Source organism: Erpetoichthys calabaricus, chromosome 17, assembly GCF_900747795.2.
Source record: "Erpetoichthys calabaricus chromosome 17, fErpCal1.3, whole genome shotgun sequence".
Lineage (NCBI taxonomy): Eukaryota > Metazoa > Chordata > Cladistia > Polypteriformes > Polypteridae > Erpetoichthys > Erpetoichthys calabaricus.
Window position 1 is genome coordinate 4,359,045 of NC_041410.2, and position 68,850 is coordinate 4,427,894.

Genomic DNA, 68,850 nt, shown 5'->3' on the forward strand with positions numbered 1-68,850 from the left:
ACTTCACGCAGTAGGAGACCAGACTGGTGTTTGAACCCAAGTCCCTGGAGCGATGATAGCCCCTTGGTGACTATCAAATTCAGTGTAAGTTATGGGGAACACTTGACAGGAGGGGGTGTCGTGGGAACAAATCCTGGATGGGATGCCCATACGCTGAAGTGCCATCTGCCCAGTTCAGAGTCAAACAGCAACCCAACACTCACACTGTGGGGCACTGGCACACCAGGTAAAAACGGCAAACTCCACACAGAAATGGACCACCATTTGAACCCAAGTGTGAAACTGAAGTGCTAACAACTTGAAGATAAAAGATATAAAAACAGCAATGGCTGGGAAAGATCCAACCCTGAACGGGGCACCAGCTCAGCTCAGGACAAGGCAGGGCGCTCAGTCACCAGTCAACCCACCCCGCGTGGGACATAAGGAGACCATGCAGACTCCACTCCGAGAGCGACCAGGCTGCAGTTTGAACCCGAGACTCAAAAGCTGCAAACACTGTAACCAAAGCCCAGACTGAAATGTGAGGTAGCAGGACTGACCACTGGGCCAGTGACAAGATGGAAATTTGAACCCGGGTCTCAAATGATGTGACTACTATGTGAGGGAACAGACTAAAATTTGAATTGGGGGGGTCTCAGAAACTGTGACCAGAATGGAATTTGAACCCGGGTCTCAAGAGTTATGAGGCAGCAGCACTGACCGCTATGCGAGTGACCACACTGAAACTTGAACCCACATTGAAAAGCAGCAGCAGCACCAGTCGCCAGGCCTTGGCATTTTACAGCCCCTAAGGGTCTCTGCGGGGCCCGCTGTCGTCACTCCACCTGCTCCTGTGTCAGGGTGGGCTTCACCTTGAGATGTGTGTGTGACACACTAAACTGGCTGAACATGACTTAAGTGCAGACCTGGCATGGACTGGCACTGTGTCCAGGGTGGTGTGTGTGTGTGTGACACCCCATCCAGAGTTGGTTGCTGCTAGGATCGGCTCCACTACCCTGCAGCGCTGCGCTGGATTGAGGGAATTTCATACTGGGTGTAGACATGGCTGGATTTGTCAGACTGGTGTGCCCGCTGCCTGTGTGGAGTCTGCGTGTTCTCCCTTTGCTCCTGTTGCTGTCTTCCCACATCCTGAAGACTTGACTGGAAGCCCACCCTAACCCTAAGTGTGTGTTTGGGCATTAAATACCCACAATGTGCCAGCCTCCCATCCTGGCTCTGCTTCATGAAACTCCTGTGCCTCGCGTTTGATGGCAGACAGATTTGTAATCCTGGCCTGGCCGCTTTGCCTGTGGGGTCTGCGTGACCCCCCCCCCCCCCCCCCCCCCTTTGCTCACATTGCTGTCCTCCCACCTCTCAAAGATTAAACTGGGTGGTCCGGCGTGAGGACGTGTGGCTCATTAAATGGATGAATGGCCTTGTGAGTAAAAGGTGAGCTTTATAAGAATGAATTGCATGCCCCCAGATGTGTGGGTGTCATTGTGAATCTTCACCCCCCCCCCTCCCATACCCTGGCACCAGACCACCTTGAAGCGGGCAAACTAACTGGACATTTGAAAGCAGCACTCACCATTTCTGATGATCTCTGGACGTCAGTCACAGCAGCGTCTTCTTGAGCTGACAGAGAAGAAGAAGAAGGCGATGACAAGTGACTTCAGCGTGTCGGTGCAGGAGCCCGAGGACCCCGGGTGAGTGGCATTTTACTTGTGACCCTTTCCGTTTCTCGAAACAGGAAACCCGAGCTCTGTGATGGCAGGGTGGCATTTAAAGTCCAGGTTTAGAACGGCCCGGGACCACAAGGCTTGAAGACGCATTAGCGGGAGGGCCGCGGGCGACCCACCCATCTCCGTCTGGGACGCGGGCCTCTCTCTGCCAAACCAGTGGAATGTCCTGCCTGCGCCTTAACCGACTCAGTAAACAACGGCTATTTTTATTGCTGCTTTTTTTGCATTCTCGTATGGCGATAATGAAGCTGCGAGTGCCTGAATGGGGTGATGGCGTCTGATAAGCGTTCAGATTGATTTACAGCTCGTAGGGTCATTAATGGTGCCCGTTTATTACTGCTGGTGCAGTGGGTAGGGCATTCTGCCTAATAGGTCAGACATCCTGGGTTCAAATCCTGGCCTGAGGGCAGAGAAGGGTGCCCGTTGATAGGCTGGCACCCTCTTTGGACTTTGTATGTCCTCCCTGTGTCTCACTTCCCGCATCCCAAGCTGGGCCTTTGATGAACTGGCAGCCACTGGTCCTCTTCGTCACCTGAGACCAAGCCAGTCTGATAATGACTTGATGTTTATTATCGATCAAATGTTACTTTATAGCGCCCAGCTCCAGTCACGTAACTGTGGATGAAGGTAAAGAGTGTGGAAATGTATGCTTGTTTGTTTCGTGAAGCACCTTCTGCTGGCTTATTCTGTGAAAGGCGCTATATAAAAGTAGGACCGACTGCCTAAACATCCATTAAACACTGGGTGGCATTTGAACTTTCCACGGGTGGAGTCGGTCTTTCAACCTGAAGCTCATAGGAGTTATGCCGCCCTTCTTTCATTCATATTTATTTATTTTCTTAGTGAGGGGGTCAGTGGGACCGTCAGCGCTAAATGGGGGTGCCAGTCTTTTAAACGGCACACTTAATCGAATTGGTGCCCAGTAACTTGGGGGATGTGGGAGGACTGGACCGGCCGTTTGGGAGGTTTAAGTAAACTGGAGGCGAGTTTAGCGCTGGTTTACATAAAGAGAATGTGCTAGAAAGAGCAACTCGACCACAGGATCGTATAATAAATAACACCAAATACCCAGCGAGAACACTCGGGCTTGGACATCTGCGCTAACGGCGGCGCTCGACCTGCCACATCGAAACAAACGACTTTGTAGCGGACACGTGTGGGCACCAAGACTTGCGAGACACCCGGCACGGCGACGACGGAGACACCGCACGTTATTTAACGGCTCAGCTCTGACGTGCCGGCGTTTAAATCCTGCGGCGCCGAGTCCAGTCGAATCAATCCGAAGCGGCATACCGCGCCGCGCGTGCGCCGTCAATACGTGATACGGATGAGGAGGCGTGGCCAATCCTCGCGCTCGTCTCCTTCGCTCCGCCCCGCCGAGCTGGCGCGCCTCAGTCTGTCCTTCCATTCCCCCCCCAACCTCGCGTTAGTGTTGAAGCGCCGGACCACCTTAATAATCTCAGCGCTCCTGTTTAAAACGGGCGTTTGTGACCTCCGAGACGAGTATTCATGAAGCCCCGGAAAAGACGGGGCTCTTCTAGAAAGTTCAGTGTCCATCATTGGTGGCGGTGGCGGGGCTGGCCCGGTCTGTAAGTGCTTTGGTGTGCCGCCGCCACACGCCTCTGATCAAACAAAACTGCGGCGGCGCAGACACGTCGGTAGGTAAAATAAAAAAATAAATAAATCAAACCGCTTGTTGGGGGACACAGGTGATGGGGGTCCCTCTTGAATTTTTATTATTTTATTATTTATTATTTTTTTTATAAAACTAAACACCCCGGCGCGTTTACCACTTGAATTTTCCCGAATGTCTTTCCAGTACAGACAGTGTATGAAATGAAAGAGCATGTGTGGGGGTCTCATGTGGGACCTGGTGGGCTTAATCAATCAAATTGGACAGGCACAATGATCAGGAGCTTAACAATAGATGAGGGGCTATGATGGCCCCAACCAGTGTGACGCCACTCATACGCAGGGCAAAGGGCCTCCCCCGTCTCTTATTATAGGGTTTGAAATGAAAATTTACAGGAAAGAAGAAAAAAAAGGTGATACCTAATGTGTTTTATTTTTTGTCTATTATATATAAACATAAATTTATAGTACAATAAATGTGTATAGGGTGGCACGGTGGTGCAGTGGTAGTGCTGCTGCCTCACAGTTAGGAGACCCAGGTTCGCTGCGTGGAGTTTGCATGTTCTCTCCGTGTCTGCGTTGGTTTCCTCCCACAGTCCAAAGACATGCAGGTTAGGCAGATTGGCAATTCTAAATTGTCCCTCGTCTGTGCTTGGTGAGTTTGTGTGTGCCCTGCGGTGGGTTGGCACCCTGCCCGGGATTGGTCCCTGCCTTGTGCCCTGTGTTGGCTGGGATTGGCTCCAGCAGACCCCCGTGACCCTGTGTTCAGATTCAGCGGGTTGGAAAATGGATGGATGGATAAATGTGTATATATAGGCCTCCAAGAGGAGGAGCCACCCGCCAATCAACTGCCAGGGCCTGCCCTCTGCCCTGTAAACCTGGAGGGTCTCCCACAGCCCCTGGTGGTTCATTATGAATGCCCTCAGGAGGTGGTGAGTGTTACTTGTGTTTATTGTGAATTATTGGATTGATTTTTTTTTGACGTTCTGCTCTGTTTTTCTGACCTGCATTGAGATTTCTTTGATTTGAATTGTCTTCCAGTTCCATTTTGTCTTTGTTCTTCACTTTTTTATTTTTTTTGTGAAGGAGAAATCTTTTTATTTTGAAAGATTCAGTACTTGCCTTTATTACTAGCCTGGGTTTGAAGGTGATATCCCCCTCTAGTGCACAATATTGGAAGTGTTCAGTGCCTAGGACTCCTAGAGCATGACAGGTGAATTGTGTGAGTCGGCCATCCAAGACTGTATACAACCCCCCCCCCCCCCCCATCCCAATATGCTAGGTGGCAGCGCTCCTGGACTAGATCACCCATGCATAAACTCACAGGGCATGTTGGGAATTGTAGTCCCATTGGGCAGCCCTGTTTGGTGCCATGGGAGAGGGGCTTCTACCATGCAATACCATGGCACTAGAAGTGCCCCCGGGTATGGCATAAAAGGGGCTGCCATACCTCGGGTGTCTTTTTTGGAGATGGGAAGGAGAGGACAACAATTTTCTGGAGGTAAAGGTGTGGAAAATGAAGTCACACACTTGAGGTCTCGCCACACCCACCACACCATGAACCACCTGGACTGGGACCCGAGTGCAGCGGGTGACACCACAGCACCAGACTGGAACACTGTGAGATTTTTTTACGGTGGCTGAAGTGCCAGTCCTGCCACTGACCCCCGAGTTTTCTGTTAAAGGTCCTTTTGTAAATAAAATCACTTTATTTGAACCTGTGACTGTGGTTTTGGCACTCTGCTATGCCCCCTTCTGGCCACACTGTGCATGTTGGATGCAAAGAATGACTGTGTGAAGCAGCGATTTCAACTCCAGAAACTCCAAATCCATCCTTGGGGAGTTGTCTGCTGTAAATGTGGCACTTGATGGAACTGAAGTAGTGCCAGCCGAAGCCCACTTGGTGCCCTAGCTGGGGTGGATGGATGTCGTCCCTCATTGTCCATATTGAGTAGTGGTCATTATTAGACTTCAGCGAGTATGAGGGTATCCCCCTAGGTGTCTGGAGTGAGCGCCCCTTGTGTATAGAGTTTAAAGAGTATGTGCCCCTTGGCATAGAGAGTGTGCACACTTTTACTTTCTGATACGGTGCCCAGCAGGTAAGTGTGCCCACTCAGTATCATCAGAGTTCGACGACTTGTCCCCCTCGGTGCATGGAGCAAACGCCCCTTAACTCGTCAATGATGCCCCTCAGATGACGGTGCGGCTGTCTAATGGATTGGCCGACCCTGAACAAACATCATGTCCCCTCTGCCGATGATTCACCAATCAAAACACAGCACTCGCTAGAGCCCGCCCTCGCACCTCTGACATGTGAAAGTGACAGTTTTCATTTCAGTGTGTGGTTCACGTCACTTGAAGAAATAAATAAATCCATTGTTTAAAAGAGCAACACGTTTCTTTGACGTATTTATTTAGTTGTGCTCGCATTTCGTGTTATTATTATTTAAAACATTTTGTTTTTTTATTTGCGTATTTAATTCTTACAACCTGCTAACTCCACAAATGATTTGCTTTTATTGGCAGGCCACAAGACGACCTTAACAGCCCCCCAATAGAAGCCCGAGCAGAACTGACCGGAAGTCAGTGGGCAGGATGGTGAGGGTCTGATTAGGAATCGCAAATCCTCTGTGGCCCCCCAAGTGAGGGGGGCAAATGAAAGGCTCAGTGCAGCGTGCTGGGGGCCATCGACATAATCGACAAATGAGCCCAAGTGTGGCTGTATGAGACCCCGGTGGGCCGTCGACATATTTAATAAATGAGCCCGAGTGCAGCACTGTGCGACCCCGCTGGCCCCCCTGTTGGTTTTTCACAATTTAACGGCACATAATAAGAGCAGTAGGGCGCCCCCTGCCTGAGCAAACACGCGACTTTGTCTCCGGCCGCGGCCCGCGCTCCTCCTTCAGGTATTTTCGGGGGTTTATTTTATTAGACTTCTTTAAATAGCCATTTGTTCCAAAGGTAAACCTCGCCATCTGCTGCTGTCATTGAAAAGAAACAAAAGCAGCGGGGCTCGCGGGTTCACGTCGGCCATTTCACATCTGGTCCGCCTCGGGGGGGTTTGTTGGTTACGTTAGTCCACCATCCACTCTTCAGACCTACTTAATCTGATTTGGGGGGAGGCCGGAGGCTTCAAATGTCCTGTAGTCAAGCGGCCAGCACTGCGTCCTTTTGTGTTTCTGTGGGTCACCGGGGGGGGGGGGGGGGGCCCGTCAAACTCCAATCCAAGGTTTTCTTTTGGCCATTTTCTTCATTGACGACCCCTTCCTGCTGCCATGGGCCGCTTCATTTGAACTGAGCCGCTCTTTTAAGATTGCGAGCCCTTCACTGTTCATTTTTAGCAGCTAAACAATAAAGAGATGCCAGCGAGCCAACAGAAGACCACTTACTCTGGGGGTCTCTCACTCGTTTTTGTTCCGACGCGGTTCTTCTTCGGAGGTCAGTTCTTGCTCTTTAAGTCTGTAGCTTCTTACGGCTCCCAAGAGTGTGTGATGGGCAGAAACATTGGGGGGGTCGTCACCTCATTGTATTTTATTATCAATTAGTGCCTGGTTATTGAAAAAAAGAAACAATGAAGTCTCGTGAAGCATTAAAAGGTCAACATGTCATTGATGGCTGCGATTGGTTAATAATTAAGAAAGAGGCCCTGCAGAAGAAGTGAAAGGCGCTATATGAGATGGAGTGAGACCGCAGTAAAACAGAATGATGGGCAGACACTGAAGGCGCTTTGTTAATTAGAGGTTTTATAATCGGTGCCCTGAGTGTTAGATTATCGTCACATGTGCGGTACCTTTAACCGATGCCTCACCCCACGGCCGGCTACACTACCGTTGTTTTCAATGCGTGTTTGACAAGAGCAGCACAGGTAGGTTAAGGGGGCCGAAAACGCAGAGAAGGGGATCAAAAATCAAAGCCAGAGCTTCACAGACCGAGATGTGAAAGGCGCTATATAAATGATGGGTACAAGGACAGGAAAGATGCAATAGAAGACAGAATGGGATTATATAATAGATAAACATGAAACAAAGTCTAGAAATTATGGATGTGGAAGGAACAACATAATACATAGATGAGAAAGACACTTTAAAAATGGTGGATAGACAGGAAAGTAACAAAATAAAACATAGACATAGGAATGGAACTGTGTAATAGAGATATGAGAAAGACGCTATATAAATGGTGAATGGATATGAAAAGTACAACACAGCAGAGAGATGTGAATGACGCTATATACTGTACATGACGGAGATCTGGCAGAAAGGACAAAATTCAGCAACAGACGTGGAAGGTAACTTCATAAAGACGGGAAAGGACCAAAGGAACCCACCCAGATGTGAATGTAACTGTAGGACATCCATCCATCCATTATCCAACCCTCTATATCCTAACTGCAGGGTCACGGGGGTCTGCTGGAGCCAATCCCAGCCAACACAGGGCACAAGGCAGGAAACAAACCACCGGGCAGGGCGCCAGCCCACCGCAGTGAGCCTATCCTCCTCCACGAAAATCTCCGTCAATTTCTTGTAAAAAGTTCTCCTTTTTTCCTTTAGTTTTAAAAATCGTAATCTTCCATTGTGACAGTCAGTTGGAACAAAAAAATAAAAAGCGGAGTGCTGCAGCGCACGTGACTTTCTGATGTCACTAACTTATCGGCGCCTCTGCGGAGAAGAACTACAGCCACGAGCACCTGTTGAGCTCACATGCGCCCCCTTCAGGACGGCACTGTACTCTCTGCCTCACACTGTGCCTTTTCACTGCTGTTTTATGTCCGATCAGCAAGACTAAATATCCATCCATTATCCAACCTGCTATATCCTAACTACAGGGTCACGGGGGTCTGCTGGAGCCAATCCCAGCCAACACAGGGCGCAAGGCAAGAAACAAACAACAGGCATGGCGCCAACCCACCACAGTAACTGTAGAACATCCATCCATCCATTTTCCAACCCGCTGAATCCGAACACAGGGTCACGGGGGTCTGCTGGAGCCAATCCCAGCCAGCACAGAGCACAAGGCAGGAAACAATCCCGGGCAGGGTGCCAACCCACCGCAGTAACTGTAGAACAGATAAATGTAAAAGATGGATGGATACGAAAGGTGAAACACAGCCAAGAGATGCGAAAGTCGCTATAAACACGATGGATAGATGGGTAAGGAACACTTCACATACTAGACATCAATGTGAAAGGCGCTATATGAGACACATTGGGATACTAAAGGTATCATGTTACACAGATATGAACGGTGCTCTATCAATTATAAATACAGTATAGGAAAGGTACAGGCATTCATTCATTCATTCATCCATCCATTTTCCAACCCACTGAATCCAAACTCAGGGTCACGGGGGTCTGCTGGAGCCAATCCCAGCCAACACAGGGCACAAGGCAGGAACCAATCCTGGGCAGGGTGCCAACCCACTGCAGGGCACACACACACCAAGCACACACTAGGGCCAATTTAGAAACAGACCTATTTGAAAAAAATATACAGTATACTATATATAATATATATATGAGAGAGAAAGAAAGACACATTTCCATAAACAGTACAGAGGCAGTGAAGGTTCCACATCAAATAAAAGAAATGAGAGCGTCTCTAATAATTACATTTATAGTATATTAGAAGTGTATTTATTTTAAATCTACCTTTAAACATTAGATTGTAAAGATATACTGTGTGTGTGGGGGTATATATACTGTATATACATAAAGATAGATATGAAATGCATTGTGCAACTGAGAGGTGGGTGTGAAGGGCACTACATATGAGATTCGTTTTCATATACAGAGATATTAAATGTATCATTTTAAATAGACAGCAATCACAAGTGCTCCATTCATTCTATAACTATAAATACAAAAAATAAAATATAAATATGCTCTATGTATGGAAGATAGATGTTTACACCACAATGTACAGTAAATGAGTTCTGCGTGTAAAAGGCGCTACATGAGATAAAGGCAGGACTGAGGGAGAGGTGGCCTGTGACATCACAGACGTGCTGTGTGAAGAGAGATGTGCAGGGATGTGAAAGGCGCTATACTAGAAGAGTTGAGAAGAGTGGCATTCATTTAAATGTTCAGGGCGCTATATTCATCAGGCAGGTGTGAGGGGCGGCCTACTAGACGATGCACATATTGAAGGACAGAAGATGATGGAATGATATGAGAGACACGGCCTTATCCTACAGTCACACGACATGGCGGATGTTGCATTAACTCTGTACATTGAAGGAGATGGTGTCGAGTTAAGCAGAGCAGCGACTCCAACAGGCGGCGCTTTACTGAACCCTAGAACAACAAGTAAGAGGCTTATCAAACCTGAACATACTGTAGACCTGTTGAAAAGACGATGAAATTAAATCATAGCTGTTTGGTTGGGCTTTGGGGGGGGGGGGGGGGCTCAGGATTAGCCCCCCTCGGAGGTGTGACACCTTTGTCCGTCTCTTCTGATTTCCAGAAACTGCCAAACCAGAAGAAGACCCTGACCTGGCTCCGCCCACCAAAGCACCCTAAAAAAAAAATTCCCAGAGTTCCCTAGGGCTCGATTAGTGTCTTCATTTCTGTCTCTACCTCCGTGTGATGGGCGCCGTCGCCAGTGAGCTTGTGTGCCCCCTACCTGCCAAACAAGTGTAACGCACTGCAGAGAGTTTTGCCCACTCTGTTTGTTTTCTGTTTGCTTCATAACGGCCAGATTTCCATGAAAGACACAATATAAGAGCTATGAAACATCTCCATATAAAGAATATGGCTGGCTAGACAGATATGAAGGGCTCTCTATCATAGATGGACAAGTCGTGAAAGGCGCTATAAAGCAGACTGTAGACTGAGCAGCCAGCCACATTGGCCCTCACAGGTGTCCACTAAACACGAGGTCTCCATTTCAGCCCAAGCCCACCTGCCTGATGCTCTAATGGCTCTCTGGTTTTGCCCCCCTGTCTGAGCTCACCGGGGTCCTTCTGCTTATTTTCTCTCCTTGGTGGTCTGTGCAGTTCTTCCCTCGTCTGCTGAGCAATTCTCCCCCTTAAGTGGACGTCGGGCTGCCTCCTCATTTTCTGTTTCTGGCTCCATGTCTGGATGTTCAGAGCGTGTCGCCAGCCCCTCAGCTTCTTGTGTTCCTGTTTGCTTTCATGGGGAAAGGCGCTATATGTGATGGCTTTAATTCATTGTACACAAATGACACCTGGCCCCACGTCGAGTGACCCAAAGCGGACCCTTTAGATGTCAGACAGGACTGTCTACCAGGACTTTGTGGATGTTGTCAACCACCATGTGGTTTTTAGGTCACCCGCAGACCACCATACTGTTGAAAGTGACAAAACGTGAAAGGACAGGACGGCCACTCACCTGTCCCATGCTGTGGATGTGCTCCTCTGGCCTACCCAATGAAGACCACCGCTTCACATAATGGATGGGGGGGGGTCGGCTTGACGTTCTCCTCGGCCTGCAGTTGCCAGTTCGGCCCATTCAGCTGACCCCCGCGTCCTCGCACGTCTTTTATCGGTCGAGTTTCTTCTCAGTCGGAGCCGTCGGCGGTGTGCAGGTACGCCCGGTGTCCAAAGGCCCACGTGATGTGTACACAAGCCCAGCGTCAGGGCAAGGGGGCGCGGCGGGCGGGCGGCTTGTGCAGGGCTGCTTAGTTGCTAAGAGGACCGGCGTCTCTCTTCTCAAGAGGCCTCCTCGAGCTCAGCAAAGGGCTGATTTCAATCAGAAGGAAGGAAAAGCACAGCAGGACGCCTGGCTGAAAGAGATTAGTGAAGGAGGAAGAGGAGGAGGAGGAGGAGGACGGCCTCCATGACGCTGGGCTGTTGGTGCAGGTCCCATCCCTGATGTCTCAGCACCCTGTGAGGCCTACTCAGCATTTGTGAGGCCAGTGCAAAGGAAGGCTTGAACCCGCAACCTTGTCTGCTGCCCCCCCGATGACCCGCAGGAGCTGCCAAGTGCTCATGGTGAGTAAGAATCTCAACGTCACGGGGAGATAAGATAAACGAGTGACACCCATGCTGTTACAGAGCGCCTTTCATCGTTCACACTGCTGCACCCATCTTTAAAAAAGTGACATGCTCTTCACCTTTGACCCCTGTCCGTTTGAGATGCTGTCCTGCTCACTGCTTACTGTAGACTCAGTGTCGCCCCCAAGTGGCAAAGCCAGTGAAGTTTGGTGCTGACCTCAAGTAATAGTAGTGGTGTGGCAGAGGACAGATGACAAACATGTGACATATTACAATAAAGAGACAGAAAGTATTATATAGTGCCTTTCATATCTATCTATCCATCTATTGCATTGGACGCCTCCATAATGGAAGGACCAGGAGAAGGAGCGTACACAGGGCAATACCTCCCCCAGGATGACAGAGGGCCAACGCCACATGTTTGGAGCTGGGAAAGTCAACCCTCAACCCTGCTGGGGCCCGTGGCCACCACTAGGGGGCGCATAGAGAATGGCTGAGCCCCGGAGCACTTCAGGGAGCTCAATAACAGGGTGGAGGAGCCCGAGTCGGGAGGAGGAGTGGAGGCAAAGAGAAGGAAAGGAAAAGAACGAAGGAACAGCGTGCTGGTGTTTTATATGGTGCTGTGTAGTGAGGAGCAAAGGAAAAGCCCCCCCACCCACACACCCCCATCCCCCCCTAAGGGTGGCAAGACTATCTATTGTGTTAGGCGACCGGGTCCCATGCCCTGCCGGGACGCCCCTTCTCCTTAAATTCCGGGGGAGCAGCCATGGGCTCCTCACTACCTCTCCCGGGACGCTTGGTGGCAGCCTTCCTGGCTGACGTTGGTACCTCAGTTTCCTGCAGGGTTCCATGAGAGATGGAGTTCTCCACAACCCTGTGGGGGTCTCGGGTGGCCACCAGCAGGTGCTGCATGGATCCCAGAGCCAACCTGGACACCTTTACAGCGCCGCCCGGAAGTGCAATCAGGAACAGGTGATCAAGCACTAGGTGGGCTATGAAAAGGGCCAGCAGCCACCACTCAGGGCCAGAATCGGGAGGAAGAGGACGAGGTTGCCTGGGAGGAGTGGTGGTGCCAGAAGAAGGGTTGTGATTTGTGGTTGTTACTGTGCTTAGGGACTGTGTCGTGGCTGGAGAGTATTCAGTGCCACGAGTGACTCCCTATGTGACCCGAGCAACTCATTTCTCTAAGCAGTGCTGACCCTGCTGTATTCCTAACAATTGTAGGACATTTTAAAGATGTTGGGGATTTGACCCTCGATGCTGGAAAGAAATCAAACGCCATGAACTTTGTTTGTTTGTTTGCACAGTTAAGACTTGGAGTTAAAGTGTATAACAGACTCAGTGTGCCCCCTAGTGGCTAATGCCTTACATGACATAAAAGCTGAGGTGCTAATTCATTGTTTTCTGTTCCACTCCTGTCTTGTCTTTCATGTCTTTTAGCTGTTGTTGACTATGGAGAGGCACTAGATTAAAATAAATCACTTAATTCTCCACGGGTCCTGGTCATAAAATGTGGAAACAATTGCCCTTTGCCTCGGGATGATCTTCTTGTGGAGAGAGAGGCGCCACATCTTTTAAATTTGGTTTGCCACTGAAGGGCGTTATGCTTCATAAATTCACTATAATTCAGGAAATGTCGCCCTCTAGTGGCTACAACATTGGCATTTAAAACACAAGGTTATCTCATTAAATGGCACCTGAGCCTCCTGTGTGAGCCAAGTGCGTGACTTCACTAGTCAGTGGTCACCTTCCAGTGTCTCTGATAATTCTAAGGTGTCGTGGGGCTAAGGCGCACAATCGAAAATTAAGAAAAAGAAAAAGTTATAAAGCTTTTATATCTGCACTGCTAATTAAATAAGTTGAAATTAAGTTATGTAATGGATACAGTCTGCCCCCTTGTGGCCAAAGTGTTACTGGACGTAAAGCCAAAGTTGTCAGTTCGTTATCCTGCACCAGTTCTATCTTCATACGTGTAACCGACGCTAATCACAGAAAGGCACTATATATTTATTTATATATAAAATATAAACCAAACAAACCATCATTTAATCCTCCAGGAGTTTCCTGTTAGTAAAATGTGGAAACGACTGCACTGTACCAGCAAGGCACCTTTGGGGTAATCCTCTCATGGAGAAGAACCACATACTCTGAAAGATGGTTGTCAGTGAAAGGCGCTATAGTTGGACATTCACTATAATGTGTGAAATGTGGCCCCCTAGTGGCTAATTGCTGAAAGGCGCTATACTTGGGGATTTACTAGAATGTGTGAACTGTGGCCCCCTAGTGGCTAATTACTAAAAGGCGCTATACTTGGAGATTTACTAGAATGTGTGAACTGTGGCCCCCTAGTGGCTAATTACTAAAAGGCACTATACTTGGAGATTTACTAGAATGTGTGAACTGTGGCCCCCTAGTGGCTAATTACTAAAAGGCGCTATACTTGGAGATTTACTAGAATGTGTGAAATGTGGCCCCCTAGTGGCTAATTACTAAAAGGCACTATACTTGGAGATTTACTAGAATGTGTGAAATGTGGCCCCCTAGTGGCTAATTACTAAAAGGCACTATACTTGGAGATTTACTAGAATGTGTGAAATGTGGCCCCCTAGTGGCTAATTACTAAAAGGCGCTATACTTGGAGATTTACTAGAATGTGTGAACTGTGGCCCCCTAGTGGCTAATTACTAAAAGGCGCTATACTTGGAGATTTACTAGAATGTGTGAAATGTGGCCCCCTAGTGGCTAATTGCTGAAAGGCGCTATACTTGGGGATTTACTAGAATGTGTGAACTGTGGCCCCCTAGTGGCTAATTACTGAAAGGCGCTATACTTGGAGATTTACTAGAATGTGTGAATGATATTCTGACTTTGTCTAACTGATTCTGTCCTCCTCTTTGTGGTACAGCCAGGGTGTTTTTTTTTTTTTTGGTTTATGTTGCCATTTTCTTGTTTCAGGAAGGGCATCCAGATTTCCACACTGGATCAGTCAAAGCTGGCGGAAATTGGGCTACTGATGGCCAAATAAGAAGAAAGAGAAGAAGAGAGGGAGACGTGTCCGGAGGCAGGAGGAGAGGAGGAAAGTAAAGAGAGTGGAACTGAGGGTAGGAACTTTGAATGTTGGCAGTAAGACTGGTAAGGGGAGAGAGTTTGTAGATATGATGGAGAGAAGGAAGGTTGATATATTGTGTGTGAAGAGACTAAATGGAAGGGGGGGAGTAAGGCCAGGAGGATCGGAAGTGGACTCAAATTGTTCTATCATGGTGTGGATGGGAGGAGAAATTGAGTAGAAGTTATTCTGAAGGAACAGCATGTCAAGAGTGTCAGACAGAGTGAGGATTATGAAACTGGAAATTGGAGGTGTGATGATGAATGTTGTTACTGCATATGCACTGCAGGTTGGGTGTGCAATGGGTGAGAAAACGTTTCTGGAGTGAGTTGGATGAAGTGATGAACAGAAAGTGGTGACTGGAGCGGATTTCAATGGACATGTTGGTGAAGGGAACAGAGGAGACGAGGAGGTGATGGGTAGTTACAGTGTCAAGAAGAGGAATGAAGAAGGTCAGGATAGTGGATTTGGCCAAAAGGATGGACATGGCTGTGGTGAATACGTATTTTAAGAGGAGGGAGGAACACAGGGTGACGTACAAGAGTGGAGGAAGATGCACACAGGTGGATGACATCCTATGCAGAAGAGTCCATCTGAAGGAGATTGAAGACTGCCAAGTGGTGGCAGGGGAAAGTTTAGTTGAACAGCATAGGATGGTGGTCCGTCAAGGTGAGGGGATGAAACGTTTTCTAAAGCTTTGGGTCTTCCCAGGAGTGCAGTGGCCTCAATAATCTGGAAATGTTTGGAACTTCCAGTCACTGGGCAAGGAGGGGGGTCTTTGTCAGGAAGGTGACGAGGAACCCAACAGTCACTCTAAGAGAAGTTCAGAGGTCCTCTGCTGGTATGAGGGGTCCTGTCAGAAGAACAGCCATCTCAGCAGCACTCCGTCAGTCTGGGATTTATGGGAAGGTGTCCAGGCGGAAGCCACTGTCTAGTAGAAGGCATTTACAGGACCCTCAAGAGCAGGAGAAACGAGATTCTGTGGTGTGATGAGACAAAAGCGGAACTCTTTGGGTAGAACTCCCAGCACTGTGTCTGATGAAGACGAGGTACAGCTCATCACCGGTGGTGACAGCATCAGACTATGGGGACAGGGAGACTGGCCAGATGGGAGGCTAAACACAGAGAGGACCTTGAAGAGAACCTCAGACTGGGCCGATGGTTCACCTTTCAGCAGGTCACACTGCCAAGACAACGCTGGAGGGTCTTCAGTCTCCGAGTGTCCTTGAGTCCCCATAGAAGATATGTGAGGAGACCTGAAGATGGCAGCTTGCAGACCCTTCCCATCCAATCCAATGGAGCTTCAGAGGGGATGAGCTTGTGGAGATTCACGAAAGAAGACTCGAAGCTGGAAATGCTGACGAAGGGGACGGCTACAGAGTATTGAGTGAGGGGTCTTAGTACTTAGAGGAGCGAGAGATTTCCGGTGTCTGACCTTTCCGCAGATGTTACGGATCACTGAGTGCAGGCTGATGGACAAGAATGGCAAACGCATGGCTGGCGACTGTGAGGTCTGGAGCCTTGCTGGGTCCACTGTAAGTAAACTTCTTGCTGTGACGTTCAAAGGGAACATTCATGGAAGGCCACCCACCAGGATTCCTGGCTATTTAAATTGATTTTAAAATTCTGAAATCAAAGACGCATCGGATGGGGGAAACGAACAGACTTCTGAGACGCGTGTCATCCCGGAGATATCTGAACGACTTTTAAGGACATCTCAGTTACTGTTTGCAATGACAGCCGGGCGACGTGCGTCTGCTCCATCTGAGATGTCTGAATATAAGAGGACATCTGAGTGACAACAGGGGACACCTGAGGAGAAAGGTGCTCACAGATGTCTCAAGCTGCTCTTCAGAGGTCATTTAAAGGGTCTCGAGATTGCAGCATCCAGTAGGCATCAGTCGGCGTCTTTTACGGACATCTCCGGGTGGTCATTTGGCTTGTTCGGGCAGTTCAGTGGGCTTCACGTTGTGTTTTGGTGCCAACGTGAATGGTCTTCGCATCGAGAGGACGTCCTGATGGCCACTTGGCATTTTAAAACAGTGACTGGGTGGGACAAAATGGCATCTGGAAACGTCAGGCCAGGCGACATCACGAGACGCGCCCCACTCGGGAGACTGAGGACGTCCAGCTTCTCATCTTGTGCTTCAAAGGGTGGGGGGGGGGGGGGGGGGGTCATCAGAGGGGGCGCAGCTTCTGCTATGAAAGAAAAGGTTAGCTTTGCACGTGAAGAAAGGAAGCGGTCATGTGAATCAAAAAGGTGTGAAATCCTGCAGCGTGGCGGCGGCTCCTGCAGCAGATGTTACTTTCCTTTTGAAAATGCAGAAACTTTGTGGTTTACCAAAATAACTATTTATTAAAACAGAATTTTAAAAAACCTGCTTGTAGTAACACAAAAAAAAATTAAAAATAACGAGTTTGTTTTCTCGCTTATTTGAATTGATTTGAAAGAAAAATGTGAGTAGTGCGCACCTGTCACTTTAGTCTTTAAAATAATGAAAAAGTAACTTACTTTATAAATGTATATGTGCCACTTTATACACGTGATGTGTGTATACAGCGACAGCTCATCAAAAACTACAAATGGAGAGCAATGATAAGGAAATAAGAAAGGCGCCAAATAAGAGAAAGGTGGGAAATAACAAATATGAAGGGCGCCGCATAGAAGAGACCAGAAATGAGGCAGCGTGTAAGAGAGACGAAAGGCGCTATATAAGCAAAGAGAGTTCTGACCGGTACTAAGCCAGCGTTTCTCAACCTCTAAGTATTTGCGACCCGAGTTTTCATAACAGTTTTAATCGCGCCCCCCGTAACGTTTTTTTGAAACCCTAATAAAATTGATTCCTATATTTTTTGCTGCCGATACACCGCTACAAATTTAAAATTTCCCTACGAATCTCGCCTGAAGAAGGGGCCTGAGTTGCCTCGAAAGCTTGCATGTTGTAATCTTTTTAGTTAGCCAATAAAAGGTGTCATTTTGCTTGGCTTTTCTCTACATTCATAATGGCTAACACGGTACAACACCCTAGTGCTACGAATAGCGAAATTACGTCCCCTTTTTTGTTAGTTTGAGAACCGCTGTACTAAAGAACGGACAGGAGAAAGGCTCTTTGTGATAGACGGACCGACGGACTTGAAAGGCAACATAAGAGAGAGAAACAGAGAGATGTGGAGACAGACATGGAAGGCACTAGCAGGGGGTGACCAGCACTGCCCAGGGTGGGGGCAACAAACACGGTCAGTGGTCTCCCCTGAACAAATAGAGAATCGGAGAAAAGTTTAATGGAGCGAATTTACATGCCAGACAAACACACCGACAGCTGTAAACACACTGAGCTTCACGTATGAGAGATCAGAGACCCAAATAGGAGAAGCGAGAAGGACAAAGAGACAGACGGACGGACGGACGGACACAGCCAGCTATACAATATAACGGACAGACAGAGAGAGATTAGAAAGGCACGACGTTAAAAAGACTCATACGAGAGGCGTTAAGAAAGAAAGAGAAATAAAAATGAAAGGCACTGCATGCGTACTGCAGATAAGACACACTAAATACTAGAGAGATAGAAGTGAAAGGCACTGATAGATAGAGAGAGACAGAACTTTATTTGTCCCCAGGAGGAAATTTGGCTTTTCTTATCCATTATTATTCTTACCTAATTTATTTTTTTTCTTGTAACTATTTCCTTTGATATCTTGTAAAGCACTTTGAGGAGATGCTGTGCATGAAACTGTGCTATAGAAATAAAACTTCTTGTTGTTATTAGAAAAAGCAACCACTGGATAAGTTGAAATATCTGGGATCAGCAGTAGCCCGAGATGGAGAACTCATAAATGACAGATAGATAGATATGAAAGGAACTATATAAACGTTAACATTATTCAAAGTTATTGTCTGTCTGTATACCTGCATTGTTATCAATCTTTAATTTAATGTTTTCTATATCATATGCTGCTGTTGGAGTATGTGAATTTCCCCTTGGGATTAATAAAGTATCCATCTAATAGATAGATAGACTTGCCATTCCCCGCGACTCCACCTGCTTAGTGATGAAACAGGACAATCTTTAAAAATCAATAAACGAAAAGGTATCGCTAGCTAAATCGAGGTAAGGTCCGCTCCAAAACACGGAGGTAGAGCGCCTCCTCACTCCTGACGTCACGTTTCACCCTCCCCTCTGCCCGCAGCCTCTGTCTCGTATTAGCGTGAATACATCGCTCCGGCAAGCGAACTGTGATACTTAGCGCAATTAGAAAAGTCACAAAATCAACCAGAGTGATCAAGCAAATCCTAATAAAAAAATACCCGATCTGAATCCGTTAAGCAGTTCTCTCGTTCGCTAGCTAAGAGGATGTAAGATACGCCCAGAGGCTGGTGCGTGAGTGACCGCTGCATGTCTCTCTCGAATTCACGCAAATAAAATGAAAAATGAGACTTAGCGCGATGAGACAAGTCGCAAAATGAACCGGAATGTTCAAGCAAATCCTAGAAAAAAAACCCAATCTAAATCCGTTAAGTAGTTCTGGATCTTTCCGGAAAAGCGAATAGACAGACAGACAGACGTTGGATTTTATATATGTTACGGCCAAAACCCAAAGTTCAGCCAGTTCTCGAATTGGCTGGCCGTTTCGCATTTTGGCTGCGAGGTAAAACGGACGCCACTTTAGACAGCCTTCCCCTCGCCCAAACACTAACCTTAAGGTCAATAAAATAGGTCCCTGATGTTAAGTCATTATTTTAGGGATAAAATGATAACAGAAATGTGAAACATACTTATATACCTAATCTTAATTATTGTGAAATAAATAACAAGAGCCGCCAAGGCTACACTCAATATAATTGCACTACTAAGTGCGCAACAAATCGCTGCTCATGCCTTTTTTCTTCCGACTTTGGCCGATCGCCCCGCGCTGTTTCACAAACTGGGTGGCCAAATCCCGAAATCGAGGAAAAGATCCGACATTCGCCGGTCAATATACAGCAACATTGGCCATTTCCCGATTTGGCCAACTTCGGGTTTTGGCTGTGACATATATATATATATATATATAGATAGATAGATAGATAAATATGAAAGGCACTATATGATAGATAGATAGATACTCTTTCCCATCTATCTAATTAGATGCATACAACCATACATACAGATTGGGTGACTGGCACTATATGAGTGATCCATCCATTTTATAAGCCGGCCCCATGCTGCACTGGGTGATATAATGACATTTGTATTCAATGCGCATGCTGCTATACAACACAGATAGAACAGTCATGAAAGGCACTATATGATAGTCGCTATGAGCTGGTCGCCCGCTCAATCACAGGACTGTATGAGAGCAGTGTTAATGAAAGTATGAAAGGTGCTATATAAAAAAAGTGTAGATAGGTATGAAAGGCACTATATAATACATAAAAGATATTTTAAAATGCACTCTTTAACAGATAAATAAATAGGACTATACTGTAGATAGATAGGTAGAGAGATGTGAAAGGCACTATATAATAGATGGACCGATGTGTGAGGGGCACTATATAGTAGACAGATGGATGTTTCTATTTTTTCCCATTACTCATCAGGTTGTTTTTCTCACTCGCACTCATTTCCAGTCATTACTTTTTTTTTGTCACGTTTCGCTGCTGGTAGTCGTCGTGTTTTGCTTTCCACAGAACACAACACGTTGTTCATTTCTGATCAGTCATCTTTTAATTCACAGATTCCACTTACGGTTTACTCCGACCTAAACGTTGCTAGCGTGTCGATGGTCAGGGTGTTTCCTGTCATATTGTTGTTAAAGATGTCACGTTGACACTTTTTTACTTTTATTTTTTTTTCTTGTTTAACCAACACTTCTAAATGGTTTCAGGCTTCAGAGTCTTCTTATCAGTAGGCTGACAACAACAAATTCTCTTTTCCTTTCATTAAGAAGGAAGGAGAACGTTCCACGATAGGAATCTCCTCCATGACTTTTTTCTATTGTAAGAAGTCTTAACATCACGGCCTCAGCTTTAAGGACTGTAATGTCATCATTACCAAGTCAGCACTTTATAGATGATGTGGAACAAAAAGGCAATGAAAGTCCAAATTGGCATAAAAGACAAGGAGTATGACATTCATGGCCACTAATGCATCCTTCTTATAATTCAAAAAAGGAGCTGCCAGCCCTCCTTTAATATTTAGAGCATTAAACAAATTCAGAGTACGCAGGACCCCGAGGCAGCAGCACCACTTGTGTCCAACAGGGGGCACTGCCAGCACCGACAGCACAGGGCAGTGCGCAGCTCCACTCAGAACATCAGAAGACCCTCCTGAAGTGGTCAGATGTCACCATGGACCCCCTGTGCTGCACTGCACTGTGCTGTATGGCTTGGCTCCTTCTTGATGGGTCCCTCTGGGGATCATCATGGTTTATTAATGGAGGTGCTGACGTTTCCATGTAATCCTGAAACATACCAAGGTCACAGGTGGCGCAGTGATAGTGCTGCTGCTTTGCAGTAAGGAGACTGTGGAAGATTGTGGGTTCGCTTCCCGGTTCCTCCCTGTGTGGATAGCGCTTTGAGTACTGAGAAAAGAGCTATATAAATGTAATGAATGAATTAAGGTCAACTCTGCCTAAAATCTCAACACTGATGTCAGAAACACACAGTTGCCCATAACCGAATTAGCGGGGACCCCCAGGGTTTGTCTGGTGCACTGGGGTCAAGACTCCAGACCCACAGCAAGCCTGCAGCCCTGTCAATAAAAGTGTGTTGTTCAGCCAGACATCGAGCTCTATTTGTATTTGTCGGTTGTCAAACTCACACAGATGGCACACACTCTTCATTTGTGTGGATTAGGGTTAGGGTTAGGGCCTGGGCCTGTCTGAAGATCCATCCAAATCCCCCACCGCCCCCACTCCCATAACCCCACGTGTGTTGCTGTCCAAACCACAGGCTCGTTCTTCTATTTGGTCCATCAGCACAACACCAGGAGCTGAAGTCCTGGAAAGAAGTGACTTGTGACACAAATTATCCACAGCGTCTTTACATCATTTTTAACGTTTATTTATTTAATCTTTTCTAAATGCAGCATTAAAAATATAACGGCAAAAAAAAAGTAAAATAAAATGCAAAAATAAACAAACCACAGGGCTTAAAGAAGCAAGTTAAGGAAGAGGGTGACAGATGATGGGCATCCATTGTGGCTCATGGCAGTGGGACAATAGCAACATGGCGGAGCTGAACAGCACAGGGTGCTGCAGAGGGGTTTTAAATCCTTGGAAAGGCGCTATAAAAAATAAAATAGGACTGGAAAGGACGAAGTTGCAGGTTTAGTTCACATGTCACTTCACCTGTCCTTACAGACTTTGGCTTTTGTCGAAGACCACTGAAGCAGCTTGGGCTGATATTCATTATGGAAAGGCGCTATATAAAACAGCAAGTCTGTAAAGTTTGTAAAGACCAGTAAAGTCACTTGGCATGCCATTCAGTTTCAAAAAGCGCCATAAAATATAAAAGAAAAGGACCTTGGGTTCAACCCCAGTCACTGCCAGGACCCACAATGTCAGAGTATGGAGGTCACTATGGAAAGGCACTATATAGCAAAAACTAGGATTTTAAGGCAGAAAGCTTCAGGATCGATCGTCACCTTCACCCAAACTGTAAAGGGTAGTCCTTATGGAAAGGCACTATATAGCATAAAAGAGAATTGTAAAGCACAAAAGTTTCAGGGTCAATGGCCGTCGTGGAGTGGGGTGCCATCCCTTCAGTGAATGAAGGATATGGAAGGTTTGGAAATCATTCTGCCAGACTGTAAGGCAATTTCAAGTGGTGGTGACCCCTAAGGAAAGGCACTATATACAAATCACAGGGATAGTATCTGCATACCGTGTGACCCTGAATGTGCAATGCACCACATCAGTACCCACACTGCAGGGACATTCCCACCAAGTCAGGCCCGTTGTTATCCTGCAGCAGACCCTCGCTGTCTCTCCAGGAGCCCATCTGCCTTTTCATGTGATCGTATTGGTAATGTTCAATGATGGCGGCCCCCTTTGAGCTCTCCCGCCTCAGACGGTGCTGACGAGAAAGACGTCTGTCACGGCCGTGCTGTTCTTCCGCTGCTCTAGCCCCGCACATTCACTCTGTGTGGTGGACCGCCGGCTGCTCATCCAGGACTGGGACAGCTCGTCCCTGAACGCACTCTCCAGGATCTTAAGGATGGATTCCCTGGCCTTCTTCTGGAAGTCCTTGCACATGCAGACATAGAGGATGGGGTTCAAACAGCTGTTGAAGAAGGCGATGTTGGTGGAAATTGAAATTCCCCGTTGTATCATTTGAATTTGAGTAATGTCTTTGGAGTGCTGATGGAGTTTTAACTCTAGCATTTGGAAAATATGGAATGGAGTCCAGCAAACGATAAACACAAGGATGACAGCGACAATGACCCGGAATGGTCTATAGGAGCTCTTGTGCTTAAAGGTGCAGAATCGAAAGGCAATGATGCTGTAGCAGGAGATGATGAAGATTATGGGAATGAGAAAGCCTAACATGAATCTGCTGACCGTCAGAGCAAAGTGCTGATGGATAGTTACGTTGTAAAAACAAACTGTTACATTCTCAACATGTTCTTGACCTCGGAAATAAATGTAAGGAATACTCAGCATCACAGACAAGACCCATATGATGAGGCAAGTGACAGTAGCCTTCCAAACAGTCCAGTGGTTACGGGCCCAGACGGCGGCGATGACGTTAAGACAACGATCAAAGCTGATGGCGGCAAGCATGTAGATACTGCTATACATTGTGCTGACCGAGATGGCCGAAGTCATCTTGCACATCACATTTCCAAAAGGCCAGGAGTACCCCAAGGCCGTATAGACGATGCTGAAGGGCAGGGTACAGCAGAAGGCAAAGTCGGCGATGGCCAGGTTTAGAAACCAAACCGAATTGGCCGTCTTCCTCATCCTGCAGCTGATGACCCAGATGACTAAGCCGTTGCCAACTGTGCCTAGGAGGAAGGTGACAGAGTAGAGTGCCAAAGAGGTGGCTGGAGTCACCGAAGTGTCTACATAATCGTAGTATTCCATTTCAGGGGTTGTTCCGTAGGTGGGGTGATCATCCATCGCTGTGGTGACCATTCTTCTGTTAAGAGAAGAGAAAAGCACAAATATGAAATTCAACACACGGCTTTTCAATAAGGCAAAGTGTGAAAGGGTGAAAACTGAATGGATTATTATCACCATTTAGGCAACTCTGGATGGGCTCCATAGAATAATAAACATGTCAATAATAATTATTATAATAATCATGCAGCGGTGCTACAGGGTAATGAAACTTCAACTCCCAGCAGTCCCTGCAGTGGCTCTGATTGGTCATCTGCTGAGGGTGCAGGGGCTGCTGGGGACAAGGAGGCCGGCACAAGATTTAAAAGGAAGGCCAGTTCTACAGAGGGGGAAGTCGTCTGTTGTTGTTTTGTGTCTTGAGTCGCCTGTCCGTTTACTACCTGTGGATTCTCGTTTTGTCCAGGATTGTCTCCTGTGCGTGTGTATGGACTGTCTGGTGTCTGCCTGCTGCGTGAGGACTGATTTGGATTCTGTGTCGATCTACGAAGAAAGGCATGTTCCTGATCCCATCATTCGTCATCTTCAGGAAACACCGGTAGGACTGTCTTTACATTCACATACAGCGTGTTGGTCTCTGGACTGTCCGTCTCCATTATTTCAATCCATCAGTTGCCATTTTTCATGGACTTCATCATGTGTGGTTTTTGTTAGTGGTTTGTTATTGTTGGAATCGTGTTTATTGTATATTGAGGTATGGAAACTGGGGTGTGATCATTGTAGTTTGTACTACCCTCGCCCATCTCCGCCACTCCGGATTCAGGGATCTGAACCTGACTCTCTTTTGATGGGCCCAAGGGCGACGAAGGCCATCGCCCCACAATTCGGAAAGGCGCTCACCTATCCCTTAGGACCGACTGACCCATGTTCAACTGCTGTTCACATGGAACCCTGCTCCACTTCGGCCTTCAAAGCGCTCGTTTGAATATTTGCTACTACCACCAAGATCTGTACCCACGGCAGTGCCACCCGGGCCCTCGTCCTAGGCTTCAGCGTGCACCGCGGCGGCCCTCCTACTTGTCGCAGCTTAGCCCTCACGGCCACCAGTGTCGGTGATGGCTGGGTATGGGACTGACACATCTATCTATCTATCTATCTATCTATCTATCTATCTATCTATCTATCTATCTATCTATCTATCTATCTATCTATCTATCTAGTCATGAAGTGATTTATGGACAGCTGAGTTAAGGCATCTCACACTTACGGCTGGGAATGAAAGGAAAACAATAAGGGTCTAGAAGTTACCGAAACCAGTTGCAATAATAAATGTTTTGTTTTTATTATTATTATTTCACAGGATCGCGTATGTTTTCTGACTATTGGAGGGACTTTTACAGTTTGTTTTGAGCGGCGTTGCTCCACGTGGCTAATTCTTATGTATTCAGCCCACACCGCCTTCCTTATTCCACCTTTACGGTTCCACACCCCAGTTTTGCCTTTTTAAATTCATTGATGACCCACTAGCAGTAATTGCAAAACTGCCCCCTTTGTGAAACAAGTAAAATCAGGGTGCCAACCCAACCCCCCGGTAACATGAGCTAACTTGGAAATGGGGAATTGCTGCTCTGAAAACCCACCATGACCCACTCGCAAACCAAAAACAGCAACCCACGACCCACCATTGGCACGATGGGAAACATTGCCTTACTTGGACTTCCAAGACATGAAGATCAGTTTGCGCTCCTCAGTACCAGCAGTTAAAGTGTCCGTCCCTGTGACCCACACCAGACCCACCAAGCCTCAGCTCAATGACCTGTACACTTTTTGACCGGCATATGGCTAAATGGCCAGTCCCAAATGAAGTCATAAGTCAGCACATGTAATGTTTGCTCTGAGGATGTTGATGGAGAAGTTTAGAGAAGGCCAGAAGGAATTGCATTGCGTCTTTGTGGACCTGGAGAAAGCAAATGACAGGGTGAGGAGAGAGGAGCTGTGGTATTGTATGAGGAAGTCGGGAGTGGCAGAGAAGTACGTAAGAGTTGTACAGAATATGAAGTGTGACCGTGGTGAGGTCTGCAATAGGAGTGACGGAGGTGGGATTACATCAGGGATCGGCTCTGAGCCCTTTCTTATTTGCAATGGTGATGGACAGGCTGACAGACGAGATAGACAGGAGTCCCCGTGGACTGTGATGTTTGCTGATGACATTGTGATCTGTAGCGAGAGTAAGGAGCAGGTGTAAATGACCACCATTTCCATTGTGGTTACTGGCTTCCCTCCAACTGTGCTCAGTTGTAATGAGTGTGATTAGTGAAGCTGTTCCTGGTCCATTCATTCCCTTCCTTGGTAGGGCAACTGACAGCACACAACTGACTATGGGTGGCAAGCCACTTTCAAAAGATCTCAGGGACAGTGTTGTGGACAGACATAAAGCAGGAGATCTCGAAGGCTTTATCAATTCCCATGGAGCTCAGTAAAGTCCATCATAAAGAAGTGTTTGGTACTACTAGGACCCTCCCTGGAGCCTCCAAACTGGATGGAAGAGCAAGGAGGAAACTGGTAAGAGTGGCCAACAAGAGGCCAATGGCCACTTTGAAGGAGTTACAGGATTTGATGTCACAGAGTGGTCATTAATGGCGTGCATGTGACAACAATTTGACAAGTGCTCCACCATTGTGGCTTGTTCAGGAGGGTCGCGCTTCTCAAGAAAGGCCACATGAAGGCTCATTTGAGCTTTCCCAGAATGCACCTTGAAGATTCTGATGCCAAGTGGGAAAAAGGTCTTATGGTCAGATGAGATCAAAATCGGACTATTTGGCCTCAACACCAAACAGTCCACCAATGCAGCTCACCAACCACAACACACCACACCTACAGTAAAGCATGGAGGTGGCAGCACCCTGTTGAGGGGGGGCTTCTCTGCCGCAGGGCCTTTTTATATTTTTCTAAATTCTTCTGAACTGTAGCTGTGATGTCTTTCACTTGGATGTTAGAGGGTGCATTGAGTAAGTAAAACTGGAAAAAATATTAGTTTGTGTGTTTTCATTTAAGGCTGTAAAGCAAAGAAAATGTGAATATTTCAAAGGGGGGGATTCTTTTTTATACCCACTGTAAATACAACCTGCCTCGCAGTACAGAGACCTGGGGTTCACTTCCCGGGTCCTCCCTGTGCGGAGTTTGCATGTTCTCCCCGTGGGTTTCCTCCCACAGTCCAAAGACATGCAGGTGAGGTGGAGTTGTGTTTCTAAATTAGCCCTGGTGTGTGTGACAAAATGACGTTTTTGTATCCATGGTTACCTTTACATAAATATGTGTGGTATTTTATATTTTTTTTACATTGCATTATTTCCTTTACCACATTAACTTCACTTCTCATTTTTCTTCATTTATCGCCTGAGAAATGTCATCAGTTTCTCTATCCAAGTATGTTGAGCTCACTGCTTATTTCCTTATTTTATACACCAATGCTAATGAAGGCCACAGTGTGCTCACAGTAGACAGTCTGAAGGACAGTGAGGTCCAACGTGAGGCACAATGTCACCTTCTGCACTGGCCTGTAAGAAAGCAAGCAGCTTTGAAGCACCGCAGGGTCACGTTCTTCAGCCACTGGGAGACTTTTACTGCCCTGTTTTCTGCATTTTTTAACCATTTGTTTGTCTTTTGTTTTACTTGCTGGTGATCTCCCATTGCTTCTAGAGTCCCCATTCTGGTCCTGCATATCAGCTGAACTGCACACATGGCGAGAGCGTCTGCTCTTTCTGGGTCAAGTCAGTCTCTGTCATTTGTTCTTCACTTTTCTCATCACAGTTTACATCTCTGCCTGTTTTTTATTTTTTTCTGTGCCTTGTTTAGGAAGAAGAAGAAGAAGAAGAAGAAGAAGAAGAGGAGGAGGAGGAGGAGTTTGGGAGCATGTGCTGATAGCATTTTGCCGAACCCACCACACGACGAACCACCTGGATTGGGACCCAAGTGCAGCGGGCGACACCTCAGCACCAAACTGGAACAGTGTGAGGTTTTTTTTTTTAATGGTGGCCTTGTTTAGTGCACCAGTTTTTGTTTGTAGTTTATGGCTTTCACTTTTTTGTTTATACACAGTGATGTTCTAAAGCTCATTTAGGAGCTAGTGAAGGAGGCAGGCACTCGTGCTAGAGTTGAGAGTTGCTGTACTACATAGATGGATGTGAAAGGCACTAGATGATTGAAGATGGATGTGAAATGCACTATATAACAGATGGATAGATAGATGTGAAAGGCACTATATAATAGACAGATAGGTAGGTAGATGGATGGATGTGAAAGGCACTAGATGATTGAAGATGGATGTGAAATGCACTATATAACAGATGGATAGATAGATGTGAAAGGCACTATATAATAGACAGATAGGTAGGTAGATGGATGGATGTGAAAGGCACTATATAATAGACAGATAGGTAGATAGATGGATGGATGTGAAAGGCACTATATAATAGACAGATAGGTAGATAGATGGATGTGAAAGGCACTATATAATTAAGATAGGTAGATAGATGGATGTGAAAGGCACTATATAATAGATAGATGGATGTGAAAGGCACTATATAATAGACAGATAGGTAGATGGATGGATGTGAAAGGCACTATATAATAGACAGATAGGTAGATAGATGGATGTGAAAGGCACTATATAATAGACAGATAGGTAGATAGATGGATGTGAAAGGCACTATATAATAGACAGATAGGTATAGATGGATGTGAAAGGCACTATATAATAGACAGATAGGTAGATGGATGGATGTGAAAGGCACTATATAATAGACAGCTAGGTAGATAGATGGATGTGAAAGGCACTATATAATAGACAGATAGGTAGATAGATGGATGTGAAAGGCACTAAATAATAGACAGATAGGTATAGATGGATTTGAAAGGCACTATATAATAGATAGATGGATGTGAAAGGCACTATATAATAGACAGATAGGTAGATGGATGGATGTGAAAGGCACTATATAATAGACAGAAAGAGATATAGATGGGTGTAAAAGGCACTATATGATTGATAGATGTATGCAAAAGGCACTATATAATAGACAGATGGATGGATGTGAAAGGAACTATATAATAGATGAGAAATAAACTATATATTAGATAGATAACTGAAGGGCACTATATAATATAGATATAAGAGAAAGGCACTATTAGATAGATAGATAGATAGAGAAAGGCACTATATAATAGACAGATGGATAGATAGACATGAAAGGCACTATATAATAGATAGACAGATAAATAAATAAAACTTTATTTGTTCCCAGGGGGAAATTTGGCTTCTCTTATCCATTATTATTCGTTGCTAATTTGAATTTTTCTTTTCTTGTCACTTTTTCCTTGACATCTTATGAAGCATGTTGAGGACGTTATCAGGAGGTGGAGGTGATAGGTGAGGTTTTAAAGACAGGGGTTATACCAGCCATGATGGAGCTGATGTCTGGAGCCGAGACACGGGCAGTAAAGGGAGGAGCAGAAGAAGAAGTTGGATGTGGCAGAGATGAGAATATTGAAATGGATGTGTGGTATTACAAAGTACAGAATAAGAAATGAGATAAGTGGCAGAGACATCTAAGAAATGACAGGACAGTAGGTTGAAGTGATATAGACATGTGATGAGGAGAAACAATACGCGAGTGATGAACATGGAAGCACAGAGGAAGAATAAGTAGAGGTGGTGGATGGATAAAGTAGAAGAAGATCCGAAGGGTCTGACAGAAGAGGAGGTGCAGGATGGAGATGAATGGAGAAGTCTGAATGGGCCTTCCATCCAACACAGGAGTCTTCTTGCTGTTCATCTCTTCTCACTTCTATTTTCTTAAACCACAAGCTACTGTCACCACCAGTAATGAGTGACACACAATAAATGGACACGGAAACAACACTATGTGGCATTGCTACATCTTCTCATTTATTAAAGAGTCCATCTGTAGCGTAGCTCTCTGACTAAGGAGTGTCTTACTGAAGAAAACACCAAACAGCTCCTAAACTTTTCCTGGAAGTTCCGGCTCATGCAGACATAGAGGATGGGATTCAGGCAGCTGTTCACTGCAGCCACGCTGGCTGAAAGGGGAATTCCATACATCAGCAGGCTGCTAAGAGATGGATTTTCATTCTCAAGGAGTTGCAACTCCAAAAGCTGGAAGACGTGGAAGGGAACCCAACAAGTGAAGAATGTCACAATGATAGCAGCAATAGTACACAGGGGTCTGATGGACTTTTGATGTTGAACGGTGTTGCATTTATAGGCAATGATGGAGTAACAGATAAGAATTATGAGTAAAGGCAGCACGAAGCCAAAGGCAAACCTAACGGCAGTCAGAGTCAAGAGCTCCATCATGGTCACATGAAGGAAACACTTTGTAAAATTGTCCTCTTTTTTCATATCCCGGAAGTAAAAATATGGCAAACTCAAGAAGCTGGCTGTTCCCCAGATCAGTAAACAAGTCCTCCACGTGTTTTTAGGTGTGCGATGGCTCTGTGCCCAAACTATAGCTGTGATGGTGAGGCATCGGTCACAGCTAATGGCCACTACATGGAAGATGCTGCTGTACATCGAGCTCACCGTAATGGCGCAGCTGAGCTTGCACCACACCCTTCCGAATGGCCAGTGGAAGCCCATGGCAGTGTATACGATGCTGAAAGGCAGGGATGAAGTGAAGACAAAGTCTGCTATGGCCAGGTTGAGGAACAAGATGGTGCTGCCTGTCCTTTGCATTCTGAAGCCAGTAATCCAGACGACTACGCCATTCGCGACTGAGCCCAGGAAGAAGGTGAAGATGTAAACCGCGAGGGAGACGAAACGCAGTGAAGTCCACGGGGCGCCGCTTTCATCCTCCTTGTCGGTTACACGGAAGTTTAGCTTGCTATAGTCCACCATGGTCAAGTTAGAAAAACCTGTTCCAGACATGACGCTGTCGTTCAGAAAAATTAAAGGAAAAAAATTTCAACGTGAGAATCCGTAGGTTTAGCGTCCCTAGGAACCAAGTTGCCCGAACTATTTTATAACAAGTCAGTAATTATTTACCACTCTGATGCTGATCTTTCTGATCATAAAATAGATCATTACGATAGCAATTGATGGGAAGAATTTATAATTAATTGCAGAATTACGGTATTTGAGTCTTCCTCTACAGTGCGTCCTTCTTTGGGAGATTTGGCTCAAAAACTAATCAGCATGTCGTCATCTCATAACAGGCTTCAGTTTCGAGTTTGGTATTTTTCCGTCCAGCCATTTTAGCTCTCGACCGTCCTCAAGAAACTGTGACACACACACACACAGACACAGACAGATAGACACACACCCATCATTGAGATAATGGTGTTTTTTGGCATCAGGGGATCCTAAAATGTCGAGATCTGTCGAAAACCAGTGATCGAAATTTTGGATGAATCTAAAGCTTTCGCTCCTCCCCCATAAGACGATAGGTTATGGTGTGTGACTTCAGTTAGAATCTACATATATAATTCACTAAGCCGCCGCCAGAGCAGGCAAGACACCCATGAAAGCACGCAGGAAGGGGTGTGGATTCACTAAGCCGCCGACAAGTAAGAAGGAGCCACACCCACCAACTCTATGACCATTGGATACGACGAGAACTCGCAGAGCCACGGCCACCAACTCGGACGCGATGACACAGAAAAAATGGCGTCATTTATGTTCGTCTGTCGTAGAGTCCACATGCACCTCTGAGCCACGTTGACTGTTCATAGAGGCATGTTTCTCGCGGATGTGAATCGCTGTATGCAGCGTGTAAAACAGTTTGCGAGGGGTATCCCATAGGATCCTTAAAACTGAGGTTAAAACACAATGAAGGAAGCAGTCTTTAAAAAACAATAAGCCCTGTGCCTGTTTTTCATCAGTGCCTCACCTGCTTCACCGATGCAAGCCCTGCAACAGTCGAGACGCTCTCTCAGCAGCTGACCTTCTCTGTGCCTGACTCCACTACCGTCGGTCGCCTGATTAAAAATGGCCTTTTGAAGGGGAGTCTTTGATAGGCTGCAACAAAATGATGAAAGTACGGGTGCATTATTTCACACAAGCTGTGTGTGTGTGTGTGTGTGTGTGTGTGTGTGTGTGTGTGGGTGGGTGTTAGTTAGTTAGTTAATTAGTTACTCGAAGGATTTCAAGATTTAATATGCACAAGCGGTAACACTGCAAAAGCAGTCCAAACCAGAAAAGACCGCTGGCAAAAAGTGGCCGACAAATTACACACGTGTGCATTGTACTTACTGAAAGCAGCGTTACAGATTTTGCAAATGTGGACTGTTCATTTGCCTTCCCATGGCCACCGCTTGAAATGTATTTCATAGAAACAACACTTCTTTCAATGTTATACAGTTTCCTGCATCAGGTAACTGCACGCGCGCTACACTGAATGAATCAACGTGTGTCTACCCGCCGCAGAGAGGCGTGGGTAAGCCGTTGAACCCCATTCGTGCTGGAAACCAGGGCTTGCAATTGTTCTCCACGAAAACATGATCAGCAAGTCTTTGATAGGCTGCAACAAAATGATGAAAGAACGGGCGCATATTTTTCACACAAGCTCGGTGGGTGGGTGTTAGTTACTCAAAGGATTTCAAGATTTAATATGCACAAGCGGTAACACTGCAAAAGCAGCCCAAACCAGAAAAGACCGCTGGCAAAAAGTGGCTGACAAATTAAACACGTGTGCATTGTACTTACTGAAAGCAGCGTTACAGATTTTGCAAATGTGGACTGTTCATTTGCCTTCCCATGGCCACCGCTTGAAATGTATTTCATAGAAACAACACTTCTTTCAATGTTATACAGTTTCCTGCATCAGGTAACTGCACGCGCGCTACACTGAATGAATCAACGTGTGTCTACCCGCCGCAGAGAGGCGTGGGTAAGCCCTTGAACCCCATTCGTGCTGGAAACCAGGGCTTGCAATTGTTCTCCACGAAAACATGATCAGCAAGTCTTTGATAGGCTGCAACAAAATGATGAAAGAACGGGCGCATATTTTTCACACAAGCTCGGTGGGTGGGTGTTAGTTACTCAAAGGATTTCAAGATTTAATATGCACAAGCGGTAACACTGCAAAAGCAGCCCAAACCAGAAAAGACCGCTGGCAAAAAGTGGCTGACAAATTAAACACGTGTGCATTGTACTTACTGAAAGCAGCGTTACAGATTTTGCAAATGTGGACTGTTCATTTGCCTTCCCATGGCCACCGCTTGAAATGTATTTCATAGAAACAACACTTCTTTCAATGTTATACAGTTTCCTGCATCAGGTAACTGCACGCGCGCTACACTGAATGAATCAACGTGTGTCTACCCGCCGCAGAGAGGCGTGGGTAAGCCCTTGAACCCCATTCGTGCTGGAAACCAGGGCTTGCAATTGTTCTCCACGAAAACATGATCAGCAAGTCTTTGATAGGCTGCAACAAAATGATGAAAGAACGGGCGCATATTTTTCACACAAGCTCGGTGGGTGGGTGTTAGTTAGTTACTCAAAGGATTTCAAGATTTAATATGCACAAGCGGTAACACTGCAAAAGCAGCCCAAACCAGAAAAGACCGCTGGCAAAAAGTGGCTGACAAATTAAATGCGTGTGCATTATACTTACTGAAAGCGGCGTTACAGATTTTGCAAATGTTCATTTTTTTTCCCTCTGCTTAAAAAATATTAAAAAAGCAGCGTGATTATACCGGTGTTTTCAGTATTCAAAGCGCTATCCACACAGGGAGGAACCGGGAAGCGAACCCAAAATCTTTCACAGTCTCCTTACTGCAAAGCAGCAACACTACCTCTGCACTACAAGGCAGAGAAGGCAATTAAAGAATGCACCGGGGTCGATTTTGTTTTCACTTCTGTTTGGACAACTGTGTCGTTCAGGGAGTGTTCACCCATCAAAACATAATTATGTAGCGGGTTGGCTAGTTACAAACAGAAAACGCTTCAGAGTTACTAGAAGAGAGGCCATTGGCGTCATTAAAATGCTAATGAGGTCGTCTGAATGAGTAGACTCGACCATCCAAGGATTTCTGGCAAACCTGAAATTATTTCATCCAGTGAGGTTCGACTAACTATGTTGGATAAACACGGTAATCTTTCTCAGGTACGTGAAAGGAGTTTACACGAGAACAGTGCGAAAATCTCCCCAGAACCTTCCATCATCTTCTGTGAACGCACAATTTTTGTCTAATTTGTCAGCTTAGATTGTTTCTACTCTTAATGGCTTTCATTTTAGCGTTTTGCTAATTAATATAAAGTTCTAACGTGTTCTTTAGTCAAAAGCCGCGAAAACCTCACACCCTTGCATGTAGCGTCAGAGGACGATAAGCTCAACACAGCAATGGCGTCCACGTTTCTCGCTAGGAATTACAAAATGGAGGACCATTCTAATTGTTCCACAAATATTTAACTTTGTCATGAAAATCTTCCGGAGACCCCTGTGTAGGTGGCGGGATTGTTATCACAATTCAGAATCACAAGCTTGAAACATGTAGCACCTTCACCAGCCAAAATTGTCTGTCAAAAATAAGAGCCACAAAAATGAAAGCTACCTAAATGCCAGAGCCCTGAACAAATCACTAAAGAAAAGAAACTCGTTGGCTTAGAAAATGTCTACCAATGTGGATGTCAGGCTTACCACGCCGCCATCTTAAATAGTGGGTGTAAGATGACGTCAAGCTTTACGACACAGCTAAACACAAAAGGCCGCAGTTGCAAAAATCAAACGTGAACTTCCAGTCCTCAACTCGGCTCAAACAGGAGACGTGATGTTGTCAAATTAATGATAACTGGGGGGCTCTGCCCCCTCCTCGCTTCGCTCTCCCACTTGGATGATCTGCTTAAACACGGACTGCCTGTTAACACAAACCATTTTGATTGATGATAAACCAGAAAGCCTGAAAGGGAAAGGCGCCTGGCGCTCATTCCGTCCTCAGCTCGGTGGCTGCGGCGTCTACTGCTGATGTTGATTTTGCGCCAGTTTGGATTTTCACATTCACTTTTAGGATGGTAAAGTCAGAGGACCTGACAAAGGCGAGTAAGTCTCCTCAGTTCCTTACGGTTCTGTCAAAGAGGATTTGGGCAGGCAAAATGAGCGGCTTGTCGAAGATTGCTTAAGATGAAGCTGGAGAGGTCATGAAACTACCGATCGATGAAAAGCAAAAACTTCTGAAAAGGCTACGACTTTCTTAGTTTTTATTTCTACCATTATATTAGCAAGTGATAACGTAGCTGCATTCTTATGGGGAATACGTATATACAATTTAAACAGATTGTTATTTTCATGGGAATTGTTACATATGCATAATAGACCTAACTATTTGACATTACTGTGAGTAATTAACCAGAGTAAAAAATAGGAAAGCGTAATAATTTGAAAGTAAATTATGTTTCATGTTGCGTTAGAGTTATTCGTTGCGTAATACGATTTCGTTCTGTTTGGCTTTGAAATTAACACGCAAATACTTTTTTTACTTACACTTTTACTGTAAAACAATTTTCTGAATTAAATTTTCTTTAATATCGCATATAATTTTGATCCTTTGTTTGGACTTTCATCGTGACAATGCAATGTATAACTGCCCGTGAGTGAATTTCGTTTCTTTCTCTCTATTAAATAAAACAATTTTTTCAAATGTGTGGCTCTGAGATGTGTTGATTGTCATAGCAAAAGTTATTCTAACCGGAAACTGTAAATGTTTTAATAGGAATGGCATATCAAGATCTCCTTTGGTGTCTCATGTTATCCCTGAAGATGGACTACATTACTTTTCTTGGATACGTCCTTCTTTCAACAGTAATTCATGTAGTGGAAGACCAGACGGTGTTAACGGTTGTAGATATTCTATCGTGATATTGTAAGTTGATGTTTTCATCTTTCACACCATCACCACCAACTGTTTCATCTTAGTCTATTGATACGCATTTAACCAGTTTGCAGTGTAACCGATAGACAATTTTGGCATTAATTAGTTTGACTTCATCGTTTCTCACTGCTAGGATTTCCCGTGTACTCATTTTTACTGTTGATAACCCTTTGGGATGAAATTCTTCAATAAGATTTGGACATAAAGGCACATAATACGTCTTCTTTCTTTCATTGGGAACTTAAAGTGAGGAAAACATAAACATTTATAAGAGCTGAGAGAGCAGAAACTGTGTCTGTCAAAAGCATTCACACCAATGAGAGGTGAGAGGACTGTGGGCGTGGCTGAATATGGTTGAGAGGAGGGCGGGACTTGAAAAAATCTCATGTCACAGGAATTTTGTTATATAATAGAGATACATAAAAAAGGTATAAGAAAAAGCAATTCAGAAATGAGAACGAACAACCAAAACAAAATATTCAGGATAAAACCGTGACAAACGGGACGCACTGGTAAGGAACTGACCCCATGGGGGCGTCCTGCACTGTAGGAACCTCATCTGTGCAAAAATTGTAACAGCATTGAAATGGGGCTGCTCTGGCACCACAACACTTCCATGTCGTTTTAACTCTTGACAAAGGTGACGTTCATAACAAGCAGATTCATTCACTTGTGGAAGGCCTTTCTGCTGCTTAATGCTGACACACATCAGGGTGGACTACCATGTTGTCCACAGCTCTGAAGACAACTTGATGTTAAAAATGCACTGGTTACATTAGAGACACCCAAGACAACAGCATGACAATATTTAGAAATATTAAATACATGCCTCATATATTTTTTTTTTTTTTTTTAAAATGACACATTTTTGGAAGAAAGTATCCTGAGCAGACCCCCCCCACGCTTCCTTCCAAAAAATTTGAGAGGTCCCAAGCACTTTTAGAATGGCTGATAGCGTGTGGATGTGTGTGACTGGGCTTAATAAATGTTTCTTATCTTGTGCCCCGTGACACCAGGGTAGGCCGCAACCCCACCAGATCCCTGAACCGGATAAAGCAGGTTGAAGAAAAACTGACGGACTGATCTATTCTGAAGGACCATCCGGTCTTAGGTTTAACTGACAGGCCAATGAGTTTACACAAATGAAAATTTGAAGAACTGGAAATAAAACGAGAATTACAAAACAGGGTGGTGACAAGGGTGAAGATGAGCCACACAGCTGCTTGCTATTAATTTCAGTTTCATCTCATGTTTGAGGCCACGTTTAGTGTCTGACCCTCATTCTCCTATCTAAGTCACATAAGTGATGTTAGTCCTCAAAAAAAGTTTTCACATTTGTCTCCTGGAGAGCAAAACTGCACAAAAGATGAGGCCTCACCAGTGCATTATAAAGCTTGAGCAGAACCTCCTGTGACTTGTACTTCACACATCAAGGCGCTATATAACTTGACATTCTGTTAGCCTTCTTCATGGCTTCTTAACACTGGTAGCTGATAGTGTTGAGTCCACTGCAACTCCAAAGTCCCTCTCATAAGGCATACGTTCGATTTTTCAGCCCTCCCATTGTGTATTCAAACCTCACATTCTGACTTCCTACGGGTTGTACTTTACATTTACTGACATTAATATTCATCGCCTGTAGCCCTGAATCAGCCTCGTCGCTCTTCTCTGGACTGTCTCTAGTGCTGCTATGTCCTTTTTCTAGCCTGCAGACCAAAACTGCACACAGGACTCCAGATGAGGCCTCACCAGTGTGTTATAAAGCCTGAGCAGGACCTCCTGTGACTTGTACTCCACACATGAAGGCGCTATATAACCTGACATTCTGTTAGCCTTCTTAATGGATGCTGAACACTGTCTGGACATTGATAGGGATGAGTCCACTATGACTCCTAAATCCTTCTCATAAGGCGTACGCTCGATTTTCCGACTGCCCATTGTGTATTCAAACCATACATTTTGACTTCCTATGTGTCATACTTTACATTTACTGACATTAAAGGAAAGCTTGTGATTAAGACAATAATAACAATAATAATAATAATAATAACACATTTTGTTTATATAGTGCCTTTCCCATGCTCAAGATGGCTTCCTCTCAGCTTCAGAGATCTGGTTCAGATCTTTCACTGTTCACCATCTGTCTGGAGTCTGGAAGTTGCTGAAGTGAGATTTTAAGGGTGGTCCCTCACTTCAGAGATCTGAAGGTTAAGCCGACTGGGGACTTTAAGTGGGCCTGAGGTGATTACAGGTGGGCACTTTGATGGACGGAGGGGGTTGAGTGGTCCAATCCAAGATTGGTTGCTGCATTGCCCCAGTGCTGCCAATGTAGACGCCATCTCCTCTATGACCCTGACCGGGTTTGAATGGGTTCAGAAATGGACGGAGGATGAATGTAGAGTGTGATTGGGCTTAATAAATGTTTCTTATCTTGTGCCCCATGACACCAGGATAAGGAGCAACACCACCACATTCCTGAACTGGATGAAGCAGGTTGGAGAAAGACTGAAAGACTGAACTATTCTGAAGGACCAGCCTTGAGCGACAACGCGTTTAAAATTAGCATAAAGCCACGGCCAAGGAGATCCCAGCTAAGATAACATGCTGTCATCAGGGAGGGGCGGTGAGCCAATGTACCCATTTATTACATAGTGCCTTTCATATCTATCTGTCTATACATGTATATCTAATATATAATGCCTTTCATCTATCTATCTATCTATCTATCTATCTATCTATCTATCTATCTATCTATCTATCTATCTATCTATCTATCTATCTATCTATCTATCTATCTATCTATCTATCTATTCAGGACTGTATATCTGTTACATTGTGTTTTCATATCTATCTCTCCATATTAGATTGATGAGTACCATGAAAGGCACTATATACAGTAGATGTAGTATAGGTGCACACTTCACATATTGTACCTTTCATATCTGTCTGTCTAAGGGCAGGATTAGTTAGCAGCAGAGCTGCCAGTGAATGAGACGTCCGCAACTCAAAGGGTTTAGAGAGGACTGGAGTGAACCCCGGGATGGCAAATGGGAGTCAGAGGAAGAAAGTGGTTCAGCCATCCATTTGCAGGATTTACTTTGCATCTTGGTCAGGACCGAGTCCCAGGAGTCTGTTTTTGGTTGTGGCAGGTTCAAGAAGGAGGATGACAGTAAATCATCTGGGGGTCCACAGCCATATCGCTAGAGGATACTTAGCAATGGGAAGAAGAACAGAAGAAACCAAATGATAAAAGCTCACACATGGTCAGCTTGATTAGTTCACCTCTGTATCTCAAAACTGTATGTATTATATAGTGCCTTTCACGTCTATCTATCTTAGATTGTTAAGTAATAGAACAAGCACTACATACACAACACAAGTGGCATATCAGAAAGCCTCTCTATTTTATAGTTCCTTTCATATCCATTTATCTAAATAGCCATAATTATGAAGAGCTGAGATGTCTGCAGATGAAATGTCTGCAACATGAAGGGGGTGACAGGACAGCAGTGACCCTAGTGATGGCAAGTGGAAGCCATGGGAAGAAATGCATTGATTATCCAGTTCCAGTATTTACTTACTAAACATGGTGTGTCATGATGGGGTCACAGGGGTTGCTACGAGAGGGGACAACAGTAAATGGTGTGTGGATCCACAATACTCCACCTGACACAGCAGCGTCACTGGAGGACAATTAGCAATGACAAGCAGAAAAGAAGAAGCCAAGTGTTGTAAAGATTGCAGGGCTTGGCCAACTCCATTAGTGCATGTAGGTCTGCTCTCTATAATGTTTTTCAAGACTGACTATTATATAGTGCCTTTCATGTCTCTCTGTCTTTACCTGCTATTTGGAGAGTGGCTGCATGTTACATGTTGGTCATATGTCGCTGGACTCTCTATGCATGACAACACTCCTGCTGGATTCATCCATTATATGTCCTCGGCCAACATGGTGGTCTTGTGACAATGGCACTCATGGTGTGTCCCCTCATTTGCTCTTTTATGACTTTTTTCCATTTTTGAAATGAAAGATCTGCCCTTAACATGTCCTTTTCTGAACAGTAATTACAATGACACATTAATATTAGAAACCTGTTAGACAGATTAAGCACACAATGCTGCACATTTCTGATTCGGTTTTAAAGGACTTCAATTCAAGAACAGGCGTGTGGTTATGAATTGTTTCACACAAGCTGTAGTTTAATAAAAGCGTCATTAACGAGTTGCCATTTTGCAGTAATCTAAGAATTATTTTATGAGCTTTAGTGAAAGAATTCTATTAACCTTCAAACCCAAACCCTCAGTCAGCTCCTGCCGTCTCCCCCTCACACACCTCTCACACCTTCAGTGCGCAGCACCCAGGACAGGCGGCCATTACACATCGGGGAGAGCCGGCCAGAGCAGTCCAGCATCAGAGGGACACACGAGAAGTGGAAGAAGCTCAGACTGTGACGGCTCATTTATGCTTGTTTGGTACGTAACCATAGAAACGCCTGGAGGTCAAAGCCAAGGTCAAGAGCTGAAGGGAAGGAAGTGGCAGCCATGGGTGTGAAGACGTGCTGAAACAGAAAAGTGTGAAAGAAAGAAGACAGCAGGCAGGCAAACAATTTGACTCTTCGTTTGCTGCATCTCGATGACATAATCTGCCCCTGACAAGCATGAAGGTGTCCATCTAAACATCCATTATCAGACGTATGTCATCCTGCTTGTTTATCTCATCTCTATTTCAGGTGCCAGAGACTATCCCAATGCATCGGGTAAAGGCAGGAGCCCAACATGGACGTCACCAGCCAATCAACACGGGCGGGGTAACCTGGGATCAAGCCCCTGAGCACAACCGAATTAGTAAAATTATCTATGCATTTTATAGTGCCTTTCATATCCATCCATCTACTAATTATATAGTGCCTTTCATATCTATCGATCTGTTGGTGCCATGTCATCATTTTTCCATCTACTAATAATATAGTGCCTTTCATGTCTATCTTATGGTGCCACGCCGTCATCTATCCATTTACTAATTATATAGTGCCTTTTGTATCTTTCTTATGGGGCCATGCCATCATCTATCCATCTACTAATTATATATTGCCTTTAGTATCTATCCAATGGTGACATGCTATCACCCATTCATCTACTAATTATATAGTGCCTTTCATATCTATCTTATGATGCCATGCCATCGCCCATCCATCTACTAATTATATATTGCCTTTAGTATCTATCCTATGGTGACATGCCATCATCTATCTATCTACTAATTATATAGTGCCTTTAGTATCTATCCTATGGTGACATGCCATCATCTATCCATCTACTAATTATATAGTGCCTTTTGTATCTATCTTATGGTGACATGCCATTGCCCATCCATCTACTAATTATATACTGCCTTTAGTATCTATCCTATGGTGACATGCCATCATCTATCCATCTACTAATTATATAGTGCCTTTTGTATCTATCCAATGGTGACATGCCATCACCCATTCATCTACTAATTATATAGTGCCTTTCATATCTGTCTTATGATGCCATGCCATCGCTCATCCATCTACTAATTATATAGTGCCTTTTGTATCTATCCAATGGTGACATGCTATCACCCATTCATCTACTAATTATATAGTGCCTTTCATATCTATCTTATGATGCCATGCCATCGCCCATCCATCTACTAATTATATATTGCCTTTAGTATCTATCCTATGGTGACATGCCATCATCTATCTATCTACTAATTATATAGTGCCTTTAGTATCTATCCTATGGTGACATGCCATCATCTATCCATCTACTAATTATATAGTGCCTTTTGTATCTATCTTATGGTGACATGCCATTGCCCATCCATCTACTAATTATATACTGCCTTTAGTATCTATCCTATGGTGACATGCCATCATCTATCCATCTACTAATTATATAGTGCCTTTTGTATCTATCCAATGGTGACATGCCATCACCCATTCATCTACTAATTATATAGTGCCTTTCATATCTATCTTATGATGCCATGCCATCGCTCATCCATCTACTAATTATATAGTGCCTTTTGTATCTATCCAATGGTGACATGCCATCACCCATTCATCTACTAATTATATAGTGCCTTCCTTATTTATCTTATGGTGCCACACCATCATCTATCCATCTACTAATTATATAGTGCCTTTTGTATCTATCCAATGGTGACATGCCATCACCCATCCATCTACTACTTATATAGTGCCTTTCATGTCTATCTATTATGTTTTGTTAATTTTACTGTAATATCAACAGCCATACGTGGAGTGGAGCAGGCTGCTTGGCTGATCGAGTGCCACCTTTGCCCAAGGGTCTTTTTCTCAAATTCTCCACCTCAATGGTGGCTGACTAAATGAAGCTTCTCCTCCAGCGCAGAAGCACACAGGTTTACTGCTTCATTTTAATGTCCCAAGTTTGTGTTCCAGCTTTGGCATCTCTGGGAGGGGCAGAGAATTTCTGAGCAGATGTATCAAAAGTAAAAGTTCTGGAATTGAAATGTCTTTCACAACTTCCGATTGTCTTCTTCCCCTTAAATCTGCACCTACGCACTGTCACTTAGTGAACGGCGTGATTATCGACATTCACTTGTGACTAACAACATCAAGCCAAAGTGGGTCATGCAAGCTCAGGTTTAAAACAGACAAGAGCAGGCACATGGATGAAAGAGATAGCAAAGCTTCCAAGCTTTTTCTCCTGAAATCTGGAAGCAAGAGACCTAGTACTGAAAATGTGAACATGGCAGCCTGTGAGACCATCAAATTAGCCAGGCTGGCTAAATTAGCCCCGTGAGTGTCCAGCGAGTCCCTGCCACATCGACTCAGCACTCTGGCCAAGCGTACAGGAGCTGTGTCCTCCTCGAGTGTCAGCTGGGTATCTGAATACCCTGAGACCAGAAGGGGGTGGAGCTTTCTCTTAGCGGTGGGGCGGAGTCAGTCTTCCTGCTTGGACGTGTTTTGTTAGCTGCAGAGGGGGAAGGAAGCAATAATGTCAGCGTCAGCGCCCCCTCTCAATCTGGGAAGGAACTGCTTACCTCACCAGACCCAGGTGGGTGGTCCACAGATGCACATGCATGACATGGCACAGGAGACAAGTTCACTCTACCGTGTGTACTCGATGACTAATTGACATGGCGTGACTGAGCAAGTCGGGATTTTAATAGTCCAGGTCACCGCTACGGCGAGTCTGCTGTGTTGGCTCACTGGCGCCCTATGTAAGAAGTTCAGTTTCTTTTTTGAAAGACCTCGTAGAAGAAATACGTATTTGCGTTTTAATAAAACCAGATCTACAGAACATTCAAAAATATTTTTATTGAATGAAGCGTCAAAAGACACAGAAGACAAAGTGAGGCCTAAACTAGATAATGTTTATTTAGTTAATATCACAAATACCAGTGGCATAGACAGGAAACGTTATTATCATAATCATAATCAGAATTTGCATCAGTTTATGGGAAACTGTGAATTACCACAAAAATGAACTTTTGTAATATGATATAATAAAACGTGAACATCCTCAACTCACTCACTCAATCCAACTCACAGCTTCAGGGAGTTCAATAAATGAAATGTGAGAGGCTTTTATTTCTGCTGACGGCTGTATATCCTTCTCACATCCAGATGCTCACAATTGATGCATTATGTTTATGTCTCATAAGTATTAAGATTTTAGAGCAGATTCACAAGTACCTACTTTAAAGGCAGCGTGGCCCCCTAGTGGAGTGAATGGATATTGCGTCAGAGTGTGGAACACCTACAGACTGTGGGAGAGACTCAATAAATAACAAATACTTCAATTATGCTGCACCCAAATTTATACAATTAGAGTTATACAATTAAATTACAGTACCAATATTTAATAGCAGGCTCCCCTCAATTATGTTTTTTATAGGCAGTGTCGCCCCCTGATGGGATGGATGGATATTGCGGCAGAGGGTGGCAGAGTCATTTAATGGCAGATTCTCCAATTATACAGCACCCCTGTCATTTATGAGGTGGTTTGGACAGACATATTTACATGCGTCAGTCGCCATATAGGCGGAGTGGTGGCTCTGAGGCTGGGGATCTGCGCTGGCAATCGGAAGGTTGCTGGTTCGAATCCCGTAAAAAAAATGCCAAAAGGGACTCTCCTCTGTTGGGCCCTTGAGCAAAGGCCCTTAACCTGCAATTGCTGAGCGCTTTGAGTAGTGAGAAAAGCGCTATATAAATGCAAAGAATTATTATTATTATTATATATGCCACTCTAAAACAAAAGATTACCTGCAACTGTATTTTTATTGACTAGGGAGCTCTGCCCCCTGCTCACTTCGCTCGCCAACCCCCGTGTGGGCGCTACACCCTGGCCACTTCACGGCTCTGCCGCTTGCGTATGGGGATGCGGTTATACAATTTAAACAGATTGTTATTTTCATGGGAATTGTTACATATGCATAACCGAGCTGACCATTTTAAATTCTAGCAAGTAATAATTTGAATGTAAATTATGTTAAGAGTTATTCGTTGCGTAATACAATTGCATTCTGTTTGGATTTGAAATTAACACACAAATACTTTTTTTTAAACTTACACTTTTACTGTACAAGTTCAGTAAAAACAATTTTTTGAATTAAATTAAAATCTTCAAGATTGCATTGAATTTTGATTCCGTGTTTGGTCTTTCATCGTGACAACGCAACGTATAACTGCCCGTGAGTGAATTTCGTTTCTTTCTCTCTATTAAATAAAATGACTTTTTCAGATGTTTGTCCCTGTGATTTGTTAATTGTCATAGCAAAAGGAAACTGTAAACGTTTTAATAGGAATGGCATATCCAGATCTCCTTTGGTGTCTCATGTTATCCCCAGAAGATGGACCTCATTACTTTTCTTACATAAATCCTTCTTTCTACAGTAATTCGTGAGGAGGAAGACCAGACGGTGTTAACGGTTGTAGATATTCTATCATGATATTGTAAGTTGATGTTTTCATCTTCCACACCATCACCACCAACTGATTCAGCAGAGTCTACTGAGATGCATTTAACCAATTTGCCGTGTAACTGATCGACTATTTTCACATTCATTCGTTTGACTTCATCGTTTCTTGGTGTTAGGATTGCCTGTGTGCTCATTCTTTCAGTTGATAACCCTTCAGGATGAAATTCTTTGATAAGATTTGGACATAATACATCTTCTTTAACTCTTTCAGGGCTGATGTTCGCTTTGTCGAAATTCAGGGGTAGAGGACAGTTGGCTGTAAACTACGTCAAAACTCGCCCTTACGTTTTAGTTTGACTCTCTTTGCCAGAAGGAAAGTTAAGTAGCTTTGTTGTTCTGACCTTGATTCCCTGCATGAGTAGTGCAGAGCAAACAATTTCTAAAATGGCATCGACATCTGGCGAGAGACTAAAGAAGATGTGCAAATGAAAATACTCCATGTGCGTTTTACGTATTATCGCTGAATCGGACTCTGCCTTGTCGGACTTGGAATTTGATGCAAGTGATCAGGAGATGGATATCGAAAATGAAAGTGAGCTACCAGCATTAGCTGATCTCGTGATGCTGAACACATTTAGGTCGCAGCATTCGCCTGGGAGGACCACCACTTATGATGATGACACTAGGTACAAACCATATTGCGTCACACTGCGACTGCCACCGCTGCCCTGAGCATTCCTGCTGGCCATCGAGGTGCCCCCGCGTAGCCACAGAAATGCCAAACATGTGCCAACAACAGCCACAGCACGTAGCAACAGACGTTTTAGGTTGATTTATGTGTGAAACCATTGCTTTGAGTGCTTTTCAGAAAACTGAGTTTTTCGGAAAAAATATTCAGCCCTCAAAGAGTTAATTGGGAACTTAAAGTGAGGAAAACGTTAAAATTTATAAGAGCTGAGAAAGCAGAAACTTTGTCTGTCAAAAGCATTCACACCAATGAAAGGTGAGAGGGCCGTGGGCGGGGACTGTTAACCGTAAATGATTGAGAGGAGGGCGGGACTTGGCCAAAGTCTTGTCTCGCGGGACTTGAAATTATCTCTTTGAAAAAGTCTCATTCCAGGATTTTCTTTTATAATAGAGAGATATGCATTTCATTTCTTTTTATATGTACCGTATTTACGCGTGTACCACGCACACATTTTTTCCCGAAAATTAGAATTGGAAAATCAGGTGCGCATCATACACGAGGAAGTTTTTTTCTATAATGTTTACTTCTTCTGCTTGGGCTCTCTCGCTCTCTCTCTGTCTCTCTCTCGCTCGCGTCTTCATTCAGCATGGATAGTAGCAAGCGTTTACAGTCCTTCACAGCGGGAGAGAAACTAAAAGTGATTTTGGAAGCAGAGAAGATAGGAAATGGGGCAGCAGGTTGCAAGTATGGTGTTCCACAGTCATATGTTCGAGATTGGTGACGGAAGAAAGACAAACTTTCGTCATGCAACAAAAACAGAAGGGCATTTCGGGGAAAATGTGCCCTAAACGCTTCCTATACAATCACAATGCGCGTCGTACATGGGGCAAAACGGTTTTTACGATTTTCTTTGTAAAAATTAGGGTGCGCGTCTTACACAAGGGCGCGTGGTACACAAGTATAAACGGTATTATTTCATCACCATGACGGCTCACTCTTCATCCATTTATATTCTGATCCTTCCTAAATCATTACAATGATGTAGCAGGAGAGGGTCCACTGGCCAAATTGGATACAAGGCAGAAACCAACCTTGGGGTGGCGCTAGATCACCATCAGGTCTGCTTACACTCCTGCTAACTCCCACTAACCTCACCTGCTCCGACTGGATTCTCCATTTAAATGTTTACATCTAATAAAAGGTAAAGTATCACTTCCGGTTAGCAGAAATAGATCAAAGTTGATAGAAATCTATGTTTTGTACCACATACTTGTATGCAAAATTTGGTTGACCCAAGTGAAAGCAAACTCAGGTTATCCTGTTCACTCTCACACACACACACACAGTATTTTCGAACTCAGGAAGGTCTTAAACGTTGAGATTCATCAAAATCTCGAGGTCGACTTTTTGGACGATTACAATAGTTTCCCTATACGAGAAGGTAAAAACTAGGATGACCAGTTTTTCAAAGTCTCAAACTGGGACCCAACATTTTAATGAAGCAATCAACTGGTCTTATGGGTGGCTTGGGATCCCAGTGCTGTGAGACGTATTACAACAAAGACGGATTTTTCAGCCTGTTAAAGATGGGACGTGTTGCTCTCTTTCAATTATTAAACTGGACGTATTGCCCTGTATTTTTTTGTCTGGTCAGCATATAGTTAATGAATGACTGATTGATTATCTGGTTAGTTCATTTATTGGCTGGCTGGTTAATTGGATGTTTCATTGGTTTTGTGCTTGATTGATTAATTGGATAGCTGATCTACTGAGTGATTAATTAAATGAATATTCGATTGATTTGTCATTTGATTGGTGGGTTAATTAATGGGTAGGTTGACGGTCTGGCTTATTAGTTGATTGGTTGGCTGGATGATTCATTGGTTGTTTGGCTAATTGACTGGCTGATTAACTGATCAGCTGCCGTATTGAGTGATTGATTAACTTATCGATTGCTTTGATGCACAGCTGGATGACTGGTGGATGGGGGTCTCGGTTGATTGATTGATTGATCGATTGACTGATTGTTGGATTGGCGTCTGCCTTATACTTCAACGGTCTGCACGAGTACATTATAGGTTGACTTGAGGTGGATGGCAGTCGCAGAAATGCGTAAAAAATCAAAACAAAGGAAGCCAACCATAATAACTTATTTTTTTTTTGCTTCAGAAGGTCATAGTTTGTACTCATTAATTCAAAATCCAGACTTGATGAAATGTCTACCACTCTCAAATTTAATGTTTCTCTATTTTCACGTAGCAATTGCTCATCAGTTGTGAATATCTGGAGTGCTGGCTATGAGGTCGGCGGCTGACATCTTTGTTTCCAGGTTCGTCGCACTTGGTTGCTCTTTTCCCATATTACAGGCTGTGGCTGATGGTGTTAGCGGTGGGATAATGGGATCCTCCCAAAATGTCTTCTCAAACATCAGAAGGTTGGTACTCCTCAGAATCGGCCAGAATTCCCGACACATGCAGACATACAGCAGGGGGTTCATGCAGCTGTTCAGGAAAGTGAGACTGGTGGAGATGGGAATTCCCAGGTAGAGCAAGTGATGAAGGTCAGGGCTGTGGTCACCATGGACTTTTAATTCTAAGAGCTGGAAGATATGGAAGGGAGTCCAACATAAGAAAAATGTTACGATGACGGCCACCGTCACCCTAAATAGTTTATTATATCGGATTTTGCTGTATTTCCAGAGGATGATGCTGTAACAAGTGATGATGACCATTAAGGGGATGAGGAAGCCAAAGGTGAAGCGCATGATGGTCAGAGCCTGGTGCTGCCCACTTGTTACGTTGTTAAAGCACTTTGTTGAATTTCCCTCAGTTTCTATTTCCCGGAAATAAAAATAAGGAGCACTCATAATCCCAGCCACAAGCCACAGAAGCAGGCAGGCCTTCCAGATTTTCGGGACATTGCGGTGATTGTGCGCCCAAACGGCAGCCAGAACAGACAGGCAGCGGTCAAAGCTGATGGCAGTGAGCAGGAAGACGCTGCTGTACAAATTCAGGACCATGATGGTGCTGTTGAGTTTGCACCAGAATCTGCCAAAGGGCCAGTGAAAAGCCAGCACCGTGTAGACGATGCTGAAAGGGAGGGACAAAGTGAAGACAAAGTCGGCGATGGCCAGGTTGAGGAACCACACCGTGTTGCTCGTCTTCTTCATCCTGAAGCTGGTGACCCAGATGACGAGGCCATTGCCAAGTGAGCCCAAAATGAAAGTGAGGCTGTAAAGGACAATGGAGACAATATTCAGGGAATCTAAGTTGCTGTCCTCTTCTATGTCACCATCGGGCACCTCGGTGGTCAAACCACCGGGGTCTGCAACAGTCGAATTGTAAGAGTCCACCATGACAATCAGGCTGTCTTTGAAAAAAAACAAAAAAAGGAATCAATCGGGGTGGGCAGGCGGTCAGACGTCGGCAGCAAATAACAAAAAGTGCGGAGTTGGAGAAACGGTTCACGTGTACCTTCAGTTGAGGGGCCTCCTGGTGTCCTTGGGGTTTCTCTTCGGGGAGTGTAGGTTAACAAATTGGGCCTGTGGGAGTGATGGGGTCCAGCACCCAAATATGAGATTAGGAAGGGTCAACTTAGTGGATGGACCACCGGAACAAACACTCAGGCCTGGGCACAGGGCTTGGCATTCATTGACGCCCTTCATTAACGACTATTGGGCATTAGGTTTACCCGAGAGGCCAATGAAAATTTGAAGAAGTGGGCTGGAAACCCGACCCACCGCCATGTTCTGTCCATCTTGTAACAGGGCTGCACAGAGAAGACTTTCTCGTATTTTATTTTGCATTTTGTTTTTCTCTCAGACATCTTTTAGGGGTCACTTCGGTGGCCCAAACCTTCATGCTCTCTCATTGAACAGCAGCACTTTAGTTTTTTTTTTAGTATTTAATAAATGCGCACTTTGCACCAAATCCTCGTCATCGTCTCCTCACCCGCCCTACTCCATCTTGGCTCGTGAATTACAAGATGCCCCAAAAGTGGCTGATGCCCATTAGCTGTGGGCACGGGGCATTACACACTCTACTCTTACACCATCAAGTATTTTGGATTTTCTATTTGTTGTTCATTTTGACCACTCGGAAGACATCTGCTTACACTTTGACCTTAAAGGGTCGTCTTCTTCTGTTGATCAAAAAAGCCAAAGTCAATGCACTGGTTGGGGGGGGGGGGGGGGGGGGGGGTTTGGGGGGGGGGGGGACTTCCAAGGTGGTGAAGACTCAAAGGCCCTGCGTTAATCCGTCACCACAGGTACAATTTAATGGACTTTTTTTTTCCCGCACATTTTAAAGGAGATAATTGTTTTATTCAGTTTAAGTATAAAAATGAAAGTTTTTGCCTGGAGTGTAAACTGTTCCCCCCCCCCCCACTTCTCCAATTGCCACTTCTGGTGCCCACCCAGAGTGAGGAGTCTACATTTCAAATTCCCAGTTTTACAGGACACCTCAAACCGGTTCTGTCTGGCTCAGGGGGCTGACCTCACTCTATGGGGTCTGGATGGGGTGCCAGTTCATTGTAATGCCTGTTCTCTCTCACACACACACAACTGTTATTTGGTTAAATTAAAGTTCCTCCAGTGAAAGTAGGCTGCGATTTAAAAAATAATTTTCGTTTCCTTAATAGTACTACAGAAAACATCTTTACTTAGAAAACAAAAAAAAAAATGACTGGCAGACCGCAGGGCACTGAGGAGCCACCATACTGCAATTTTCATCTAAAGTGTCAGTTGAGGTTGTGGAGAATCAAACCATCGAGATAAGGGGGCTTAGCAGGCATCACTCACTCCAAGCCCCACTTAAATATGTGGATGAAAACTTCGGAACTCTCAAAATTTCCCTAATTTGCAGCTGGACTGTGCCATTCTGATGATGGCGTGGTGCCCACAAGAGGAGTTTGTAGTAAAGATTGAAATGCTGAGCTGCCATTGCGGGGATCACTTGACTTGGTTTTGGTTTAGCAGGTCACCTTTGTGTTTGTATTCTTATTCCATTAAGTTACGGCTGAGGCTTCAATTGATTTCCTGTCTGACTGCAGGTTCCATCCAATCATTCAGTGGGGTGGGGGTGTCTGTATATTTAATTATGTACTGAGGATTCTTTAAAGGATCACAAGGGGGGCACAGCCATGAGTGGTGGGTTGTGACTGTTCGACTGTGGATGCAAGCAAATGAGCAGGGTGCCTGGGCTCAGCTTTAGAGATGGGGTGAGGGGCTCAAAGTGGACCTGCGGACCCCCCCATCAGTTGAAGTGGTTCAGGCATCTGATTGGGACGCCTCCATGAGGCTGAGTGTTGGGCATGTCTGACTGGGGGGAGACCTTGGGGCAGACCCAGGACATGCTGGAGAGATAATATCACTCTGCTGATGTGGGGCACCTGCTGGTATCCCACCCTGGAGGAACTGGAGGAGGTGACGTGGAAAAGGGACATCTGAGCTCAGGCCGCTGCCTCCACAACCCAGATAAGCAGCAGAAAATGGATACGATGGATGAATGGAGAAGAGAACAGCATTTTCCAGGTTGCTAAGGGTCATAGAGCCTGTCTTAGTAGCAAAGGCCGAAAGGGAGGAGACAGTAAAGTCCATCACACTGCCTGCATGCACACCCCCCCCCCCAATCCCCCCGATTAGGCATAGAGCTAACCTGGTGTCATCAATCAGCACAATGTGGCAGTTTGGACACAAGGTAGGGAATACACCATCCCATTACTGGGCCTGCTCACTCAACAGGGACAATTTAGTGTCAGCAGTCAACCTCTGGTGTCCATCTCTGAACATGTGGATACATCATTCTACTGGGTGGGAGGCACAAAACAGGTCTGCTGGGAGTGCCGGTCCATTGAAATGCCCACTCATGCATACATTGAAGAAAAAAATGTCACCACGCAAAGGGAGAGCATGCAAACTTCACATAGCCAAAGACCAGGCCTGCAATTCAAATGCAAGATAAAGAGAAGGAAAATAAACTTCAGAAATAAATAAATAAATAGTCATGAGCCAAAACCATAGAGGCAGCCTCACTAGGCAAGGCAGAAATGAGTGATCGCTCCATCCAGCAATTATGGAAGCATCTTAAACTGACTCAGGGCGCAGACACCGTCCCACTGGGGACAAGACAGGAGAGAAGTGTGAATGGGGCACACCAGTCCACTGCTGATAGACACACTTAGGGGGCTAATCTAACATCACCACTCAGCATCAGCAGTCCATCTTTGGGGATGAATGCTTTCTAAATCCACTGTGTAAATTGATTTATACAGCATACACAAGCTGTCCTACCCATTTAAGACAGTTGAAATGTAAAATGCAACGCTCTGCATTTTCCATTCCAATAGATGGTGCATCACAAACGTTTGTAGTAATAATATACATTGAATGTGTCATTCCAACAGATGGTGCAACACAAACATTTATAGAAATAAAATACATTACATTTGTTATTCCAACAGATGGCGCATCACAAACATTTCTAGTAATAATATGCATTGAATTTGTCATTCCAACTGATGATGCACCACAAATATTTTTTTTAGAAAAAATGCATTGCATTTGTCATTTCGATCATTGTATTTGTCATTACAACAAATGGCATATTACAAACGTTTGGACAAATAAAAAGCATTGCATTTGTCATTTCAACAGATGGTGCATCACAAATGTTTGTAGACATAAAATGCACTGCATTTTCCATTCCAACAGATGGTGCATCACAAATGTTTGTAGTAATAATGTGCATTGAATATGTCATTCCAACAGATGGTACATCACAAACGTTTGTAGAAATAAAATGCATTGCATTTGTCATTTCAAGACTTAACGCATCACAAATATGTTTAGAAATAAAATGCATTGCTTTTATCATTCCAACAGATGGTGCATCACAAACATTTGTAGAAATAAAATGTATTGCATTTGTCATTTCAAGACATAGTGCATCACAAATATTTTTAGAAATAAAATGCATTGCATTTATCATTCCAACAGATGGTGCATCACAAATGTTTTTAGAAATAAAATGCATCACATTTGTCATTCCAATAGATGGCATATCACAAACATTTGAACAAATGAAATGCATTGCACTTTGTCATTCCAACAAGTGGCACATCTCAAACACTTTCAGAAATAAAATGCATTACATTTGTCATTCCAATAGATGGCATATCACAAACATTTGAACAAATTAAATGCATTGCACTTTGTCATTCCAACAAGTGGCACATCACAAACACTTTCAGAAATAAAATGCATTACATTTGTCATTCCTCAAATGCAATACATTTGTCCGTTATATGGCATTTGGTATAGGATTTGTAAATGCTGTCATGTGCCATCTGTTGGAATGATGAATATAATGCATTTTATTTTTGAAAGTGTTTGTGATGTGCCACTTGTTGGAATGACAAAGTGCAATGCATTTCATTTGTTCAAATGTTTGTGATATGCCATCTATTGGAATGACAAATGTAATGCATTTTATTTCTGAAAGTGTTTGTGATGTGCCACTTGTTGGAATGGCATAGCAACCTGACCGATACACAGACACATCACTTTATTAAGGTGGATAGTGTCATGCATGAGCGTCAGTGGATCGACTTAGCCGAGTAATGCAGTGCCACCTTGAAGTGAGAGGGGGCACTGTTTCTGTATACACAACTCCAGAAAGATGCCCAGTGAGGGCAACTGACTCCGGCCCCTTCTGGGGCAGGTCCTATAAAGCTGGGCATCCTCAGAAGAAGGCATCTCACTTTGATGTGACCCAGCCTCAGATGGAGCTCCACAAGACCCGCTGAATCGAGCAACAACATCACTGGAGAGGGGGCTCCTGCCTGCCTACATTTTCAGTTCTGTTGCGCCATCATGCGTTTGTTTTGGTTTTATGTTGAAAGAATTAAACAGGACAAGGCTGGTTGTGACCCAGCATTTCATCTTTGAACTCGGGTTTCACTCCCATTTGACCACAACATATATACAGCATATACCTGCAAGCATGTCTTGTATGTAACTGTATATGCCTCGCATACAGGATGTTGTATACTTCTGGTGTCTTCCTTAATTTTGTGTTAACATGGCTGTTCTGAGGAGACCTGCAAGTATGACTGTCATCGTACTATGTGACCTGATCCTTATTTGTGCTGGATGGCTGGTGTCATGGTTGGTGTCTTGTTGAATTTGGTCTTTTGCCATCACAGGAAAGAATATTTTTACAACTAACACAGGAAGCGTCTCTTCTACAGCAAATGCAAGAGTTATCGCCAACATAGACGGCAGAAGCAGAATGAGAGATTTTCAGAGACGAGAGTGCCGGTGCATCAGGGTGGTGCTGCAGAAAGAAGACATGTTGAGGAGCAGAGGCGTCTGCAAGAAGCTCAGTAGGGGGGTTTTGTAGCCCTCACGTGTTCAAATGCCAACATTACCCCCACCCCACCCCGGGGTATGGATGACTGCCAACTGCTGGGCCTCAAGGCCTTTGGTGGCCTTCTCATTTCATTAAATGGATCAATGACTGGAGATAATGCACATAGATTGGTCATATCGATTTGTTTTGAGGACCTGATAAAGAAAGTAGGCTGGGAGCCTCAGCAGGCACGATGACTCCAGAGGACACACTCAGTCCCACCTGGCCAGCTTCGAGTCACCCATCAATCTTAAACTGCCTGCTGTCGTTTGCTGATCCCACAAATCCAACTTTGCCATTTCAGAGCATCAGAGCCGACCCTGATAGCGCCGAGCGTGAGGCAGGCACAAACTGGCTGGAATGGCAGACCCTCCATGTACATGTCGGGGGCAATCCAGGGCTACCATTCATCCTAACCCGCATGTTTTAGAAATATAAGAGAAAACACACATGGGTAGAGGGCGAACCCAGCAACTGAGCCCAAGACATGAAGCTGTGAGGCAGCAGCACTAACCATTGTGCCAGCGTGCCACCCAATGTTTACTGATCTCCTTCTTAATACAGCAGGGTATGTTGTGTTGGCAAGTGTCAACCACCACTTAGCCTGCTGTCAAAAATGTGGCATCAAAGAACATCTCTGGCCAGCTGTATTTAGCAGTCAAATACAAAATGTGGTTTTTTCACTGCTCAGTGCCCATGTAGTGTCGAAAACTACAGCCATGTTTGTAAAACTGAAATAAATTAGTAAGGAGGAGGCAAACAAATGAAAGTGAAAATTCTCTTTTAATGGTGCGTGTTGCTTTCTGATGGCACCCCATAGTCCGCTCTCTCATTATTATGTAACACCACAGCATCCACCAGCTCACCTAGGGGGCTCGATAGGGGCCCCCCCATACAGTCCTGAGGTAGTCCCGGAGTCTGCCATACAATGCCTTTCATGAGTAGTCTGTCGGCATGCATTTTCAGTTATAAGTGTCTACCATACATATAGCGCCTTTCATTCAATCTGCTGTATAAGGTACAGTTGTATGCATCTGATTATATATATTAATAATCTATCTGTTGATCATATACCCTTGTAAATGATTCTTTATATAGTGTCTTTCATATCTATCTATTATATAGTGCCTATTGTATCTATCAATCTACCATATAGTGCCTTTTGTATCTATCTATAATACAGAGTCTTTCATATTTGACTCTCTGTCCTGTAGAGTGGCTTTGCTGTTTGTATATGTAATCCCAAAGGCATAAAGCTGAATGTACTCAGCATGCAAATCCTCTCCAAACTTTGCACAGATTTCCTTTTGTACAGGAGAGCAGCATAAACCACATTATCTTTAAAAATTCAGTTGTTGTCCTCACCCTGGGCATCACTGGGTACCCCTGCTAGTAACCTATAATATAATACAATTCATATCTGTCTCTGTGTCTATCTAGTATATAGTGCCTTTCAAATCTGCAGTACCTATCTATCTAGTATATAGTGCCTTTCAAATCTGCAGTACCTTTCATATATTTAATTATAGTATATGATGTCTTTTCTATCTACTTATCAATCTATGATAAATCAGCATCCAAGACAACAACATGATTTTCCTGCACTCTGTAGACATGACCATAAGCCACCTCCATAAAAAGTTGAGTGTCTAGGTGTCTGTGTAGCTGTGTGTCCGTCTAGTTGCTAATGTCTCTCTCATTCCAACAGATGGTGCATTACAGACCTGTGTAGTAATAAAAATAATTGTATCTGTCATTCCAACAGATGGTGCATCACAGACATTTGTAGTAATAAAATGCATTACATTAGTCATTTCGACAGATAGCACAAACTTTAGTACTGCATTTACGAATCCCATAACAAATAGCATATGACAGAGACATATGCACTGCATTTGTCATTCCAACAGATGGTGTGCTGGGCTGGTATCACTTTAAGCCAGGCCCATTGAATCAACAAGCTGATTTGGAAGGCAGGCACAGAAAGGGGACAACCCTCTTTGGACTGACTGGAGGTACGTAGCAGAGGCTCAACTCAAATCCGAGGGCCATTTTGACCGATGCTGCACATCCTGTTTCTGACACACCAACACCGAGGACCTTCTGGCAGCAGATGTGTGTCAAGAAACTTCTGGGACTCCTTTAGACCTGTGACAATACACCAGTATCGCACCTCACTGGGCCTGCTCTCTTATCGTTAGCCATCATTCTTGTGGTTATTTGTGGTTGGGGTGGGGAGTGCTGTTGTTGTTCGTTTTAGTATTTGAGACAAATAAAGTTCTATCTATCTATCTGTCTGTCTATTTTATAGCATCTTTCACATCATCTGTCTCTCTCTCTAGCTGCATACTATTATATAGCACCTTTCATATCATCTCTCTCTCTGTCTATATATTATATAGCGCCTTACATATCATCTGTCTCTCTAGCTGCATGCTGTCTATTATATAGCGCCTCTCTACCTGTCTATCTGTGTTAGACAGAAGGGTAACAAACAGGTACTTTGAGTATGTGCTGTCATTTTGGGTATTTCTGCAATCGAGTGTCGTAGCTCTCTATGTCATTTGTTTGGATTTAATTGCATTGTGTGCTGCCTAAACATCAGTACGTTTTGTCTCTGATTATGATGATTTGCTTGCATGTTATCCTTCGTTTACACGACACAATCTGCCGAGCTCTTTTTCCCATTTATAATGACTTCCTGTTCAACAGACGCCCAGTTTGCTGCGGTGATAAGCGCTCAGGTTTACTTAAAGCTGTATAAATAATAGCACACAATAACCTAGTAACAGGATATCAGATCCCAACGTTATCTTAATGCTCGTGGTTTCATGATATCCGGATTTTGTTTTCTCTGTCTTTTCCAATTTTAGCCAACAGAAATCACAGAAAAAAACCACAGCACAAACAAAAGAGGAAAGCTCCATCTTCAGGCCGAGCGGCTGTTTCTGACATTTTGTGAATTAGCAGAGCTGACCCAGTCAGTGTGTGTCTTCAGCTCGTCTCAGGGACCCCTGTGGTTGTGGTTTTTCTTCCCACCACTCTCAATCAGTCAGTCATTTTCCTTCTCTCATTGTGTGATTTAGCCAGCCTTTTTTTTTTTGAATTTCTTTATTCTTCACAAGCTTGCTCCTTTTCCTGACAGCTAATAAAGCGCTGACAGAGCCGGTGCTGTACAAATAATTTCCTGGTATGGACAGTTTGACTGTAATCTCTGGCCTCCCCTTTTATTTTTATTTTTTTTTTTCATTCTGTCTTAGTACATAAAACACGAAACATCAGACAGACAAGCTTCTCTTCTGTTTGTGAGGCCCAAATACTCGCACTCCTTACTCCTCATTGTGGACTTCTTATACATTGTACTGTCAGCTGAGCCCTCATTGGTCATCAGCTCTCAGGCACACAGACAGCCCACCCCTTTTGTTTAAGTGAGTGACAGCCTGGCTGTGGATGTCAGAATACACGACTGCACACGAAAGACGGAGCACCGGGACTGCGTCTGACTCACCGGGGCTAAAGAATGGGATCAGCGGCTCAAATCCAGGTGTGCAAAACTCGTAGAGACTCCCCGAGAAGATGCAAAGCTGGAACTGCTGCCAAAGGGGCTTCAACAACATGCTGAACAAAAAGTCTGAGTGCTTCTATGAATGAGAGACTTCACTTTTCAATGTTTAATAAATTTACTAACCCTTCTGAAAACTTGCTTGCACTTTGGCATTATGAGTTATTAAGCTTTTATAGATAGAGCAAAAATGACAAATTTACCTATATAACAAGAAATCTACAACACAGTCAATGGTTCAGGGCTGAACTGCAAGGCTCTGAATACTTTATGAATCCATGGTAGAGACAGATAGTGTAGATAATTAGACAGCACTATAATAGGAAAAGCACTGTAAAAGACTACATTCAAAAGAGAGATAGAAAAGGCACTTTAACATTTTAGATTTATATGAAAGGCACTATAGGCAAAAGAAACAAAAGACGTAAAGGCTCTATACACATACATAGATAGATAGATAGATGTGTAAGGCACTGTATAATAGATAGATAGATAGATAGATAGATAGATAGATAGAGATAGATAGATATGAAAGGCACTATATAAATAAATAGGTATTTTAGTGTAGTCGGCAGGATAGATAGATAGATAGATACTTTATTAATCCCAATGGGAAATTCACAATTCACAGATATGAAAGGCACTATATAATAAATATATATTTTAGTGTAGTCGGCAGGATAGATAGATATGAAAGGCACTATATAATAGAGATTTTAAGATAGGACAGGAAAGGCACTATATAATTAATTTTACTTTAACAGAACAGAAAGCTTTACATTTCAAGTCTCCTTCCCCTAAACCATAAACTTACTATATAATGTATTATTTATAGAAATATTTATTAAAAATCAACCCCAAACAGCCATTCCAATGCCCATTATTTTATTTTATATAGTGCCTTTAAAGTCATTGACATGTTGTTTTCTACAGATGCATCTCAGGCAAATAATTGGCTTCCTTATGATAAAATAGTCAGCCTTATAATTAAAAGTCCAGACTCTTAACCCCTAAGCCCCCCCAGTTTATTAAGACTGTTGTTTCTATTTGTTGAATTGTAAATGCGTCTCAATTGATTATTTCCTCAGGTGGGTGACTGTCACCATCAGCATTATTATAAGGATGGCCGCCTTACCTTATGTCTTCAGAGGAGTCCTTCTTGATGGCGGGTCTTTTAATTTCATGCCCAGCAAGCTGAGATTTCTTTTTTTTTTTTTTGTCCAAATGCTTGTATTTCAAACTTCAGTTGATGATTTATGCAAAGCCAAACGAAAGTTAAACTTCTGAAGAACAGGAAGAAGCTCACAGTTTAAAAGGTAGACTGTGCTGTAACAGCTTTAAATGACAAGATCGGCATGTGAGGCTTGAGCCGGTGCCCACTGAACTGACAAGCTGGCAGGCTGACAGCGACTGCTACCCCCAAAGAAGGTGCCTTGCCGTCGACGATGAGGTGACTCCGCTGTGCAGGCTGTCGAAGTCAAACTTCCTCAAAGCTGCGCCTTTCTAGAACTTGTCAGTGCGTCCGGAGCGCAGACGTGGTGGTGCCCGACTTGACTGCGGTGATTTTTTATTCTTGACAGAGCGGCCAAAGGCTTTTGTGGCTGTGCCAAGGCAGACTTTCATGAGTAGGACATCTTCATTCATTGAAACCTTCTCTTCAGCCTGTAGAATTGCTTGGAGTCTGTAAATAAATGGCTGCTCTGTTGTTCTGGTGGAGTGGTGCTCCATGGGCTGATGTGGGCACATCTTCCTTGCCTCAGGGAGCTCCTAGCAGGTCTGCAGGCATTTATATCTCCATTGATTCATTGATCCAGTTTTATGGCTGAAAAATAACATGGCAGCAGGGTCCAGCTCTTGGAAAAGTGCAAATTCATCACAGGACACGCGCCAATTTAAAGTTAACCATCATACCATTTTAGAGGTGGGAGAAAAATCAGACAAGATGCAGCCCTGTCCTCTCACCCACAGCACTCTGGTCCTTCAGTCCACTTTCAAATCAGCTTAATGGAGTTCAGGGTTATGGAAGCCCAGGCAAAAGGCAGTGACCCACTCTGGACGGGTTGGTGGTCCATCACAGAGCACAAAAACACACTCGCCCACCCTGGACCAGTTTAGAGTTGTCAGTTAGACTAACCTGCATGGCTTTGAGATGTGGGAGCTAAACTGGCGTAAGAGGCGGTAAACTCAAATAGACATGAGGAGAACATGCAAACCCCACACACATAGATAATGACCAGGATGGCACTCTGGAGCGCAGAGGTCCTTGCACCAACCACTATGCCGTTGGATAATGGATGGATGGATATCTATTTCATAGTGCCTTTCAGATCTATCTATTATAGTACATTTCATATCTATCTATTATATAGTGCCTTTCAGATTTGTTATATAGTGCCTTTCAGATCTATTTATTATATAATGCCTTTCAGATTTATTATCTATCCATTATATTGTCTTTCAGATCTGTCTATTATATAGTGCCTTTCATAGCTACTATATAATGCCTTTCAGATCTATCTACTGTATCTATCTATTATATAGTGCCTTTCAGATCTTCTGCTCCACTGACAGACTGAGGAGATCGTTCCTCCCCCAAACTATGCGACTCTTCAATTCCACCACGGGGGGATTTGGGTCAGGGGGTAAACGTTAACATTATTCAAAGTTATTGTCTGTTTTTACCTACATTTTTATTACTCTTTAATTTAATATTGGTTTTTTTTTTTGCATCAGTATGCTGCTACTGGAATATGTGAATTTCCCCTTGGGATTAATAAAGTATCTATTTATTATATAGTGCCTTTCAGATCTATTATCTATCTATTATAGTGCATTTCATATCTATCTATTATATAGTGCCTTTCAGATTTGTTTTTGGTCCACCTGACTGGACTGATTAGGAAAGGCACAGAGCTGGCTGTAGAAGGTCCACCTTTGAGCAAAATTCAAGCCATGAGGTTGAAGAACTGCCAGCAGAGCTCAAAGACAGGGTTATGTCGGGATGCAGACGTGAGGAGGGCTACAGAGAGCACAGTGGCCTCCATAACTCTTAAATGGTAGAGTTCTGGAACAACCCCAACTTTTCCTAGAGCTGACCACTAAGCAACCATTGGAAAAGAACCTTGGTAAGACAGGTGACCAAGATCCTGATGGTTGCCCTGGCTGAGCTTCAGAGATCCTGTGTGGAGATGGGAGAAACGTCCAGAAGGACAACCATCACTCCACTAATCTAGGCTTTATGGCAGAGCATCCAGACAGAAACCTCTCCTCTGGGAACGATATATGGAAGCTCACTTGGAAAAAGGCACTTAAAGGACTCATAGAAAGTGAGAAATAAGATTCTCTGGTCTGATGAAACCAAGATAAGCTTCATGTCTGGAAGAAACCAGGCATTGCTCATCGTCTGTGCAATACCATTCAAATGGAGAAGCATGGTGATGGCAGAATCAGAGACTCTTAGACTAGATGGGAATGAGGGAAAGCTGAGTGCAGAGATCTCCATAATGACTGCGCTGAAGGTTCACCTTGAAACAGGACAAAGCAAAGTTAGGGACCATTCTGTGAGAATGTCTTCGAGTGGCCCACCCAGAGCTCATACTTGAGCCCCAGCAATCGTCTCTGAACACAGCCGTCCAACTGATGGTCTCCTTGAGGAAGATCTCTAGAGAAGGAGGTCCGAAAAACCCCAAAGCCAGCTGTGTGAAGCCCGTCATGTCAAAGCGAAGAAGACTTCAACAAAGCGCTGAGTAAAGGCCCTGAACACTCATGACAATAGAATATTTCAATGTTCTATTTTTAATACATGTGCAAAAACTTCTAAAATCTCGGGATATTGAGTGTCAAGTGGTGTGATGTGAATTTAGGCGATTTTAGCACCAGCCTGCGTCATAAAATGTGCAATAAGTGAAGGTGGCCGAATGCTCTCTGAATCCCACAGCATGTGTCTGGAGACCCTTGTGGGGTCCTCTGCTCTCTCTCACCCGCTCAGCTCTGCTAGGAAACTCTGCCTCTGGTGATGCCACCTCCACATGGCATCAGATCTCACTTCAGATGCTTTTCATGTGCAGCTCTGAGCTGTTGAAACAAGCAGCCCACCTGCTTCTGAAGTCCCGACTTCCTCTGTGTGCTTGAGAAGCGTTTGAAGATCCTTGCGTTGGGTGAATGCCAGTGAAATTGCTAATATCTTTTATGGCTTCTTGTAACTAAGGAAAGGTTGTGTTGTTCTGTTTGGTTTAGAGCTCTTCATGGTCGATGATCGAGTTTCTAATCTTCTTGTACCCCAACTGGTGTTTACTCAATTATGTGGACTTCTTTTGGATAAAAGCATCTGCTAAGCAAATAAACGTCAATGTAAATGGACTTTGCATGTTCTCCATGGTTTTTCCCCCAGTGGTCCAGTTTGTCATACCGGTAAGACTCAAACATGGAGAACAGTGAAACAAATGTACCTTTAATCACCGATGACTCTGAAATGGAAAACTCAGGAGTCTGTTAAAAATCATCTCACCACGTGTGACAAATGCAAATGAGGAGGGTGACAGGACCACGAGAGGTGCAGCTCACCATGTAGGATGGACTGCCATTACCCACGTTGCTCTGCTTTGACACACAAGCCCTTTGCTCTACCTGACTCTGACCCGACTTCATACAGAAGGACCCCTCGACTAGGGTACGGCTGTAACAAAGGCTGGAGTGGTGATCTGTTTTACTCTGAAGGGCAACCTGGGGCTGCACTAGAAAAGTGGAAGATTTGCCTGCCTTGGAGTGAGACAAGAGTGCCATTAGTCCAAACCTTGCTAAGGAATAGCAAAGTGCACAGACAAGAGGGAGATCCTACTAAAATGCCATGCGCTCACCCCTGCTAGAGATCACCAACTGCTCAGCAGATGTAAACTTTGCTGGCTGAACAGGGCACAGTATGTGTAAAATCTCAAAGAGAAAGCTGCAGTACCACCCACAACCAGAAGGTGCCACCAAGGTGAAGAAGGGGAAGGAGAACATCTGAGCAAATACAGCAAAGTGCGCTGAAGGGCCTTCCATGTGTGCTGGGGAAAGTCAACCAGGAAAGGAACAAAGCATCTCCTACACCAAACTACAAGTACACCAACTTTGATTAGTAGTTAGTACTTAGGACAAGGGCACCTAAAGTATGATGGGATTGTTAGAGCATTAGAACAATCGGGACGAGAACAGGCCATTTAGCCCAACAAAGGTCACCAGTCCTGTCCACTTATTTCTTTCTCATTTTTTATGTTATAAAGCTTGAGCAGAACCTCATGACTTGTACTGTGCTCTTCAAGGCGCTATATAACCTGACATTGTTAGCCTTCTTAATGGCTTCTGAACTCTGGAAGTCGATAGCTTAGAGTCCACTACGACTCCTAAATTCTTCTCATAAGGTGTACTCTCGATTTTCAGATCTCCCATTGTGTATTCACATCTCAAATTTTTACTTCCTATGTGTCATTCTTTACATTTACGGACATTACATTTCATCTGCCACAAATCTGGCCAAGCCTGTCTGCTGTCCAAGTCCTTCTGTAATTCAATGTGCCCCTGCAACTGAAGTGAAGTATGCATGTTTAGCGGCTATATGTTTCTCTCCCTGAACCCTGTTGGAAGTTCCGAGCAGCATCTCACTGTGTGTTGGGGGTAAACCAGTGCCAACTAGCTGGGGGCAAATTAATACCAGGCACTGTAGACTTTATGACAAACTAAAGAACCTGATCACCATGAGTTGAAAGATCACAATTCATAAGCCGTGTGCCTTTTTCTATAGGAGAAAAAACAACTAAGCTGTGGTGATCTTATGTCTTGTGTTGCTTGTTATTATCGGTCATTTATTTATCTACATACACATCCACACAGCCATCTTCTACTATCCTTATGTTATAAATAAATAGTATTATCTGATTTATTGCAGCAAGCGTGTTTGGGTTATCCATTGAAGAGTAGTCTATGACTGCGTCCGAACCACAACAGTGAAAGTTATTTAAAGTGGACGTTGCTGATTTATGAACCCCACAGCTCGAGGGTGTTGTGTCTAAGTCTCCCTTTAGGGTTTCCTTTGATATCCAAAAAGACAGCCATATCAGGTGTGATAATAATTGAGCTTGGACACAAAAAAGGTTTGGGGCAGCCTCACGTATACTTGAAAAATGGCTGCAAAGTTGAAAAGGTAGCAAGAAAAAATGGTCTTTACAGACGAGAGTCCAAACCAGGAACTGAGGTTTAGTACAGACATGGTGGGTTTAATAGATGGAAGGAGGAAGTTACGTCTTCAGGGGTGGAACCGGAAAGTGACGTCTAAGGGCCCTGGCGGAATTTCCTGCATGAGGTCTACTGGGAAAAAAGCAAGAGGATCAATGCACCCTGCCACCCCCTGGTCCGACCAGGAATTACCTTCTTTCGAGCCCTTTAGCTGCCTCCCAAACGCACGTGTGTGACACACAGGTTAACGGGGATGGGATTCCAAATTGGATTAAGCATATTTGAGAATGTTATATTAAAGAAATCAGCAAATTCTCCCAGCCAGGTGATGTTTGACATCATGCAAGTGTGAGAGTCGCGGTCGAGCAGGCATAAACTCTAAGACGTTGAACGTGAGGTAGGAGTTAAGTCGCATCTCACTGAGCCTGTCAAAACGCGATATATGAGAGAACTCGTACCTCCGTATGCAGCCGCTAGAGACGCAGCCAGCTTGCTGCTGCCACATCTCAGTTACCTCCTACAGTGCTGCCATCTAGCGGATAGCCATAGAATTTTTGGGGGGGGCAACAGATTGCAGAAAATAGTGAAAGAAATAAACAGTCTGTAGTTTGGTCGTCTCAAAAAATGCTGATGTTTTGAAACAAGATTTATTGCAAGATAAAAATTTGGATGATAATGACAATCAACTGGATGTTGTGATGTTGCGTAACGTGCAGGCTCTGGCGCAGACGGATTTTATGATTTGTCAAATATGCATCATCCTGCTATTAAATTGTCCAGCACTCGATGTGTCACCGTCTTTAACCACCGGCACACAAGTCTCTGTGAACTGGGAATACACAATGTGTTGTCACGTCAGTGAAGTCACATACAAATTAAACATTCCGTATAGAATGAATTGAAATACTTAGTCGCTCAACTCCAGTGACTGTGACCTTAAGAAGAATTACAAAATGATAATATCAATAATACATGAATTTATAAATATCAAAAATCATACAATACAATTTATTTTTGTATAGCCCAAAATCACACAAGAAGTGCTGCAATGGGCTTTAACAGGCCCTGCCTCTTGACAGCCCCCCTGCCTCGACTCTAAGAAGATAAGTAAAAACTCCCAAAAAAAAACTTGTAGGGAAAAAATGGAAGAAACCTCAGGAAAGGCAGTTCAGAGAGAGACCCCTCTCCAGGTAGGATGGGCGTGCAGTGGGTGTCAAAAAGAAGGAGGTCAACACAATACAATACACAGAGCAGAACAAATCCTCAATTCAGTATAACAATAAAAATTTTACAAGTACAGAGCAGAATTTAACAGTAGATGATATCCCATAATATGATTTGGATTTGTTTAGAGTCCTGGAGACCTCAGCCATCAAGCTGCCTCCCCCTATTGGCCATTCCACAGCTGAAACAGCACTGGGCCAGCCAATCCGGTGAAAGGACCCCTCCACCCCACGATTCCTACGATCCCCCATCAGGGATGACTTTACCTTAGGCCGGCAAAACGACTTGGGATGTGGCCAACACCAAGTGCCACATTTGAGTACCAAGAAGAGAAACAGAATAAGTGAGGGTCAGTAACAAATTAGAACTATCATATTACTCTGTGTTTTATGACCAACATCGTTCGTCCCCCAAACTATGCGACTCTTTAATTCCACCCGGGGGGGTAAACGTTAACACTTAACATTATACATAGTTATTGTCTGTTTTTTCACCTGCATTAATATCATTCTTTATTTTAATATTATTTATTGTATCAGTATGCTGCTGCTGAAGAATGTGAATTTCCCATTGGGATTAATAAAATATCTATCTATCTATCTAACAAGTAAGCCCGCATTCGCAAGCGAATCGGAAATCCAAGAATGGCAATCAGTTTCTGTTCCGTCCGATATCTGGATGGATGACATATCATGGAGGGTAGGTGCGTGTGGGGAAATGTCATTTAATTACATAAGCATATCTGTACTAAAGCGGTTTCGTTTTATGGAGACGTGATTCCGTTGCCTTTGCTGACACTGACTGCTGGCAGAGTGGAGCACAGCAAGTTTAGTTTACAGGTTGTGGTGTTCGTGTGCCAGCCACTGAGTCTGGGAAGCCGCTGGGTTAGAGTCTGTGACCGTTATGTGATCTATATTACTGGCACAGTGGATTAGAGCAAGTGTAGCTCACAGGTTGTGTTGTTTGGGCGCCACCTACCGACTCTGGGAAGCCGCTTTGTTTGACTCTGGGGCGAGCGCCATGGCGCACTACGTTGTGTTATTTGGGCGCCACCTACTGACTCTGGGGAGGGCGCCGCCGCGTTTTGGGATGCCGCTGCATTTGACTCTGGACTCTGGGGCGAGCGCCAAACTGAATGACCGTTATGTGATCTATATTACTGGCACAGTGGATTAGAGCAAGTCTAGTTTACAGGTTGTGTTGTTTGGGCGCCACCTACTGACTCTGGGAAGCTGCCACGTTTTGGAAAGCCGCTGCGTTTGACTCTGGACTCTGGGGCGGGCGCCAAGGCTGCAGTGCGCATGCGCCTCGGTGCATCCGCCATGCATATATTAACTATGGTTTAGTACAGGTGGTGCAGTGGTAGTGCTGCTGCTTTGCAGTAAGGAGACTGTGGAAGATTGTGGGTTTGCTTCCCAGTTCCTCCCTGTGTGGATAGCGCTTTGAGTACTGAGAAAAGCGCTATATAAATGTAATGAATTATTATTATTATTATTAAGATAGTTAACAGAGATGCAGTCTGTGCAGTTAGTCAGCAGCTCTAGTCAGGGTGTGCTAAACTGAAGTCATGAGTCTTCAACCGGGATTTAAAAGCTGAGACCGAAGGGGCATCTCTTATAATAGCAGGCAGACCATTCCACAGTTTAGGGGCCCTGTAACTAAAAGCTCGACCTCCCACTGTTATTTTATTAATTCTTGGAATCATAAGCAGACCGCCATCTTGAGATCTTAATGTACACTCTGGTTTGTCAGTCATGATAAGTTCAGACAAGTAAGCCGGACCTCGGCCATTTAATGCTTTATATATGTTAAAAGGAGGATTTTGAAATCTGCCCCTAAACTTAACCGGGAGCCAGTGTAAGGATTTAAGAACTGGAATGACGTGTTCATATTTTCTTGTTCTTTTAATAATTCTTCCAGCAGCATTTTGGATTAACTGGAAACTGTATAAAGATCAATTTGAACGTCCATTGAACACCGGATTGCAGTAGTCAATCCTACTAAATCATGAATAGCGATGTAATTTTGAGCATTAGGGTCCCCACTGGAGCCCTGGGGGGGGAGGGGGTGGTCGATCCACTTAATGACAAGGACAAAAATTGAAAAGAAGCTCTTAATGGGTCCACGTGAAAACCATCCTCTGCATGCATGCACCCCCAGTCACGTTACATATGACACGTGTCACTTTTTAGTCCCCTTATGAAATGACCACCATGGAAGCCATCTGAACTCAGCACACAAGTGAAATACAAATCTGACACGTGAGAGGTGACAGTTACAAAACCTGCGGTTATTACTAAGGTGACATAACTTTTTAAAACAAGTTTATCTGTTTAATTGTTAACATAAAAAAAGCTGATAAGAAACTAAAATTGCTATTTTGTTTCTTTCATAAGCTGCAGAGGGTTCATGAATTGCTCTGCTGTGCATTTCCTGTGGTCTGCCTTATCTCTTAATTCATCAGGTGTGAAGGCAGCCATGGAGACTTTCCTTTCTGTCGACTCAGCAGCACGAGAGCTTTGGGCGTCTGTTCAGACACATGAACTCTGGCTTTCTCAAGTAAAACATTATCGGCAATAGCATTACAATCATTAATAAGGGGATTTGTAATGTTTTAACAAATGTATCTGACTAATGACATCACGGGCATGAAAAGTCCTTGAGATTAGCGCTCACCTCAGCAAAAGTCGCCTCTTAGGGTAACATTTAGGCAGGGGGCAGACAAACCATTTTAATTAAGTAATATTTTAATTAATTAACTAACTAATTCATTTTTTATTTTCTTTTTATCTTTAACAACAACAACAACAACATTTATTTATATAGCACATTTTCATACAAAAAGTAGCTCAAAGTGCTTTACATAATGAAGAAAAAAAGAATAAAAGACAAAAAAGAAATTAAAATAAGACAACCTTAGTTAACATAATAAGGAGTAAGGTCCGATGGCCAGGGTGGACAGAAAAAACAAAAAAAAAACTCCAGAAAGCTGGAGAAAAAAATAAAATCTGTAGGGGTTCCAGGCCACGAGACCGCCCAGTCCCCTGTGGGCATTCTACCTAACATAAATGAAATAGTCCTTTTTGTAGTTAGGGTTCTCACGGAGTCACTTGATGCTGATGGTTATACAGACTTCTGGCTTTTAATCCATCCATCATTGTTGGAACATCATGGTGCTTTGGGTAGATGGTGGTGGCACAAGCCACCACCAATAGGACACCGGAAAAGGAAACAGAAGAGAGAGTAGGGGTTAGTACAGATTTTGAATGAATAGTTATTATAATGAATTGGATATACAGAGTATCAGGATTAAATTACAGTGAAGTTATGAGAAGGCCATGTTACAGTAATGTGTTTTCAGTAGTTTTTTAAAGTGCTCCACTGTATTAGCCTGGCGAATTCCTACTGGCAGGCTATTCCAGATTTTAGGTGCATAACAGCAGAAGGCCGCCCGCCTCACCACTTCTTTTAAGTTTTGCTCTTGGAATTCTAAGGAGACACTCAGTTGAGGATCTGAGGTTGCGATTTGGAATATAAGGTGTCAGACATTCCGATATATAAGACGGGGCGAGATTATTTAAAGCTTTATAAACCATAAGCAGAATTTTAAAGTCAATTCTGAATGACACAGGTAACCAGTGTAGTGACATCAAAACTGGAGAAATGTGTTCGGATTTTCTTTTCCTGGTAAGGATTCTAGCAGCTGCATTCTGCACTAACTGCAAACGATTGATGTCTTTTTTGGGGAGTCCTGAGAGGAGTGCATTACAGTAATCTAGCCGACTAAAGACAAACGCATGAACTAATTTCTCTGCATCTTTCGATGATATAAGAGGTCTAACTTTTGCTATGTTCCTTAGGTGAAAAAATGCTGTCCTAGTGATTTTATTAATATGCGATTTAAAATTCAGATTACAATCAACGGTTACCCCTAAGCTTTTTACCTCCGATTTGACTTTTAATCCTAATGCATCCAGTTTATTTCTAATAGCCTCATTGTATCCATTATTGCCAATCACTAAGATTTCGGTTTTTTCTTTATTTAATTTGAGAAAGTTACTATTCATCCATTCTGAGATACAGGTTAGACATTGTGTTAGTGAATCAAGAGATTTGGGGTCATCAGGTGCTATTGATAAATACAGCTGTGTGTCATCAGCATAGCTGTGGTAGCTCACGTTATGTCCCGAGATAATCTGACCTAATGGAAGCATGTAGATGGAGAAGAGCAGCGGACCCAGGATAGAGCCTTGTGGAACACCATATAGAATATCATGTGTCTTTGAGTTATAATTACCATAACTAACAAAGAATTTTCTCCCTGCCAGGTAGGATTCAAACCAGTTTAAGACACTGCCAGAGAGGCCCACCCATTGACTAAGGCGATTCTTAAGAATATTATGATCAATAGTGTCAAATGCGGCACTCAAATCTAAGAGGATGAGAACAGATAAATGGCCTCTGTCTGCATTTACCCGC

General features: G+C 44.1%; 2 protein-coding genes across 3 annotated transcripts; both read right to left on the reverse strand.

Annotated features, from left to right (window-relative positions):
* Positions 1-21,388: 21,388 nt before the first annotated feature.
* Positions 21,389-58,712, reverse strand: LOC114668097 (C3a anaphylatoxin chemotactic receptor-like). 2 transcript variants are annotated; one of them, XM_051920712.1, is made up of 2 exons: positions 58,073-58,700; positions 21,389-23,537 (listed from the first exon to the last, which is right to left on the reverse strand). In XM_051920712.1, exon 2 carries the CDS (start codon positions 23,531-23,533, stop codon positions 22,463-22,465), a length of 1,071 nt encoding a protein of 356 aa, XP_051776672.1. In that variant the 5' UTR covers positions 23,534-23,537; positions 58,073-58,700; the 3' UTR covers positions 21,389-22,462. The 2 variants fall into 2 exon arrangements, with proteins under 2 accessions (XP_051776672.1, XP_051776671.1); XM_051920711.1 differs by lacking the exon at positions 21,389-23,537 and adding an exon at positions 46,420-48,332 and having other exon boundaries at positions 58,073-58,712.
* On the reverse strand, positions 29,257-30,440 carry LOC114668096 (chemerin-like receptor 2). The gene has a single exon (XM_028823723.2). The coding sequence runs from the start codon at positions 30,399-30,401 to the stop codon at positions 29,406-29,408; it is 996 nt and encodes a 331-aa protein (XP_028679556.2). The 5' UTR covers positions 30,402-30,440; the 3' UTR covers positions 29,257-29,405.
* Positions 58,713-68,850: the final 10,138 nt, after the last annotated feature.

Bases quoted from the DNA above. Each gene is read 5' to 3' on its own strand.
- LOC114668097 (XM_051920711.1), bottom strand. From the start codon at position 48,322: ATGGTGGACTCTTACAATTCGACTGTTGCAGACCCCGGTGGTTTGACC.
- LOC114668096 (XM_028823723.2), bottom strand. From the start codon at position 30,401: ATGTCTGGAACAGGTTTTTCTAACTTGACCATGGTGGACTATAGCAAG.